The 72,089-nt window shown below is 36.8% G+C and overlaps 1 pseudogene; it reads right to left on the bottom strand.

Annotated features, from left to right (window-relative positions):
- Positions 1–38,058: 38,058 nt before the first annotated feature.
- Positions 38,059–65,552, bottom strand: LOC149156001 (DNA damage-binding protein 1a-like; annotated as a pseudogene).
- Positions 65,553–72,089: the final 6,537 nt, after the last annotated feature.

The raw sequence follows: 72,089 nt of genomic DNA, 5'->3' as shown, positions 1-72,089 counted from the left end.
TATGATCTGAACAAGCTGATCCACAAATGCTCTAACTGCCCTTTGTGATAGCTCTTAGTCCTCCTTTAAATCATCCTCCTAATAGTACCGTATTGATAGCTTTTATCCGGCCAAAAGCCTTAGATCAAACTGCAAACCGTGACCCAGAACCCAGAGACAATTCTCGTTTCTGCTTCAGCGCAGGCTCTCTGAAGAGACTCTGCATTTCAACGCAGGTCCCGAGAGGGCTACCTGCACTGCAATTCAGTTTCTCTGTTCTGCAGGTGCGCTGATCAGCCTTTGCCCTGTGCAGCTGTGGTTCTTTGCATCCTTGTGTTCAGTTTTATCTCTGTTTTTTGTAGCCTGTTATCAGTGTGTGTACCTATCTCAAAACCACTTTTCTCTGCCTTAATTCCGCCTCAGTTGTATAAAATAAACTGTATTTGTTCTTTGTGTATTTGTTACATCATTTGCAGTTTCCCATTACAAAAGTAAACTAGTCATACTGTCGCCCTTAGATCTAGACCTGTCGTAAGTGTCGTTTTGATCCTAGGAGTAAGTGTATTTGTTGTTGACAGTTGATTGCGCTTTTACTTTTGTCTTTTGGTTTGAATTTATGAATTTCTAGTGTCGAAACAAGTGTTTACTTCAAAATCATAAGTGTCGTAATTGTCTTTTTGATTTCAAAAAGAAACTTGTTTGTGTTTTCACTTGAAATCGAATTCAAATTTGTACAACAGCTTTCTTTTTAGGCATCAATATTAAGAAAGTGAAAACAAATACATGCATTTGTGCATTTGCATATTGATCGTTTGTATGGTTTGATTTAGGAAAAAGTGCATTTACAGTGTGTTCTATGCTCTTTGAGAAAAGATTGTGTCTTTCTTTTCCCCTTGTAGCTAGGATTTTCATTGTTGAAAAGAGATAAAAGCTTGCTTATCATCTTTAGACTGCATTTAGGAATTGTATCTACATCTCGTGGTGATCCAAAAAGGAAAACTTCTAAGAAATATCAACCTAAAATAAATTGAATGAACTTAACAACGCTTTGTAACTTAACACACAACATAGAGGTCTAGGCTAGAGACGTGTTCCGGCGTCGTAAAACCTGGTGACTGTCGATCTCGCTGATGTTTGGGTGATTCCTCCTAAGAGACGATAAGCGCTAGTACGGATTGTGCTCCCACATACCGTCGAGTATATATTGGGAGACCCCTATAGGCATAAAACCTTTATCCATAGGAAGCCGTGTCGACCGCCCTACTGATCGCAATGCACTGAACACAGCATTCAGGAAGATTGACCGCCCGTACCTTAAAAAGTATTCTGCGGTTTTGCGAAAAGTTTGGCACACCCTCTACCTAGAACTTCAGAGCAGTTCCTTTTGGCCTTTTTCAGACTCTATAACGAAAAAAGTCCATCTGAGCATTTGTCACTTCGGGCTCGTTAAAACATCGAAGGAGACTAGAGTCATCTTTTGCTTTTTCTCGACTCTTTAAAATTGAAAAAGCAAGTTGTGTCCAAAGCGTCTAAAATTCATTTAATTCAGAAACATATTTCCCCTTTTGTATTTTAGTTGATCGAGTAATCCGCAATCGTGGAAGAAAATCAATTGAAACCCCGTCAACCGTCTTACGAGTCAACCGTCTTTGTCTCTAGAATCGAAAACAGTACGGACAAAGCGAACTCGTTTTACCGGTTCGAAATCTCCTATCAAAGTTAAAACAAGTGTTCCAAAAACATCCGAGATTCCGATTACTCCAAACATTTCTAGAAACCCTGCCTATACAGAAGAAGTTCGACAACCACAGAGGGACAGTGATATTGATCCTAGTCTAAGAGTGAACACTTGTGTTACTGAACCAGTTCCATCTGCAACCTATTCAGAGAGTCTTGCTCCTCAAACATCTATCGCTGTCAATTCAACCCCTTCTTCGGCACCAGAAATATTTTACAGACCTAACGGTCTTCCCCTTCCACCTGGTTTGATTGCAATAGAGGAAATTGTAGAAGATCTGCAAGCAAGTACTCCAACACATTTTGGAGTCGGGGTCACACTATTTCCTTCGACATCAGAAGTTAGTCTACCACCAATGGAAGTTCCTGTAGAATCGCTAGGTAATCTTTTGTATAAACTCAAAATGTCTGAACAACCGTCAACATCTAGGACTGTGTTGGCTGACACAGCGACAACAGAACTCCCTGTCGTCACTCCAACAATGTTTGTCGGCGTACCATCTGTCCCGACTAGCTCAGAACCGCTAGAAGGAGTCCATCCAGGGACTATTTCGACAGTGTGGTCCATTCCTGTTTGTTCCTCCGGAATAATATCCGGCAACTCTTATGTTGAGACTCGCCAAATTGATCCATTTGGAGGTCAATTTGGGTAATCCAGTCCCCAAGGGTAGACTATCCCCTTGAGTTCTGGATTGCCACCATATGGGGGGCAGTATGCCCTTTCATTACCACCTCTGGGAGGATATCCATACGGGAGTTCACAATAGTATTCAAGTTATACTGGAGTTACATCAAGTGGTTGGGTACCTATGCTACCCCAACAACCAAGAGTTGTATATTCAATGCAACAATGTGTACCTATGTCGAACATCCCGACTACACCTGCTATTGTGACAGTGTCACAAGTTCAAGTGCTGCCTGTTGTATGTCAACCTCAGATTTCTCCGGTTGTAATGCAACAACCCCTTGACCCTGTGACTCAACCACAATCGCCAACTAGTGGGATGACACAGGTCCAGATGGGTACAATTACCCCACACCTTGGTCCAACGGTTAGTATAGCGCAACAGAACATGGCTTCACAACCGTGGCTGGTGCAATACCAACAACCACAATTCCAACAAGTATACCAAGGTTCTGAGCAGTAGATCTTTGCGAACAGTGGGCAGCCGTACATTCAAAACGGTCAAAATCAACCATTTTACAATGGTCCCACCAACCGTATCAGTCATACCAGAATCAACTACATTATGCTGGTATGCAAAGACCAACTACCCAGGCAATTCCATCATACCCTGGGTATGCTTCACCTAACCTAAATCAACAGTTACCATTCGTGGCAACTCTAGAGTTACCTGATTTACACCGGTTAACAAACGATCCAATTGCTTACGCCCCTTGGTGGCCAGCGATTCCACACAAACTTCCATCAGATATTCCTAAATTTAATGGAAATCCAGGTGAAGATCCATCAAATCACGTGATGACATTTCATCTATGGTGTTCATCAAACACCCTAAACGATGATTCGATAAGGCTTCGCCTTTTTCAGAGGACGTTAACGGGTCCAGCGGCAAAATGTTATATTGAATTTCCTAGAGCTTCGTTCGACAACTTCAGTACCTTAGCCACGACATTCTTAACCCATTTTCAATTACCGATAAGGTATGAAACGGGAACGGAAATCCTAACCAACTTCAAACAGACAACGACCACTCACATATCTGATCATATACATGAGTGGCGATGTCGTCATAGAATGGTAAAAACGTACGTTCCCGATCAGCTATTAGCTGAGTGGTTTATCAAGTCGTTACTTCCTGCCATAACGGAAGATGTGGCAAAAGGGGGAGTCGTAACGGAAGAGCAAGTTATCGCTCGTGCGCAATATCTGGACTTGGTCTATACTCAGTCTGGCACGCTCTACGAAAAAATACCTGACGCCCCTAGACCGGAATTTTCAATTCCACCTCCTCCTAAATCAAACAATGACTCTCACGCCGGTGATGGCGTGATTGGCACTACAAACGCGAAATCGAAAAAGGCTACGTCCAAGAAAGCCCGTAAGATTTCGGATCAAAATGAAAAAGACGAAATTCTTGCTTCGGAAGTAAATGTCGTATCGACAGATAAGGGCAAAGAAACCAAACAACCAGGAAGTAAGAAGAAACAAAACAAAGGGAAGAAGAAGAAACAGGGTGAGTCATCTCCTGAAAAAACTTCTTCAGACCCTCCTGGAAATAGGAAACCCCCCGCAGGATGTCACATATGTGATGAGGATCATTGGACCTGAAAATGTCCATACAAAGCTAAGCTTAAAAGATTCTTTAAAAGTTCGCAAACCTCAGCTGTGTTAACTGATTCGTTTCCAAATCCAGGACAAAATCTGGTTGATAGTGGAATGCTTCCCCATCGCAAGTGTTAATGCTGTCGATCTCGAAATAGCAGAATGATGCTTTGATTTCGACAAGGAACAAAGATTACGGGAATCCGCAGCTGTCGAACGACAAGGATAAAGATAAACCGAGTAGTTCGACAACAACTTCGACAGAAGTTGTACCACCCATCATTCCTGAATTAACAATAAAACCACCAAAGGGAGTAGTACACAAGTCGACGTTTAATCCCCGCGCTAGAGCGGCGCAGCATTATAATATAGTGGAAGATTTGGCCCAGTCGCCATCCACTATGTCGACTCTTGAGGTACTACAAAATTGCCCATCCCAAAGGCAGGCTTTGTTATCAGTCATTGGTGGGGTTGATCCTAAAGATTCCAATCTTGTATCCTTCGACCACAAAGGATACGATCCTCAGTTACCAGCCCAACTAGCTTTCCTTATTCAAGTGAAAGCCCTCAACAAAACTGTTCATCGAACAATTATTGATGAGGGGGCATCTACATGTATTATGTCGATGAGTTGCTGGAAAACTTTAGGATCTCCAACCTTGTCGCGATCTTCGACGACATTAAAAGCATTCGACGGAAGGTCGTATACCCCATATGGTATCCTAAATAACTTGAAAGTTGAACTAGGGGGAAAAACAGTAGAAATAGATGTTGAAGTCATCGATGGAAATCTTGATTACAACATCCTACTAGGAAGACCGTGGATATATGCCATGGCAGCTGTTGTGTCGACCTATTTTAGAAAGATTTCATTTCCCTTCCAAGGAGGGATTACAATCGTCGATCAACAAAACTTCCTCCCTAATGGTTCTCAAGTTACAGGAAGCATTCCCATGATCCATGGAAGCCCTCATTCGCTTCAGAATATCGGAGTAGGCCTACTAAAAGATCCTATACTAATGGGAACTTTCGCTTTTCCACCTCCAATCAATCTGGAGGAAGTAGCGTCGATAGGAACCTGCAATATGATATCTTGCACAAAGATTTCACAAAACGATATCAACATGGATCATGCAATGGTTTTTCCCCCAAGCCCAATAGAAGTATTATAGCAATCAATGTTTCTAGCATGGGAGGCAAACCCGAATCAACGCTCATCAAGCGTTTGGGTAGATAGGTCTAGAGAATATGGTACCCCTTCAGATCCTTGGTTGCGAGTGCATGGAACCGACGAAGGAATTGTACAATCAATGTTGATTGAAGGGGCACTGTGGAATGATTGCCACCATCGTTCCCTTCTTCCAGATTATGAAGAAGATACTCAAGATGACCTTTATCATCCTTCAGTTTTTGAATTCCTTTCAAATACTGTAAATACAGTGGATTCCGAGCAAAACTTATCCAACATTGAAGAGACTATAGCCATAAATATCTCAACTAAAACAGATGTTGTAGAGAATATTTATGTTGGCAAATGTTGTTCTCCTTCAGAACTGGAAATATATAACGCTCTTTTTCGCGAATTCAGAGATGTCTTTGCCTGGTCATATAGTGAAATGCCAGGCATCGACTCGAGTATCGTTGAACACAAAATCTAGATGTATCCAGATGTCAAACCGGTACGACAACGGCTCAGGCAGGTGCACCCCAAGAAAGTCGCTGCCATTAAGGCAGAAGTTGAAAAACTTCTCCATGCTGGTTTCATCTACCCGGTTCCTCTAACTGATTGGGTATCGAATGTTGTCCCTGTTATGAAGAAACAAGGGACAATTAGAGTGTGTGTCGATTATAGGGATGTAAATCAAGCTTGTCCAAAAGACAACTACCCTACACCCTTCATCGACCAGATAATTTATGAATGCGCCGGATGCGAAATCTTTTCATTCATGGATGGATTTGCTGTGTATAATCAAATAAATATCTGCCCACAGGACCAGTCAAAGACTGCATTCATTTGTCCGTGGGGCACATTCGCATATCGAAAATTACCCTTTGGTTTAAAGAACGCAGGGGCGAAATTTCAGAGGGCAATGAGTTATGCCTTCCATGACATCAAGAATATCGTTCAACCATACCTCGACGACCTTCTGGCTCATTCGCGGAAGCGGACCGATCATCCGCAGCATTTAAGAGCGATATTTCTACGTTTCCAACACTATAAGATACGACTCAATCCACACAAATTTGTATTTTGCATCAGTTCTGGTTGTTTACTTGGCTTTGTAGCCTCCAAGGATGGGATTCGTCTTGACCCGTGCAAGGTACAGGCAATCATAAATTTGCCTCCACCTTCAAATTTGCTCCAGATTCAGAAACTCCAAGGGAAAGCAAACTTTCTGAGGAGGTTCATTCCAAATTACGCCGAACTTGCTAAAGTTTATACACGTCTTTTGAAAAAGGAGGTACCCTTCGTCTGGGATCAGGTTGCTCAAGCTTCCTTTGATGCTTTAAAAGATTCCTTAATGAAAGCATCATTAATGTACGCCCCCGATTATCAAAGAGATTTTAACCTGTATCTGGCTGCAGCAGATACGACCATCGCAATGGTTTTAGTTTAAGAAGTCGATGGAATTGAACACCCTATATATTATTTAAGTAAAAACTTAAATGATACAGAAAGTAAATATTCTTATGTTGAAAAACTAGCGCTTGCAGCTGTTCAAGCGATACAAAGATTTCGACACTATTTCCTCTTTCGGAAAACTACCATTTTGTCTGATTGCAACCCCATGACTTATATATTGTCACGACAGTTGCTGGGGGGCAAATATTCAAAATGGATACAATCCTTCAAGAGTTTGATCTGGAATTTGTAAAATCCAAATCAAAGAAAGCTCTAGTTTTTGCAGAATTATTATGCGATCTCCCATCGTCGTCCAACGATGAAACATCCGAAGAATCAATCGTGGATGAGAATCTGTTTCTTATATCTACAAGAAATGAGTGGTATGGAGATATAATAATTTATCTCCAAACCCAAAAGTTTAGGCCTAACACCTCTCACTCCGAACAGAAATGTATACGATACCAAGCAAAAGACTACATGATCGTCGGTGATACACTTTACCGTCGTGGTATCGATACAGTTCTGAGAAGGTGCCTTACCCATGAGGAGGCCGAAAAAATCCCTCAATGAAGGAGCTTGTGGGGGGTATCAATCTGGATATGCTACAACAAAAAAAATCTTACGAGCAGGATACTTCTGGCCAACCATGTTCAAAGATTGCATAACCGTGGTCAGAAGTTTCCATGCTTGTCAAACTTTTGATAGCAAAACCAGAAGACCACCCACACCTCTGCAGCCAATAGTTGTTGTTGGGCCATTCGCCAAATGGGGCATCAATTTCATGACATGTAACCCCACCTCGACCGGGGGGCATGGGTATATTATAGTCGTCGTTGACTATTTTACCAAATGGGCCGAGGCGATGCCTACATTAGATAACACTGGTGAAACAGCTGCCCTTTTCTTTTTCAATCATGTAGTCGCCAGATTCGACGTACCACAGGCTATAGTCACAGATCATGGATCGCATTTTTGCAATCACATGATGCTTGAATTAGCTGCCAAGCTAGGATTGTCTCACGACAGCTCTACTCCGTATTATCCGCAAGCCAACGGACAAGTTGAAGCAATCAACAAGGTCCTGAAGCGTATGTTGCAAAGGATTATTAGAGTTCATAAAAGAAGATGGCACCTAATCCTGTACTCAGCCTTGTTGGCTTACCGAACATCATTAAGGAATGCAACCGGGTTCACACCCTTCCAACTGGTGTATGGCCTGGAAGCAGTCCTACCAGTCCAGTGTGAAATCTCGTCTCTTAGACTCGCAATCGATCTCCTCCCCGGAACTTCAGAAGAAGAGGCCCGTTTCTTGGAATTAATCCAATTGGATGAAACCCGTCGTGATGCCGCTTTGGCTAACGAAGCCCATAAGAAACGAGTCAAGGCGCAGTTCGACAAAAATGTCAAACCCCGTATCTTCTCAGAAGATGACTTGGTCTTGCTTTACGACCAAGAATCCGATAAATTGGGAGCAGGTAAATTTAATTCTTTATGGATGGGCCCCTATATTGTTAAACGAGTGTTAACAAAAGGAGCCTACGAGTTAATGGATTATGACGGAATTCCACTGGCGCAACCTCGTAATGGGTTGTACCTCAAGCATTACTATGCTTAAATAGTAACCAATATGCTTTTGTTGTATTTTGTTTTCGCTAAAGTGTTCGTTCTGGTTGAGTAATCCATCTTTTTACATTTATTGCAGATGTCAAACCTTTTGGAGACATGGGTTGGATATGCCGACGGAGCGAGTCGTAGTTCGCGGAACCTGTCCTCCACAGCCTGGGCCATTTTTGATCCAAGCGACGAGTTAGTAAGTTTCAGAGGGGTATGTATTGGTCAATCAACGAATAACATCGTTGAGTACATCGCATTGATAGAACTTCTCTCTGATGCCATCACCCATGGTATACACCGACTAATCGTCAGGCTAGACTCACAACTCGTAATACTACAACTCAATGGTATATATTCCGTCTGAAATCCAGCTATTTACCGCATGTTCCTAAGGGTTAAGATTTTGGAAAGACAATTTGATTTTATTCAATACCATCATATTTCCAGAAACTTAAACACATTAACTGACTCATTAGCAAACTATGTGTTAGATAGAAATTTCCAACTTTTGTAAAAAGAAACACATCATCAATGTTTTACATGTGGATCATATAACTCAACCAGAATAAAACCCGAAAATTAAAATATATATATAGTTGTTTATGGTTTACATATAATGTTCTGTAACCAAGACAAAATCGGTCACATGACCCAAAAACTCAAAATGCTAGGGGGCACCCTAGTCTAATGATGCTCGTGATAGCAAGTCACAGCCTGTGCGATCATGCGTAAGAGACGAGTCCATCGTCTAGGCACACCAGTAGTATGTCGCTGTAACTGCAAAGGTAGCTCGTCGATCCTCACATCGGGAATACCGAGGGTAAGGCTCTCAACCTGCTCCTGCACAGCTGTAAGAGTCTCGGCCACATCAAGGTCACGAAGGATAACCCTCCCGGCAGCCTCTCCTGCTGGGGCAGTGGCTGGCACTCTCAAACGGGCTACTGGACGAACAGGACCAACATCTGCATGGACACAGGAGTTTGATTAAAATTCTTGATAGAATAAAGCACAAGAACAATATAAATAAAAACAGTAAACAGTGATATAGTCAAAGATTTTACCAATAGCGCCCCACTGCTCACCATCCGGTAGTACTAAATTCGGATCACCCTGGAAGTCCATGCCAGCATATGGATACTCAGCATAAGCCATCTCCTGCCGATCAAACCACCTGAAGAAGGTATCAGAAAACGAAATCTGAGACTGACCAGCATGCCTAGACATATGGTCAACCCATCTCTACATATGTGGTTCGGTAGGAGAAGGTATGTCGAGTGCTATGTATTGCGGCTACATCAGTGGTATTTTCTCCAAGGCAAAGGCGGTCAAAATAGAACCAAACCCAAAGTTCTTTAACCTCCCATCCTTTATCTTGGTCAACTGACTCTTCATCACAAGAAGTACTGCATCACACCAGTTGAATATTTTCGGTTGGAGACACTCCAAGGCATGCTGCATATAGGACCTATTGGCTACATGAAGAGATGCACCCCTGGCCATCCTACCAAAAGTGAACAGGATAGTCCTGAGGGACCTGTCAGCGATGTCTCGGATGATGATCTTGCCATCTTTACTCGGCTGAGATCCTTCCCTGCAATACTGGCGGACATAATCTCTCACAGAGTCACTCCCTCGGGCCGAACCTGACAAAGAAATGGGGTCACCCCGCCACGACAAGCCAGTCAAGAAGTAAATTTCTAATGCAGTCAAGGGGATGGATTTGCCCCTAATCTGGAAAACTTGGTTGATGGGATCCCAAGCATCGAGCAAATACTGCAGTAGGTTGATCTGCTGTCTCATCCTAGAGATGCGGAAGAACTTCAGCAAACCACAGTTCCGCAGTGCGTTCACTGTAACAGGATCATGTAGGGCAATCATGTCCTCTTCTTCATGTTCTCGTTCTCGCCATGTAAGGGTCATTTTGCTCCAATATCTCTGCAAAAACAAACAAGAGAGGAGATTAAATCCTAATTTTGATGAGAAATGGGGAAAAATTTCACTGAAAACTATGCAACAACTTTTCTTTCTGCGCCCAACGCGCCTACACATGTGTTATGGGTGCGTTGAATGTCAAGTCACCTTCATGATGACTCACTTTCAGCGCAGGTTTCGATAGGCCTAGGGTGCGTTGATGGCAGAACGCTCCCATCAAACCCCAGGGGCTCAGAAAAGCAGGGAATGAAGCACAAAATGCAGAAAGGAAACCATGAAATGAAAGAGCTCAGGTTTAGCTCCTACCTGATCCAGACGGCACCAAGAATCGTCCACAGAATCTCCCAAAATCAGCTGATGAAAATCAAGGGGGAAGAGGCACCTCCAAAGCTCCAACAAGCCAAGTTCAAATGAAATGGTAAAATGAGAGGTAAAAACACTTTTAAATTGCTTTTTACGTAGTTCAAAGTAAAATATTAGCGTTTTAATCTCATTTTCAAGCAAATGTTGTCCATTTCTAACTAGTTTGATGTAGCAATTGAAGATACAGTACTATCTTTGAAAAGAAAAGCTATTTATGGTAAAAAATCAAAACAAGACCATGTTATCGAGCAGTTTTAGCACATAGTTCATGCTCGTTAAAAAATAAACATAAGATCGAGCAAGTGTTTCAACCCGCGTTTAAGCTCGTTAAAAAATGAACTATCCTCCGGTAAATAACCACCGTGAATGTAACATTATCAGTCATTAAAGCCTTGGTCGTGTTTGCACCGTCACCTCAACTTTTCCATTGGCCGATCATTCAGCTCCATATTATTGTTTACCCATTTTGAGGAACAGCTGCAAAGAGTGATTTCACTAGCCATCCTTGTGACACTGTCATGCTTGGAAAATTCCACCCCTTACCTGGAATCAGCTGCTACCTATTTTATCACTCGTTCCTCAAAAGACGAGTCTTCTTTAAGCTCTTTTCATCTGACTCGTAAAATGTGAAAAGATTGCCGAGTTTTGGCCTTCCAGCTCGTTAAAGCGACCGGAAGAGCTATCCCTCCTCTAGATTTTAATCTTTTTGGACCTGAGGGATTATTGCACAAAAAGATCGAGCGCTTGTTTTGTTCGGCTCGTTAAAACTATCGAAAATTCATACCTTCTGTATTGTTTTATACTTTTTCAGACTTAAGGGATTAGATGACGAAAAAGGACTTCCAGAGTTAACTTTACGTACCTTTTTAGACTCTCTAAAAATGAAAAGGACCGAGTTATCTTTGTCGTTAGACTCGTTAAAAACATTAAATAGCGACAAACTTGTCTTTAGACGAGAACAAGTTTCACTATCGCTAGGCTCGTTAAAACATAGCGATGGGTTTTCCCGAAGGGCAAATTACAGAACATGCATATGTTATCCTGCTCAAGCTTGAAAAAAATAAAGAGGTACTGTTCAGCAATGACTAGGGAAAAATTGGGAAGAAACTCAAAGAACCTTTATTGGTAGCAAGTCGCTCTTGAACATGACACTTCCACTCCGTGCCTGAGTCGGGTTGGGTTGTTTCATTCATCGGTCACATCACCATGGTCTCGCCATACCGTCCACCTTTGGGGTAAATGCTACCAATCCATCACACAAGTGTCGCCGATATGTTCAAGAGAAGTCATCCAGAGAAGTCAACCGTGTCCCATCCACTACCATACATTATACTTCATTCTTTCATGATCGCCACCCTGAACCATATATCATCAGATCGTTTTCACCTCCATCAAAATCATTTGCTCCGTTCCGTGTCACTGATGTGGGATACATTAAGGCCCTCCTTTGACGAATCGCTTCTTGTCGACATCAGCTCATTATCCAAGAAGTTGATCTAGGAACACCCCCTTCAGTACTTTGAAGCTTGCATGCCTCAATGTCAAGTTTCTCACTTCCGGCGACAGGTATACATCAATGACCTTCGACCGAAAGATTTTGCGTGGTGTTCGATGCCAAGTCCTTTATTCACATCACGTGAATTGTACTGCAGTACCTTGAGGGTCATTATCATTATCGGTGATTCCTCTCGCGCTTGTTAACAGTTTACATCATTGACTGGTAATCAAGCAATGTCTTTCCATGTTCGACTTCAAAACATTTTTCACATGGATCGACTTGTACTTAGAGTGAAGATCGGATGAGATTGAAGACCCCGAATCTAGTTTCATCCATCCGGGCTGCGATATATATTCAGGAAAAATAAAGACATTGACATGTACAGCATTGTAGAACAGATAATCAACCTACCAAAAGGATGATGATTTCAGCAGGATCATCAGTGTACCATCAGACGATTGTCTGTCCTATGTGCATAAAAATGAATTTATAAAGCTGAGCATGGGAATGCCCGCCTCAGCTAGATCATGAAAACAGTATGAAAAATAATGTATTGTATTGTATCTTATTACAGGTCTCCTCCCAGCATTGAATGAACTTTGGATCCTCCTAATAAAGCATTTCACCCGATAAATGGCCTCATACTTTAGGGGGCAACTGTTATAGACATTTTTGTGCCTCGCAGCTATGAGCATGAAATTTCCATAATCCAAGGGATCCAAAGTCCTTAAAGATGGTGTTATAGCTCCTAAAGGAACAAGGTCAACCAATGACAGCTTCTCCCAGAAGTTCTCCACCAAAAACCACTCAGAAACAGTCAATTCAGGATCAATTCAAGTGCTCCACTAGCTGCCTGCGTTGCAAAGCACCCAAATACACTGGCTAGGTGCGTTGCAACGCACTTGAATGCACTACCCAGGTGCGTTGAGCGGGAAATGACAAGTGGCAGAGTCATTCAACGAGGTGGAAAGACCATGGAAGCTTCCAAAATCTTCTCCAATGACACTTGCCTCACTGAATTCGACCAAGTGATGAGTAAGAGGCTCTCAGCCTCCAAGTGGAAGCAAGAACTGACAGAGAGAAGCCACAAGTCAAAACATAACCTGACTCATCCTCTCTGCTTAGATCTATATATGGATCCCTCATCCTAGAGATCCAGGGGCTGGAATTTTGTACTTTGTAGAGAATTGTTGTTCGTTTGAGATTGGTATTAGTACATTGGGTGATTTATGCTTTGTTGGAGGGGAGGAAGGGATTCCTTTGCTGGGAGGTAGATGTTGGATCGGGACTCACTTGGTTGTATCTCATCTTGGACTTTCTTATTCTATCAATAAACTATTTGAGTTTCTCCTACATGCTGTGTATCAATGATGTTTTGCTATATTTGCATGTTTAGCTTAATCTGATCCTGAGCTTTTTATGAATGTATATCTATATCTTCGTGTAGTTTCTCTCTCTTGTGATCTTGCAGGAATTCGGTGAAGCTGGGCCGGTAAAGGAGCAGGGAGCTGGGAGCCATTGAAGAGAGGAGTGATTAGATCAACAAACTAGCGAAAGACACATGTTAGTTACATCCTTCCTCCTCATTTACATTTCATAAAGAAGAATACTCAAGTAGTTTGTCTTGTTTGTTGCTAAGGTACTATCACACCTTAGAGTGGGATAGGGGAATTCTGAATTAGATACTTTTCCCAACAACACACGTCCACCTTGAGGAGACTATATAAAGGAGGAAACTCAAACTCCTTGAAGCACATTCATCTCTCACTCATTCAACTGAAGGAAGAAGAGGAAGAAGGTAAAAAGGAAGGAAGAGGATAAATAAGGCTCGGTTTTGGGCTATTTCTCTCTCACATGTGCGAAGGAAGGCTCAGGTTTCTGCAACAGATCTAGGGTTTTCCTCTACAATTTTGATCTTGAAGGAGAGAAGGAAATAAGGTCAAGCAAAGGTCACAAGAAGCCATCTTCAAGATCCATAGGTAAGAGAAAGCCGAGCGAAGGTATAAGAAAGTTATGTGAGGCTAAAATAAGCTTACATGTGTGGCAAAAATAATTTCTAGAGGGCCACAAATTTCAGGCCTACAGTGGAGGCCGAAATTCTGTAGCTCGAGGTTGAAATTGTGCTACTAGAAGATATTTGACTGGGTTTGACATGGAAAATTAAAGCACATCATCCGTAAAGGTTGGAATTGGTCTTGGAGGGTATTGGCCTTGGTATAAAGGTCTTCAAATTTGTCAATTGAAGAATCTATAAGGAAGAGAAGAGATTTGTAGGTTCTCCTCTCAAGTGGAGATGTTTTGGCCCTGGATTGCAACCTACATTTTGTGTTATTTTTCTTCTTGTTTTTGTAGTTGTTTGATGATACAAAAAGATAATAATAATAATAAGAGAATTTAATAAGTAAGATAAGTAAAAATACATCACAGGAAGTTATCAAAGAAAGACAAATCACTCTAATCATTGCGCTATAGATTTCTCAACATCTCCCTCCCTCCCTCTCTTTATCTCTCTCTTATGCCCCCTCTCCCCCTTCATATATATCTATATCTCCCTTCATCTATCCTTATTTATCTCTTTATCTCACCCCTCAAACATACTCTCTATCTCTTTCTATCTTGTTTTGTCTCTCTTCCCTCCTGCTCTCCTCTTTGTCCCACTCTTTCTCCATCTATTCCTTGTCACTCCCTCTCTCTCTCCACCTTTCTCTCTCTATGTAATTATTCTTCCCTCCCTCTCTCTCCCCCTCTAACTCCATCTCTCTCTCCCTCCCTCTTTTCTTCTGTCTCTCAAGTCCTTGAGTCTCTCTTCCTTCCTCTCCCTCTCTTTCTCTTCCAACTCCCTCTGTCTCTCCCCCCCATCTCTCTCTTGTTGGGTGTGTGTTATATTGTTTCCATAACTAGTATCACATGTTGGGTGTAGCAGGGGGGTCACAAGGGCGGGTGGAAGCGGGTCCAATAATAGTTGGGCGAACCTAAGGATGGGTGGCGAACCCAAAGATGGTGGTGGACCTACCCATGGCTTTGTGCATGGGTTTTTCACATGGTTTAGGCCATGATGGTTTTCTGCCCATGGTATTTTGTAGATATGGTGAAGGGAACTATGGTTATGTTCTAATCCAAGGTTAATGGATTGGGGTTTATGAATGCTTCGACATGTATATATGTTTATTATAACATTAAAAGTAACATAATGAAAAATCAATTTGGTAGTCCCGGTTTTGCGATCAAGGGGAAAATATATGTGCATATTTATTTTTTGTTCTCGCTATTTTTTATTTTTCTATTTGAAGAATTCGTTTGTAGGTAATTTCTATACATGGTTAAAACTTACATCTCTCTCTCTCTCTCCAACTATGTCATTATCTCCCTCCCTCTCTCCTTATCTCTCTCCCACCTCCATCTCTGTGTGTCTCTCTCTCTTCCCATTATCTCCCTCTCCCTCTTCTCTGCTTCTCCCACTCAAGTCCTTTCTCTCCCACCTCCCTCTGTCTCTTCCCCCATCTATCTCTCTCTCTCCCCTCAAATTTGTCGTTATCTCCCTCCCTCTCTCCTTCTCTCCCTCCCCCTCTCTCCCCCCTCCATATTTGTGTCTATCTCACTCCCTCTATACGTCTCTCTCTCCCGTTACCTCTCTACCCCATCCCTCTCTCTCTCTCTCTCTCCTCTCTCTTTTCCCCTCTCTCCCCCTCCATCCATATGATCAAGAATTGTCACTCAATGTAATGAATAACATATGTAAGATATAATATAATAATACTTATAATGGATATGATTACTATTATAATGTATTTGAATAATAATCATTAATATTATTTATTATTTTACCAATAATAATATATAAAAAGATAAACTATTAAAGAAACAATAGTATGTTAAATTTACGTTATAGATAGACTGATTTCTTTTGATCAAATTGGTAGATTTGTGCCTTACATTCTACATTACATTTTACATTTTACATTTAAAAAATGCTGACATATTACTTACTTACACTACGCCTACACCTATGCCATTTATTGGGTTGTAGAGCATCTCTTGACGAAATAATAATAATTTAAAATAAAATATAATTTAGTTTATTTTATGATTTTTTTAATCTTCACAATATGGGATGTATGATGAGGTAAGTTTTTGATGCATATTCATGTTTACATGGCTATGCTAGAATAAGAGTATTCTAGTTATGATGATATAAATAAATAAATTTTGTTTTTAAATAATAATTAAGTGAGAATTGAAATGTAATATTTTTATATTTAAAAGATATAAAATTGAAATACCTAATCATTTTAATTGTTATTTTTATTCAAATTAATTTTCATTTGTTAATTTTTTAGAAATGGATTCTTTTTTGGGTAAATGGGTCCTTTCATTAATTAGAAAAAATTGCATATAGCTTGAATTTCTAAAAGAGACCTAAAATACAATTGATACTTGAAAAGAACATGCTTCCTACCAATAACAAACATTCAGAAAATGACTATGCTAATCATAATGACATAAAAAACTCCTTTAGCATTCAAGATTTCAAGGGGGGAATGCCTCAGACATTTACATGACAATCCGTGAGTTGATTAATTATTCAAAATCTGCTAGGATTTGTGCCTTATTACTCTTTCAATCTCTTTTTTTGGTTTCTTTTTCTTACCTAAACACCACATCCATTTTTTGAACCCCAAGACTAGCCTAAGGAACTTGAGCCCATTTTCTTGCTTCAAAGATAGGCCTTATACAGAACCCCCAGCTCTTGATATAGGATGTGTATCACATCTTTTCCATGCCATTACACCACAAGAGAAATGATTCGTGGGTCATCTATATCTACATCTTCTGGTAGGGCTTCTACGTAAACTTCTTCCATAGGAGAGGTAATCATTCATCTGGTAATGGATTTTGTTGGTGATCTTTAAGATAATTTTGGACAACCTTTGTAGGATTATGGTGTTTTTATTCTGTTGATTACATGCTTGGTTAAAATTTTAAATTTCTCTCGAGACTCCTATAGAGAGGTGATAGACTCAAACCCATTTTTAGATCTATGGATCTAGTCAATATTTGAGGTATTCTTGGGAATCAAATTTCTTCTTTTGTGAGGGATTTTTCTTAAATCAAATTACTCTTATTGAGAAGGATTTAATTTAAACAATTCCCTAGTATTCATTGGAGAGCCCCTAATAATATGCTCACTTTCATGACAACATCAACATCTAAAGGAGACTTTTTCATAATCTAGAGACGACTTCGAAACTTTATTTTGATAGTGAATATTGATGGAGGCTAGAAGAGGTTGTGAGATATTCATGTAAACACAAATACATGCATTATGAAGTGTACCTCTCTCTCTTGGTAACCTTTAATACTTTGAAAAAGTATCTTATGGAATTGTTGATTCCTTCAATGACTTCCTCTTAATAATATTCCTTAGGAAGAGAAAAAAGATGAATCCACACCAAGGTTGCAAGGAAATACTCCTTCTATGGATTATATTGCTCCTAGAATCACATAAAGAGCTATGCATTGTTGAAAAAATATGGCCCTCATTCAAAAACCCTCGATCTATGCACCAACAGAGAGTTTGCTACGAAACCAAAAACCACAGTTCCTCTAGTTACTCTATGAAAAGGATGTCGAAGATAAGGAGGTTGATGGGGAATACCAGTAGATCCACACGCATGATGAACTCCTCAAATAATCTAGCTAAAGGAAGGGGTAAAGCCCCCTCTTGCAGAGCCAAGCATAGACAGTTGTGTAGAAGAAACCATAGAATTTGTAGAGCAGAAAAAAATTATTGTTGATAATTTTCATAATAATATGAGGATCAAATTACATTAAAAAGGAAAAGAATTAATTTTAACATTTTATTTCAACAATAAAATAATTGTTTTTATTATTATTATTAAATTAAATTTAAAATTTTGATATGTTAAATTTTTTATGATTTGATTTTTTTCATGGGTAAATGTTTTAGTTAATTTTATTCAAATTTTAGTAAAATTAATTAGAATCACAAATTTAATTTATAAAATATGCATAATTTGAATGCTACAATCCATTTATACATTTAAAAAAACATTTTAAATATCAAAATATTACAATTTCATTAAAAAAATTATTAGCAAAAAAAACACCAAAAGATTGAAAAGATGAAACTGATGCTCTTAATATTTTTAATCATTTCATCCTCCTTATCATTATTGAATTGTATGTTATAGTAGGTATTTTCCTTGAATTTTGTATAGAACCACATTAGATTTTATTATCAGGATTTTTTATTGTTTTGGTCGATCACGATTGGCTTATTCATATCACATGGTGATTTTAGAGGATGCTACTAGAGTAAGTGATGGTATCGCTAATTGGAAATAGAAATCATGTACAAGTATCTATGAAGGTTTATGATGTAATTGTTCAAGCTCAAATTTTAAAATGAATAATTAATTAAATTTAATTATTTTGATAAGGTTTATGACATAATTGTTAGAGTTGAAATAGAGTTGAAATGGGGCTTAGAATATGTCTTAAAATTTCTCTTATTTGACTAAGAGTTTATGTTTTTGGAAGATAAGGAAATGTGTTAACAACTTAAGACATAGAGATATTTAGCAGGAGTGAAATTATACCCTTACAAATTACTAGTGGGTAATTACACGTAACATAGTTTTACTTAAATAATATTGAAAAACCAACAATAATTATCCCATAGAAACCAACAATAATTATCCCATTGTAAGTTTGACAACTAAATTAAAATAAATTTTAATGTTAAAAATTTAAAACAATAAATTAAATAATATTAACCGTTAAAAATAAAAAAATATTAATTAATACTATAAATTTCTCATTATATTTTATAACCAAATGAACTCTAGCTAAATTACTTATGAAGCAATCCACCCATCTAATCCAACCTACTTGCTCCTAAGGCCTCTTGGCTATTGTTCCCTAGGTTTCCATCAAAACCAATGGATCACTAGGAGATGAAAAACCCTCGACCTATGAGTTGGCCCTTTATAGAATACATTAAGGCCCTCTGGTTTTCCTGGTGGAATACCTCTCCTTAGTGAATTCACATAGTGAGAATTTTTTAGCACATTTATTTAAATTTTGACTTCAAGTTTTCCATCGATTTAAGTATTTGTTTAATATGTTTGTATTTATAGTTTTGACTTTTACATATTTCAATGTAATTTTTTTTATTTTTATGTTTGTGGAACTGAATTGATTTTCGCAAACCTATTTTTCAAGTATATTTATTTTTATTTTGGAATTTTTTATTGATTTAAGTATTTGCTTGTGTTTGTATTTGGAGTTATTTTATAGTTTAACATTTCTGTTTGCATTTATAATTTGGTTTTGATTTTTATATATTTCAATATAATGTTTTTAGTTTTTATGTTTGTTGAAGTGAATTGATTTTCAAATATCTATATTTTTAGGTATATTTATTTTAATTTTAGTTTTGGAATTTCCTATTGATTTAATTAAACATTTGATTATTGTGTTTGTATTTATAGTCATTTTATGGTTTGATATTGTGGTTTGGTTATGGATAGGAAATTGTTTATTATAATAAAAATATTAAAATTAATTATTTTAATTTTTTTGAAATATTGATAAGAAAATTTGATATTTAGTTATTAGATTCAAGTGAATTTAATTTATATTTATAATTAAAGTTAATAGTAAAAGTTTAAAGACAAAATTAACGAGAATTAGAATGGATTCCTTTCAATTACTATTTAATAAAAAATTTAATATTATCTATAAATAAATTATAAAATCAAAATACTTTTAATTTATAATATCAACCTAAAAAATAAGCCCTAATTTCAAATTAAAAAATAAAGTGACTAAGAAAATTTTCTACCTATCAAGATTGTAAAAAGGATGAAAAAAACGAATTATACACCATCTGAATTTCGAATCTCAAACACATACATATATATGATTAATTTGCTAAGGGAGTTTTATAAACTATCAAGGTTGTAGGTAAAACAAGGGCAATTGCGTAGCTGCAGTCCCTGCCTATAAGAGACTACTTTATAAGAGCAGTATGCCTGTATGAGACTACTTTATAAGAGCAAGTACATATGAAAACAATTGCTTGTAAATTGCCATTGTAAATGGACAGACTTTTATGTTTCATTGTCGTGTGTTATTGTGTGCATGAACCTGTTTATGTGTATGTTATGTTTGGTTCAAAGACTTGTATCCAGATTTGTTAGCTTCAACATTTGGCATGGCACAGAAAACACTGTTCTCACAAAAAATAAGACTCCAACGTCATGCTATAACTGATACCATAACTACCATTAAAACGAGTAATGATGTTTGATACCAATCAAACTAGGCTTTACAGTTAACTTCACAACCGAATTTGGCATTTGGCATTGCATAGCAAAAACTATTCTCACAAAAAATAAGACTCCAAGGTGGTGTTATAACTAATAGCATAACTACCATGAAAAGAGATAATGATGTTTGATACCAATCAAACTACAAAATGAACAATCTGATGTGGGATTTTCAGCCAAAAAAACATGTCTTGCAAAAATTCTGGTGCAAGACAGGGAATTCAGGGAGTAGGAAAAGACTTTCAGTACAAGGAGCATGATTTCACTCCAATCTTCTACTGCTGCTTCAGCATGTCATTGATGTGGATGAGTAGGTTTACTTACCAATACACTTGGTGTCAATTGATTTATTTTACAATTTTAAGCAGGTCTTCATAATATCCATATACTTGTAGGACAATACAACTAAGAGGAATTACAAGAATTTGGCCTTTAAAAGATTCAACTGCAAGTGATTACGATAAATATATCATTTTCAGCTTTGTTAATGGGACTAGTATATTCTAGACGAATTCACATAATGAGGTGGAACAAATAGAATGAAGGATTTGATTATGAAGCCAAGACAACATTTTGCCAAAATGTTTATTATGACCAACTTTTTTTTCCAAGGAAAAAAACGGTAACTTTTTATTAAAAAAATGAAAAGTTACACTAGCAGATGCATTGAAGCATTTCAGAAAGATGCCCATTGGGCTCCAGTGCTCTCGCACCCCATGCAACGTTACAAAGTAACTGTATTAGAGAAAGAGAAAGAGAAAGAGAGTAGAGAGGATAAGGAGGAGAAAAACTGCAATCCGGTGGTGAGTAAAGGACTCACCCTTCAGGTTTTTCTCCCCTTTTTCTTTTCGACCTTGCGCCACTCTCCTTGAGTGGGCTCAATCGAAGCTATGACCAGCTGTGTTTCTGCTTTCTGTGAGGCTGTTTCCTTATCTGAGTCTGAAGTATCTGAGTGGTGATGCCTTTTGATCCCTCCCATAATCATACCCTCGCTTGCCTTCTCTGCCTGGTTTAAGTGAATCTGTGAATCCTTGTTGTCTGATGTGGTTCCCTTCTGATTCTCCATTTCTTGAGAGACCTCGGTCTTCTCTGCGGGGGTCTCTTCCTCCTCTGCTTCTGATTCTTCGTCCTCTGAATCTGGTGGTGAAAATTGCCATCCTTTCCTCTGCTTCCCTTTCTGCTTCTTTTTACTGTTTACTTTCTTGGCTTCTGGACATGTGCTTTGCAAGTGTCCTGTCTGCCTACAGAGCCTACATCTGAAAGCGGTGTTTTCATAATCTAGTACTTGCAACCAATTTTGTTGTTTGTAGATCAGCCTTATATTGTCCGACAGCCCTTTTCTTAAGTCTACTTCCACACAAATACGTGCGAACGTGTAGACCCTTTCATCAATCCTTTCCAGATCTGTTTTGATATATTTCCCTATGCTGTTCCCAATGCCTTCCAAAACTCGTTCATTCCAAAAGTGAAGAGGAAGATTGTATAGTCTGACCTAGACCGGCACTTTGGAAACAGTCATTTTTTTTGGATCAAAATCTGGAAACCATGGGGTCATAAACAGCCCTGATGTTCAACAAAACCAAGGCTGAGCACTGATAACTGTATCTTTGACTTCCTTGGATGCAAATCTTACTATAAAAAAACCCTTTGAACATAGATGTATATCACATTCCATGGTCCAGCTGGTGAATATCCAATGGAATAGATCCATAGGTTTAGGCCAAAAACTGTTGAAACGGCAGATTAGAGCTTCTGTTTCATAGGACTTAACGAAATCATCAAGCCCTGTAGAATCTAAGTTTAGGGCCGGGGCTTGCCCTGACTGATCTACTATGTATGGCTTGGGTATATGTCTGCCTTGATCTGGAGAGGACCCTGAATCTCTGTTGCCCTGTAAAATGTTTTTGTATGATAAGCCTCCCTTGGGTTGGTGCTGGGATGCTTTTTCTTTTCCCTTGTCTCCCCCTGAGGAGCTTGGCTGTTCCTGAGGCAAAGCCCCTCCTCTCAATCTAAATTTTAAAGTAATGATTGATCCTGGACCAATCTCATAGCTTTTCATCGTTCTACAGTCCTGGAGGGACCGCCTACCACTGACCAGATGTTGGATCTGAACTGGGTATCCCATCTCTGCCCATATTTGTTGTTTCAGCTGCAAGGTGGTGCTTCCTGCATGAACCCACATTAAACGAGTTTTCCCCTGAGGGGATTTAATCAGAATCTGAAAACAAGCAGTTGTTACCTGCGCTGGCTGTAAACTATCTTCCAGATCTGACCCCGTTTTTTATCGTTTTTCCTTGTGCATGTCTAGATCTGCAAAAACTCTGCTCGATCTACGATTGGTACCTTCAATATGCTGCCTGGAATCTGGCTGTACTCGGATATAGGCTAGATCGTGTAGATCCAGGCCGAATCTGCAATATTTGGGCCCATGCATTGAAGGAGGGAGCAAATCTACATCATGCAGTCCCCCCTGCCGTTTCTCCATGCGTTCTGGGTTTGGCGAGACCTGGCCTTTAAATGCCTTGCGGCACGAAAGCTGCTTTGTTCAAATTCGCAGTTTAGGACCTCGATCTTCTGCAAGAAGAAACCCTCCTCGTATATCCACGCAGAATGGTGGGTTTCCGTTGATGCCCTCGCCTCGTGGTCTCGTTGAGAGCTTGTATATCGTTCCCAATCCAGAATCGCATGATTTCTTGTGATAGAAAACCCCACAGATGCGTAGCCGCGCTGACCTGGGTGTATTTGAGGCGTTTGACTGCAAGAGAAAGGCCATTTCTCTGTAGCCGCTTGCTCTAATGAAACCCTATCAGCAGCGTTCACCGTCACCCCAAACCATGGATCGCCTTCGGCCCTTGTGGGAGGCTTGGGAAACGATGTGGCAGCCAACAGAGCTCTGCTCGAGGAAACCCTAACAATTGCCATTTTCCAGTCAACTCGTTAGTCGGGTTGTCTCCTTGTGTAATTTTCTAGCCCTTATTATGACCAACTTACTCAGGTATGTTTACAAATAAATTTTAGTGTATTGTGAAGCTTTATAATATAAAAGTAAAATTAAACTTCGATGAATCCTAATAAGCAATTTCTTTGGATCAAGATATTTACGAGGATAATGTGTGTAGTGTAACTCCTAGACTTCGGCCGAACACTTCTGCTTTGATTTATGGTCATATTGTTGGGGACTTGGCAAACACCTACCATCAACCAGCTTTAATAAGAGAAAATGATAGACTACCAACAAAAGATATGCTACTCTCGACCATCTTTACATAAAAAATGGCAACAACGACAACTAAAAGGCACCCTTCGTAAACATGCATGTTGATGTATCTCACTGTGGACGAGTGGTCGATAGATGGGCCCACGTAGTGTTGTAGCTGTGCACCTATGCTGGTATGGTACCATGTGTCTAAAACATGATGTCGTGTGACCTAAAATATGTTTAAAGAAATGAAAACTTTTTAATTTATTAAAACATCTTAATTATTACTCAAGCATTCAAATATGAACAAATATAGAAGCGCCATCTAAAAAACATGTCCAACTTGTAACTGAATTTCAACTTTCAACTTCACTGCAAAAATATTATAATCCCTTTCTCCTTTTTGGGTGATTAGATAGGGGGAAAGCACAGTATCTTATTCCACGATCACATTCAAACATTAGATAATTTTGGCATGGTTAGGAAACATAGCTAATTACAGGAATAGGATATCGAGCTGAAATTTCATGCAATTGTGTTCTTTTCTTCTGCACAGGGAAATTATGAAAATTCCATTTTAATTGTTGTCAAGATTGCGAAGGAAGAGACGAAATCAAAATGACTAATGTAAGTCTCAGCATCAAAATGAGTAATGTAAGTTCATAATTCCTTAGTTCTCAAGTTTCTAAAGTAGGTCGGCTTCTTTTAAATTAGGTCTTTTTTGTGATTTAGGTTCTTTATTAGATCTGCTTCTTGTGAATTTAGGCTTCTAAATGTTTATCTTAACTTTTTTTATAAATTCCATGCTGAATCTGGAACATGGTCGGTTTATTATAGACAAGGATGCTGAATTTGGAACATGATCTGTTTATTATAGACTGGTCAATGAAGATATTGAAAAGTACATCAAGCAAACAATTAAAGTGCGTTAAAAACATGTTTGATTACCATTCTCATGGATTTTAAGGAAAATAAAAAACACGGCATGCTGGTTCTGACATAGATATTAGACAGAGATTAATATAACCCAGGTTGCTAACACCTCAACATTCTTCCCTTAAATCCTTTGAAAGAGACAACTGTAATGCATGCATAGATGGTCCCATACAAAATAAATAGAAATCAGAGATGTAATCTTATGTTGGTCCCATATAGAGATATAATCTTCATCTTTGGTCAGGGTTCGATTCCTGCCACTGTTTTTTTCGCCCCTCTCATCTCAAATTCCATGTATACATCCTACTATTTTGTGGAATTGAGCGACATAACCATTGGAGGCTAGAGTCTCTCAATTCTGCCTGTTATTCTTGGAAGAGGAGGCACGATTGTGGACTCTAGAACCATCATAAGTCAGCTCGTCCCACAGGCATACAATTCCTTGAAAACTTCATTTCGGTGTAAGAGACTTTCATATTCAAGATACAATCTTCTTAACTCTGCCATCAAATGAAAGTCTAAGGCAGGGAAAAGCTGTCCTCCCAAGCTGCAACAATATTTGAAGGGATTCCGCCTGCTAAGCCTCAACAAGCTGTAGCAGGCGGTTCCACAACAACCAGGACTAACTAAAATAGGTTCTCGTCAAGCCTAGCCACCTAGTATCAACCATCAGCCTACTCGCGCAGTAGGTTCTCAACCAACACAAGTTGCGGTTTCAGATCCTCGAGAGCCTATGAAACCAGCTGCTCACCAGTTCATTTCAAAAGCAGGTCCAGTTCATTTCAACAGCAGCAGGTGCAGTTCATTTCAACAACAGGTCCAAGAAAAGAAACCATTTCCAACAGTCACCTTAATTAAAGGTACACACTCTACCTGCTTGTTTTATGAACTCATAAGCTTCATCCTCCAAGTATCATCATCCAAGTATCATATGCATTTACTTAGTTCGTGCATCTTCATATTATTTTACTTATACAGGTAATAGATGTAATAATAGAGGTAATAGAATCAACTATACTTACACAGAGTTTTCCCTCTTGGCCAATGTAAGAGCTTCGAAGATTTGTTCTCTCTGCAAATCTCCCCTCATCCATTTCAAGCAACAGTAACTATCTAATGCGTAGAGCAAGGCCTCCAATGGTGCCTGGCTTTCCAGGTAAATATTTCATGGAGAATACCATAGGGCCAGGCCTTCCTCCTCCCGTAAATCATGCTCATGTTCAGGTTGGCCTCCAATCTAATCGTCCACAGTGTGGGGAATGGAGAATGGAGGGTGGGGGAATGAAGAGGAGGCAGGAATGAAATGGGGATGGAGGTTGGAATGAAATGGGGAATGAAATAGGGTGGGGGAATGAAGAGGAGGCTGGAGCATAGAAGAATGGTGGAATGAAGAGGAAACAGGAGCATAGAAGAGGTGACAGGTAGAAGAGTGGTGGAATGAAGACGAGACAAGAGCATAGAAGAGGTGACAGGTGCCCAGAAGATATGGCAGATGGCAGCTCGCTTTCCACTGGAAGTGGAGGCTTAAAAACTTTGCATAAAATAGTTTACCTACGCAAAAAAATTGTTTTGAAAAACTTACGATAAAATAACTTGTCCCGGCTGAAATAACATCGGGGCACGTGAGGCTTGTAATAAGACCTTGAATTCACAAGTTTGGTTATATGTTTCTTACACCGATATTTCCAGGGATAAACTTTGGTTAAAGCATAAAAACTTACGGTCAACAAAGGATTTAATAGCTCATCAATGTTTGATCAAACACTATAGTCCTTACTATGCCGGAGGTAGGGACTAACAATGACAAAGAAGAATTTGGTTAATGTTTAGTGGAGAACATATTGAAAAGCAATTAATATATTCCTTTGAACTCTAACTCAGAAAATACTGAAGGGATTATTCTTCTATATTTTTGGAAGGTGACACCAATAAAAGTAATCGTACAAAAATTTAGTTTGCTCAAGTTTTAAACAATGATATTCGCATATTTTTTTAATAAAAAGGATGATAGCATTAAATTTAAAAACAAACCAACAACACCGAGAAGGATATAATGGATTTAAAGCATACAAATAAAGCTATAACGGTAATTATAGGACGCATTTTTATTCACATCTTATAATTGTAATATATTTCTATATGCAAAGATGCCTCTATGCATCTACTATTCTCACTTTTTCCATAAGAAACTCATCACATGAGAAGAACCAAACTTGTTATGCTCTATACTTCATGTTCCAAACGAGAATTTTAGTAATCAACCGAGTCAATCAATAGGTGATTAAAAAACCTATGATGAGAGGAAATGTGTTTCAGTTATATTAAATTGATGAGTTAATTCTATATATGATTATGTTATATTTCTATTATGAATTTAAATATGCGAAAAGACCATATTTAAATGTTTTTATAAACCGGGATGCATTTATATGATTTAATATTGCATTAAGATTATTATTGCATAATTTTACATTGAAGTTGTTAGGCATGTATTTCATAATAAATCAATTTTATATTACAGCTTTTTTAATAAAATAATTGTATAATTTTTTTTAATTAATTAATTAATTTAATTAATGATGTAATATTATGATTGAGATTGACTGTTTAGATTTCAAAGTAATAATATTAACAAAATATGTAATTACTTAAAATTAAAATAATTCATATATTTAATTGTATAATTTTTTTTAATTAATTAATTAATTTAATTAATGATGTAATATTATGATTGAGATTGACTGTTTAGATTTCAAAGTAATAATATTAACAAAATATGTAATTACTTAAAATTAAAATAATTCATATATTTTCATTGTGAGCTTTAAATAATTATGGAATAACTACACAATTTAAATTTGCTTTTTTGTATTTATAAACTTTAAATAATTATTAAATAACTACAAAATATAAATGTGTTTAATGATAGTAAGTTTTTTGTATTTAAATTTTAATGTAGTCTAAAAATGTTATGAATATATATATATATATATATATATATATATATATATATATATATATATATATATAATCACTATCTAAGTTCAGTCATGTTATAAAGTTAAATATTTAGATATACAAATTTGGTGTTTAAAGAATGAAAATTGAAATAAATATAGATGTGTTTTTTTAATTATTTATGTGAGAAACCAACATTGATATTACAATTCAAAACTAGATAAAATAGAAAAGAATATACATTAATAAAATGGAAAATAGAAATTTTAATTTAGTGACAAACAATATTGATGTCATTTTGTGTCAAATATAAACCAATATCACATTGTAACAAACACAAATTGAGTAGTCATTTTGGTCAACCCTAGTCAACCATAATCTAGTAGAGCAGTCATGTTCGCCCATCTTCAAACTTGGTTAGCTATGATAAAAAAAAGCATTAGCAACAATAAACATGGTAAAGCATAGTAATATTTAGTTAAATAATTGCCCAAATAACATTTAGCAATTAATAAAGTTCAATGTTGAAATAAAGTAATAAAATTTGACATCACAATGTGACAAATAAAATGCTATGCTACAATGTAACAATAAAGACATTGACATTATAAGTGACAAACAAATGTTGTTGTCACTATGTGTTGAATGTAAATTGATGTTGCAATTTGATGAACAAAAATTAATATTGTATTTTGAGAAACTAAAAAAATTATATTACATTGCATCAAAGAAATATCTTTATTACAATATGGCGATAAAAACATTGACATCATAATGGGACAAACAAATGTTGATGTCACTATTTTGATAAACCAAAATAGTGACATTACCATGCATTGAACATCCATGTTGCAATATGACAATCAAAACCAATGATAGTGCTTGTGAACTATAGTTATCTTGGTCTACCATATTTAAGTAGGTCAATCATATTCTCCAAAATTGTTTAACATATTCATCCATGGTTAACCATAGTGAATGAAAAACAACAAAGTCAACAACAATGTACTTGGTCAACCCTCTTCAACAATGGTCAACCTCATCAACCCTCTTCAACCATTAGTGAAACCCATTTTGTAAAATTAATGTAACATTAATGTAACACCAACCATGGTCAAAAGTAATGTAATAACATAACAATTGATAACATTAATGTTACATTGTTAGACTAATGTATCATAAATACATTGTTATATTTATGGTTGACCATGGTCAAACTCAGTCAACCATTTTCATCCACAATCAACAATTTCTACCATTATTCAACCATGGTGAATCAAGATCAACCATAATCTTCCCCTTAATCTTTGGTTAACCATGGTAATAATTTTATTAATGATCAACTAAGGTCAACCATCATAATTATTAGTAATCATGGTCAACTAGGGCCAACCATGCTCAACATTGTCAACCCACTTTAACCATTCATGTAATATCAATGCTAGCACTAAGATTAATGTAATATCAACCATTGTAAACAATGGTAAACAATTATCAACTAATGTAACATTAACATTAACATTAATGTAGCATCAACATTAATACATTATTACATTGATGGTTGACCATGGTCAACTTTTCGTAACCCTTTTCAGCTTGAATAAACCTTGTCAACCATAATGAACAAATAGTCAACCTTCTTCAACCATAGTCAACAAATCGACCACACACATCAATTATCTTTTTTTGCTAATGCAAGAGTCGGACCTTCTAATTCATTAATCACAAAATAAAGTACATAGAATACATCAAAATTCCCATGCTCTGAGAATGAAGGGAAACTTCAAAACAACTATACTCTACCCCTATCTTCGAACTTTACATTTCTTCGAAGAAGAATATATGAATTTGGAGTAGGATCCAAAAATAACATATGTTTAAATGCAAGAAAAGGTCGTAAACCCGCCCGAATTCTTAAATTTGGGTTCTTTTGCCCGAACGAAGAACCTCTTGTCCCCCGGGGAACTCCTTCTCCGCCAAACCTGGCCTTCCTCTTTTAATCTCGACCGTTGGACTTGTCCAAATGATCTGACGGCTGTAGACCCATCCCGCGATAAAAATCTGCTCACCATTAACCGCAAGTGTCTGCAAACCTGCCCGATCAATCTGAACCATTGAAACGCCTTATGAGATCCGACGGTGGAGATGGATATCACACCCGCCAACTTTAATGGAAGTTAGCGTGCCATAAGGGTGGTTTTCCTCCCGTCCCCACTGCCACGTGGAGCTCCTTGACTGGGATCGCTCCTAAAGACAAAATACTGCTTCCCACTTGTGCGGGCAACGATCAACAGAAAACCGTCGGAAAAGAGAATCTCTGGTTTCATGGTCATCAAGTTCCATCTGCTCTCGATTGTTTGCATCGTCGATCCTCCTTGACCCGATGTGCGAAGCTTTCAGTGCATTCCTTCCTACAACCCCTGAAGCTCTTTTATCCTTGTCAATACAACTGTAAATTTTTGTGCACCCATTAATCTAGGAGTCTTCAGTTAACTTTTCTGAACCGTTATCAAAAGACCCCATTGTGAGCATGCCTCTGATCGAACCCCTGCTGGTTAACTATACCCGTCTCCATTGCTCTCTTAAGGAACACTGTATTGTCTTCATTGCTTGTTTTTGACAATCAGTTTTTAGTCTATTTTTAGGGAACTCTCGCCAATTCATCACTGCCCTATTATCTGTGCAGACCACTCCTTGATTGGCTAGTAAATCTGCTAGTTTGTTGGCCTTTCTTCGCACATGTGCAAATTTGACTGTTCGCAGGCTCTGTAGATGATTATGAATCCGTTGGAAGACTTGAATTAGCCTCCAATTTGAAGAGGCTTTTTCTAGTCTTGGTCCCCAGCTTATTCTTTTGGCAGAGTTGATGACGAGCTCAGAGTCAACTTCAATGATTGTGTTTTGACAATTTTCCTGAACCAGGAACTCAAGACATTGTTCCATGGCCATTAACTCCGCCATGTTGTTGGTGGTTTTTCCTAAGTGGCCATGAAAGATAAATAGAATATCTCCCTGTCATCTCTTAACACCCCTCCATGGCCTGCCTTGCCCGGATTACCTTTGGAAGCCCCATCGATGTTGAATTTGAGAAAGCCCTTAGGGGGAGGATGCCAAAAGTCTAGCTCAGGGTCCACCATAGAACCTTTCCTTACTAAGCCCTAAGGAACAAGTCCCTACAAATCTAGCTGGCAGAGAATCCTCTAGTCTGTGGCCGAAGGGGGATTCAAGGGAAGATTTCGAATGGTAGTACTAACCGTTTATTTAATCTATTTTAGGATCAGATAATAGATATTCTGGGAAGAATTTTTAACATTCTTGAAGATCCTGTTGTTCCTTTCTTTCCAAACATTCTAAATTATGAAACTTGGTGTAAGAGCCCATGCAGAACCAAGAACTTCATTATCTGAAAAGTTCTTTCTCCATTTGGTGAGAGTATTGAAAAGACATCCCATATCTCTGTCAGATTGTTGGAAGATAGCTGCAAAAGAATCCCATAATCTGGAGGTGAAAATGCAATTGTTGAGAAGGTGTTCCATGGTCTCCTCTTGGGCTTCACAGAGTTGGCATCTAGAAGGCCCTAGGAATCCCCTTTTCCTAATATTATCCCAGGTCAGGATTTTCCTTTGCAGAACCAGCCACAGAAAGAGTTTAATTTTCATCCAACCCTGATGCTTCCAAAGGTTTTTCCAAATCCTGTTAGGAGCATGGGGATCAAGTTCAAGGAGTATGAGTTTAGCCTCTTTGAGATTGAAGTTCCCCTCATTGTTGCTGCCCCATCTCAGCTGGTCATGCCCCCTAGAAACTAGAATTTTCCTTTGCTCCAACATTTTCATTAGTCTTTCGGCCTTGGTTTTTAGATGACTGTCATTTCGGAGGTCTAGTTTTCTCCATTTTCTCCATTTCCCTGAACTATTAGTTTGATCCCAAAAATCCCTTACTTGGTTGAGCTCCTTAGTATCAGTATCTACTTTTAGGTCCTCCTGTAAGAGAATAGGTCCTTGTTGCCATCTATACTCCCAGAATAAGGCTAAGTCTCCCTCTCTAATTTCCCAGAAGCTATGGTCTTGAATTAATATTCTATTATCCCAAGCTTTGTTCCAAATATGAGATCCTCTTATACTCCCATCCATCCTTATGCGTTCATTATCAGGCCAAGCACTTTCATATTTTTCTTTCCAAGTGATAGCCCATTGTGCTTCTGATTCCTTTATCCATCGCCACCATAGTTTTCCACCTAGAACCTTACAAAGAATCTCAAGATCATCCAATCCAAGACCCTTGTGGTTTTTTGGTTTGCATATTTTATCCCATGCAACTAAGGCCCATTTCTTCTTTTATTCCCCCTTGCCCCAAAGAAATTCTCTTTGTATGTTTCTCATTTGATGCAAAATTCCTTTAGGGGCAGGGATGGCTGAAAGCATAAAGATTGGGATTGATTGAAGCAAAGCCTTTGTGAGGACCAACCTGCTAGCCAAGTTTAATGATCTCATTGTCCATTTCCTAGTCTTTTCTTGCAGCTTACTAATAATTGGCTCCCAAATACTCTTGTGTAACAGTTTTGCAGTTAAAGGAACCCCCGGGTATTTCAAGGGGAGAGAGTCTCTTTGGAAGCCCAGAATTCTAGAAATGTTCCTCTAAATAGCAATATTACTATTCAAGAAAAAATCTTAGATTTGGAAAGATTAACTTCCAAGCCAGAGGCCATGGCAAAGTCCTCGAGGATTTGTTTGTAGGCAAGAGCTTCTTTGATTGTGGGTATTCCCTGCAACATGGTATCATCAACAAATTGTTGATGGGTTAAGGCCTATCCATTGTCAAAGAGTTGTATACCCCTAATATTACGACTGCTTTTGCATACTTGATGGCTCTGCCTAGTCCTTCCGTCATGAGAATGAAGAGAAAGGGAGAGAGAGGGTCACCCTGCCTAAGGCCCCTAGAAGGGGTAAAAGTCTCCGAAGGAGAGCCATTGACTAGAATTAAAAAACTAGAAGAAGTAATCAAAGGCAAGATCCATCTTACCGAATTGTGATCAAACCTGAAAGCAATAAGAACCTTCCTGATATAGTTCCAATTCAGTTTATCATAAGCTTTGGCTATATCTAGTTGCATGATCATTCTAGCTTTTCTCTTACTAGTAAGAGAGTGCACCACTTCATGACCTTGGATGATGTTATTAAGAATTTTCCTTCCTTCCACATATCCAGATTGTTCCCCTGAAACTAGTAAAGGTAAGAGGGGTTTGAGCCTGTTTGCAACCACCTTTGATATTATCTTGTAAACAACATTGCATAGAGCTATAGGTCTGAATCTATCAGGGGTTTGAGCCTGATCCTGTTTAGGGATCAGGGCTATGAAGGAGGAATTCAGAGCTTTCAAAATGGTTCTGTGTCTCCTGGAATCTTCCACTACCTGCAGAATGTCCTGTTTGACAATATTCCAGCAAGCTTTGAAGAAATCGACATTGAAACCATCCAGGCCTGGCGCCTTGCCATTCTGCATTTCTTTGAGAACCCCACTTACCTCCTCTTTCGTCACAAGCCTGTAAAGGTTAACATTATCCTCTCTGGAAACTATCCTAGGTATGTTCTTAGTGAATTCCTGGATGTAGTGTTTTCTGTCATAACTAGTTTCCTGAGCTATGTTTCTAAAGTGCTGGACTAGCACTGCCTCTATTCCTTCATGAGAATTGAGATTATTTCCTCTTTTATCCTTAATAAAAGAAATTCTATTATTTGCTCTATTTTCCATGGTGGATTTGTGAAAAAATATGGTGTTGTGTTCACCTTATTTTAGCCATTGGACTCTAGATTTTTGTCTCCAAAATGTTTCCTCTTGACTGCATATATTCTCCCATTGTTGTTGATATCTCGTAGCTTGATCATGTCATGCTTTGTCATGGCCTTCTTTAATAAGGGCTTGGTTAAGTTCATGTTGTCTGCCTTCAATCATTCTTTTCCTTCAAAGATATTACCAAATTCAGTCTTGTTCCAGTCCTTAAACTGTAGCTTGATATGTTTTAATCTTTTTTGTAGGATAAACATTTTGGTACCCTGAATGTTTATATCCTCTGCCCACCACCTGGTTACATTGCTGATGAAATTTGGGTGGGAAAGCCAGATATTTTCAAATCTAAAAGGTTTGTTCCTGGGGTTACCAATGCCCTGCACCTCCAGTTGTATCAGCCAGTGATCTGAACCACCAAAGGGTAGCACTCCTGCTACCATTTCCTTGTCATTGAGCATAAGATCATTTGAGATTATGAATCTGTCTAATTTGGAAGCTACTTGAGACTCTCCTCCTCTTTTATTGTTCCAGGTGAAGATTCCATTATGCATTTCAATATCCACCAGCTTCATTTTATCAATAAAGGTTTGAAAAGCCACAGAGTCTTTGCCTAGAATTCTATTTCCCCCTTTTTTTTCCGTAAGTGATTTAATCATGTTGAAATCACCCCCTAAGATCCAGGGTATTCCTACATGTCTATTTCTGAGAGTCTTCAGAGCGTTTAGAAGCCTTAGTTTATCATCCATTCTCTATGGGCCATAAACATTTGTAACCAGATGGATTTCCTTATCTCCTACTGGTTGAATTACTATAGATAAATAATCCCTAGATGCCTCCACATCTATTAAGTCAATCCTTTGTGGATTCCACAGAGTGAGAATACCTCCTACTGTATTATCTGCTTTGACTTCCAAAAACTCAAATCTATTGAGCCATTTACTATGGATATCTCTTATATTCTGAATGGAACACTTGGTCTCCTGTATGAAAATCACATCCAGAGATGCTTGTTTCATTCTATTACTCAGTAACCTTTGTTTCCTTTTACAACCTAGACCTCTAATATTCCAAGAAGTGAACTTCATAATTAAAGATTAGTAAAGGAATAACTAGATAGGTCTTTCATCTTACCTGAATCTATCATTAGCTTTCCACATTCCATCAATAGCTCATTCTACTTTTTTCTGCCTCTCTTCTTTCCTGGGATTCTGGGTGCTAGTCCTGCTATATTTTTCATCGTCTTCACCCATTTGTTGCCTTGTCTATCTTTGTGATTTAGTCTGTCCAACCCTTTAGTTTGGGTCCTCCATAAAAACAGCTGTTGAACCCTATTGAACTCCTCTATAGGTAATGAATCTAGCCCTTCTTTGGTTCCTTGATTCAAGAAACCTTCTAAATATAGGTTCTCTTTCTCAAGAATTTCCTAGAGTTCATGGTCCTCCATAACCATCTCACTTTGGGTCATGTCAAGATCCATCGCCTGTTCAGCATTACTTATCATAAGTTTTTTCATTTTTTCATTTTCTTGTGTTTGCTCACTTTCTTCTTCTTTCTCCTCCTCCACTGGGCTTCCTCCTTTTGATTTATCAGTATCTGTAGGACCTTCGTCGGCTTCGAGGGCTTCGAACATGTTCTGGTTAACATGCTTCCCTGTGGCTTTGCTTGTTCTTAGTCCCCTTTTTCCCCCTTTTCCTTTGTGTTCTACCTTGAAGAAGCTTTCTGGATCCTTCATTATATCAGCTTTGCTTTTGTTCTCTAGCTTACTGAGAGGGCAGTCTCTGACCAGATGTCCATGCTCGTGACATTTGCGACATCTGAATGGAATGTGTTCATAATCTACTGTTTGTATCCATTCCTCATCAAACACTTCTAAAATAACCTCATCCGGCAATGCTCCAGAGAGATCCATCTCCACACATATTCTAGCGAAGGAAGTGTACTTTCCCCTTCTAGTAGCCTAAAAAACTTTGACAAAATGCAGTAACTTATTTCCTATGGCTAATAGAGATTCTTTTTGCCAGTAATCAAGAGGTAGAGAGTAGAGTCTTACCTAGACTGGGACTGAAGTAAAAGTTTCACGTTCCGGAACAAAGTTCATAATCCAAGGTTGCATATAGAGGCCTGCAGCAGCATAAAAGTAAGGCCCTCCTTCAAACACTCTATCTTTGTCTTCAATGTTTGCAAAAACTACAGTGAAAAATCCCTTGGACCCAAGATGTAGGTCAATGCTGCCTTTTGGTTTCCAGTGGTATTTAATCCACATTTGTAATGCTTTTTCAGTGGGCCACAACCCCATGAATTTACAAATGATTGCATATGTTTGCATGTGATCCCTGTGCACCTGCAGCGCTGGATCATTTAAAATGACTCTGGGAATTACCGCCGCTTTGGGTTTGCATGGTCCCATGTGTGCTTTGTCTTTAGTGCTTTGTTCCTTGATTTCTTCCACATTTTCCAATGCATCATTGTGCTCCCTTGACTTAGTTCCCTCCTGCTCTTCTTCATTGCTTCTATCTTTTCCTTCTGAAGGCTCTCTATCATTTTCCATTGGTTTTTTTCCCCTGCTAACCACAGCCTGCTTGTAGGAGGGAGTGGAGCTCCCTCCTATGCGTCCTTTCATGGAGGACTACCTCTGTGATCGATCGAAACCCTGGTTATTTTCTTGCTTCATTCCCGCGTCCGACTTTCCGAGTGCTCACACCGTCTTCCACACATCAATTATCAACTAACACAACCATATAATTTAATGTGGTTGATATACACTCATAGATAGAAATATCACATTTCTATCAAAATGATTTTACATTACAGAAAATTTTAGAAGTGTCAACTATTTGTGGTTCCTCTCAATGTAACTCAGTTCACTTATTATTCCTGTCGTGGCAGGATATAACACATTCGCAAATGTGTTGACTGTTAATTTTTCTACTTTGACCAAAAAATTACAATAGCAGGTATAATGTTAACTTTATATTTAAAAATAATTTATTTTATTGAATTATTTTAAATTCATTTTTTTAAACGATGATTGGTTGTGTCAGGGCTCCTCTTATTAAATCATGATTACATTGTACTTTGTCGGCGTACAGTTGACTGGAGCTACAGTGAGCTAATCACCTCCCCAACAGCGCAACGCGTCAAGCTGGCGTACTACTCTGAATTCTTTGAGTGTTGGGCTAATTTATAGCCCCTTCTTCAGTCGATGTGAGATTCAGTGTGAACAGTTTCTTATGTCATCCGAGCATGTGAGCTCTGTGAAATTCATTAACATGTCAACTATTCACATTCCTTTATTATTTCCAAACGGAGAGTACCAGCTGTAAATATGTTCCATTCAGATTGATTTACTGGTCAAATCTCCTTCTCGGTTAACTTTTATCGATATAAAAAATACTTTTATCAGTATATGCCTTTTTTTAAGCTTCTCATGTTTGGCATGAGTTCCCCTTTTGAAAATGACAACCATAAACTATACATGTATTTTCCCTTCTGAAAGTACATATAACGGGGGATTGCCAGGTGTAAATATGTTCGGCTCAGGTTGATTCAGTGGTCAGAACGTCTTCTCTATTAACTTTTAGCAGCATATATATATATATATATATATATATATATATATATATATATATATATATATATATATATATATATATATATATATTTATTTATTTATATATTTTGAGAGGCTCCCCTCTTAGAAATGACAGACAAGAATCATACATGTGATTGTAGATATATGTCTCTTAGAGTGATTAGCGCGGGCTCGCTTCCAAAATGGTAAATTTCATATTCTTGAAACACTATTATTTGTGAGACATTGTGCTTTAAAAATTAAGCATAGGTTTTTTTTGAATATTTCTTTAATTATGAGTTATTTTTCTTTATAATAAAAATGAATGTGTAAATTTGTTTATATGAAAAATTAAAGTCGATCCACCTCGCTAATACAAATGTAGAATTTTCAGACAAGTCCTCGCCTCGTAGTAGCACTTTATGTTTTTAGTTAAAAAAACTCTTATTGTTTCTAATAAATGATTAGGTTCTCATTTAACCAAATTAAATAATAATAAGTGGCTGTGACACTAGTTTTTCCCATTTCCATTAATGGCAAGGTCTGAGTAATGCATATCCGAAAACTTTTATTAGAAATTGTCGTTATGTGTTTCTATAAAATTGACGAGAGATTTAGATTTTGCCTAATCAAATCATACAATAAATGCTCTTGTTTAATACCTTCTCTTTTCCCAAAAAATTGGTCTTTGATATCCTTTCATATCTTCATGGCGACTTGTCCCATGTCCAATGTAGTTTTGACCAAGCAACCATAGTACACAATGCATTTTTAGGGCTTTGGGTTGTGATATGGTGAATTTTCGTATTTTTTTCTCAAATTCAAGTCCAATAAAAGAGATTTGTATACTAGCTCGTATAGTTTGTTGAACTTAACCAATTAGATTATAAATAAATATATCTATATATAACAAAAAATAATAAAATTTAACTACTATTGTTAAACTATAATAGCCAACTAAAAAAATTGAATGCTAGACATATATAATAGGCCTTTTCAATTATTGCGCGCAATGTAGCCCTTGTTCAAATGTGGTAGTTGGTTCATACATTTCAAAGTTCAATAATTAAACTAAGCGACAAGAAAAGCTAGATATGCGACCTTGTTTAATGTTTCAGTAAATTATAATGTAATATATACTTGTAAATTTTCACCTGTAAGCACTATACAATATACCCAGACAAAACTAGATGCCTCAATGTTCATAAATTATCTTTGTATCAATGTAACTTGTTCAACTCTTGCACCCTATCGCATAGCTCCTCTACTGTAAGACCCATTGCAGCTGCAATTTCCTCCATCCTATTTCTTCTGATATCAAGGAATGAATCAATCAAATCACCATCCAAGAACCTTCTTGCATCAGTATTCCTCATTTTGTTGGTAAATGACCGCCATTCCTCATGGTTCAAGCCCCCCACTCCTTTGATCACCTTCACAAGATTCATTTGCAACTTTTCAAGAAATCGGTATTGCTCCTCAGATAGAGATGCAGCCACACCAATAGCCCCATTTACTGTTGCAAATATAACTGTAGGGATCTTGTTGGATTTTTAATCTAGTACACACATGAAAAGAGATCCACACCTAAATCAGTTAACAATATCCCTGAGGTGGTATTCCTCAACAACTTCTAGTTTTCCCCCTCTATTTCACTTGTAACATCGCTCTTTCTCATCACTATTAAAAGATTGAAATTGTGCTCTGCTCCTAGGTATATATCATTATCCAGAATTCCAATAGAGTTCATCCAATTTGGATTGAAATCACGAGCCCTCTCTTTGATAGCTCGTTCATCAGGCCTGTATAACAACAAAGAAATAGATTTTATCAAATCCCCGACAACGATAAAATATCCACGAGTCTAAACATAGAGTGCAACTATATGACCAAGATATTCACATTCACACTGCAACCCTTCTGAAGAATCGTCAATGGGCATCCATTTATACAACTAAATATTCTAGTTGACATCAGCAAGCAACTTTCCATTAAATGCATTCAAATTATATACAACTCCCTTTGTTTCCCTCTTAGTCACAAGTTTCAATTTCCCATCTTCAACCAAAAAGACCAAAATTTGGCCTTTGCTAGATTCAGACTCCTCAAGCAACACATAAGTTGTCCCCACACAATAGTAGACATTGTTGTCATCTGTAAATGAACAACTTAGTATTGAGCATCCATTTTGATGCAGGAGCATTCAGCTCAACATTATCATTGTATTTTAGTAGACATAGGGGGTCTTGTGTTTCATGGAAGTTGGTTTCCTAAGTATTGAATTAATGTAATTATTAAGAGTTTTGAGTGATTTTAATGAGAGAAGCTAGAATAGGATTTAATTGAATATAGTGAGGCATATTTGTAAATATTCTCGAATATAGGAGAATATGAGAGATTTAGGATAGTTGAGAGATTGAGGGATTTGAGAATTAATTGTAAAACTTAGATTAGGAGTTAGTTCATGATTTTGTGGATTTGAGAGAATCCTTAGGGATAAGGAAGAGATTTTAGGATTTTGTTGAGAAGCTTATATATCTAAACCATGAATTGGTTTTAGAATCCTTTTGTATAAATGCAAGCCAAAAAGGCATAAACAGAGGTTGGCTGGATATGTTAGATAGATAACAGGTTAGATAATTGGAGTGTGATTGTAAGCCTACGGGAAGCTTGTAATTCAGAGGGACAAAGAGTACTGTTATGTAATTATTGGTTGTATGTACATATACAAAGGTTTAATTCCAAAGTGTGTAAATGTGTGATTTGAATATCAAATGTTAAAGTTATGTATGAATCAGAGTATTCTGTATAACATATGTGTGCAGGCAGAGTCCAGGCGAATACACAGAGGAGAAGAATAATAAAGAGGAATGTAATGGATCGTTGAATCCATTCGAAGAACCCAAGTAATGGTTTGGAGCAATCTTGATCAAAGAAAAACATAGAGTTAAGCTCAAGAGGAGTTACGCAGCGAAACAGTGGAAGGACGGGAACCATTGAAATAACCAAAACTAGATTTAACCATTGAAGAATGTCGTATAACCCAAATAAAGAGATGAACAAAGAAATGAAGTGTTAGTGTACAAGATTCGTCAGATCTGGAAGATCAATGCCCAGAATTAAGTCACAACAAAGGGAGGAAGTTGTGTCACATCGCAACATATTATAGTAGTGGGCAAAACCCGACCGCAAGCGAGTTGCAATTGCGAAATGCGTTCTTATTGTTAATCATTGGATTGGGTGCTCAAATCAACGGTGGAAGACTATTGTTAAATCTCACATCGCAATGTTTCGATTATGAGGAATGAACCTTGGGCCACAAGGATGTGCGATATGCGATATCTGATGCGATTGAAGGTTTGATCGCATCGCAAATATCCCATGGTAATGTATTGGGCCCTTAGCAACTGCTATGAGCGGTATTGCGATGTGCGATGTGAGCGGACCCGATAAAGTATGGACCCAGTTTATGATATTTGGAATCTGAGTTGTGTTATCGCATATCGTGTAGAGAGGAGGAAGGCATGTTAATGGTTCTACGAGATTGCCATTGCGATAAAGCTAAGTCTCGATAAACGTGCTAAGGCAGAGGAATCAAGACAAGGTATGGTTTATATATGTTTTATGTGGATTCTATTATAAAAGGTTTATAATAGTATTAAAGCGTCGATATTTGATTTGTGGGTTAAGCCTGTGTATGACCCAAAGTTAATAAAGGTTTATGGGGTTTAGTTATATGTGCAGGTGTCGAGTCGTTAATATGCCATTGTTATTGTCACTTGTGAACGTTTATTCCACCCATTTCTACCATTCTTCATCATGTCATTTATTATAATTTATTAAATAAATCCATTTTATGATGATTTATGCTCTAATATTATTTATTCTCCTTTATTTCTAATAAATTGATGATTATGCATTATTTTACCAATGATAGTGCTAATAAGTTGGTTATAACATTATTCACCATTTTTAGCCTCCAAGGTAACTTCCTGATTGAAGATTTGATTTTTAAATCTGCCAACTCAGAAATTCGTTGGTTTAACAAGTGACAGTTTTGCGGTTGAGATTATGAGCAAATGAAGACGAATTTGGAAAATCCGGAACATGGGTTTTGTCCAGAACAGGCCCAATTATCTTTGTAAATAACGGTTTGCCCAAATTCGGCTTGTACAGGGAGAAACACAGGGTTCTTTGAGCATGATTTTCTCAGATTTGCAGTTGCGGCCGCCCTCCAAATCTCAGCTGTAAACCCAAATTCGTCTTGCTTTTGTTGAAGAGATGAGAGGGAATATATTTTCTTGTTGATCATCTGGTTAGAATCAACCCAAATTTGTAAAACAAATCATGTTGTAATTATCTATGCTCTCTGATCTTTCTCTATTTAAATGAGAACAAAGATCAGAGAGGGGGGGATTCGAATGATGGAAGAATGATAGAGAAATAATGGACAATGATGGTGGATTATTCATGATAGGATAGGGATTGTTGCATGCTGTAGTTTTTGCTGTTGTAATGATTCCACAATTGGCTGATTAATAAATGAATTGGGAGTTGCTGTTCATTTTTCTCATTCTGAAGTAATCCCGCAGCATCCGCTGGCGGCTAAGGGCCCAGCCTCTGGTGGAGTACGCTGCTGCTATTGTGTATCATATTTTTACGATTGTTGTTGTATGATATCTTTTCATGTGTGGATTGTTTATATAGTTTAGTAATCTGATGTATTTGTTATATGCTGTTCAACGCTCTGTTACGACTAATTCATTAATGGTTTCATTCAAGAAGTTTATGTAAGTGACTCTATGTTGCGTAATGAATCTTTTCGGAGTTGATTACATGTTCACTATTTAAACCGATTGTTTTTGTTACAGAGCTTTCATATTAAATATTGCTATTGGATTCATTTTGAACTCTTATTTGTGGGAACCCGAAAGTAATATTATTTCATTTGGAAACGGAAGTCATGTTCTTTGGAAACATCAGATTGCTATAATAAGTGTGTTGTGTAAATATGATAAATGTTGTTCCATAATTCATTTGTAAATATCTTCTCGTAAAGTAAAGATCATTGGAATTGCTTTTGAAGATTGTTATTTTATTGCAGAATGTGAGTAAGTTGGTTTTGACTCGCGAGATGTAGTTCTTTTGATTGATGTTTCATTTACTGCTATTCTATTTCCTTTTGTTATTTCATTTTTACTTGCTGCCATTCCATTTCTTTGCATTTATTGCTTTGGTGTGAGAGAAGGTCCAAGGCTGTCGTGAGCCTCAGCAGACGCTACCATGCTCCCAGATCCATGGTCCATACTCTATTCCATCAATTTCTAGAGGAAAGAGTTATTGCTACTATATCCTCGATTGATGACTGTTTGAATGAATGATTTAGTTTAGAACATTTCAGTTTCTTGTTGTTCCAATTAGATTTTGTTTCAAGCATTCATTTACTTGTGGGTTTTAAGCACTATACTGCAAAACATTACTCTTGAATAAATAGCCGCCTCAGACTGAGTACACTCTTGAAATAAAAAGTCGTCCCTGGGTTGATAATTAATGTGAGGTAATTAGGAGTTCACAAGACACCTTTTTATCGCTCCACATTTTGGCGCCGTTGCGGGGAGAGTGTAGCCATTTCTAAAGAGCAGTGTGAATTTGATGACTGCCTGCTAGGGAAGAGTTGGATCTTAAAAACGGAAGGTAAGAACCTGCGTACGGAGCATGTAAAAGCCCTGCTCCCCCGTCCGCTTTCCAACAGGACTGTTAAAGAACCTGGAGTAGAAATAGATGTTTGAATTTTTGTGTGAATTATTAGGAAAAATAGAAATTAAAAAAAAAAAAAATGAATCACATGATTTCACTTAAGTGGTGATGTAAGCACCACCCATTTCACTAACTAATTGACAGGAACATTTGAATAAGGAGCCTTGAAGAAACACATGAAGAACATCTTATATTATGGTAAGAAATGGCTCACGTTTCTACTTTTGAATTTCCTATCAAAGATCAAGGAGGAGTGACACAAATGCACATAATTCCCCCATCTTTACCAAATTTTCATGGTTTAGCAAATGAAGATCCAGATACATTTTTATTTGAGTTCGAAATACTTTGTAGAGGATATGATTATTGTACTAATGATCAAAGATTGAAAGTGTTTCCTCTTACTCTAAAAGGAGCAGCTCTCCGATGGTTCATGAGCCTAGGTGGGAATTGCATCCAAACATGGGAGGACATGAAGAACATATTCTTGAAGAAGTACCAAGACTATTGCAAATCCAATGAAGATATTTTCAGTATGATACAAGGGGAAGATGAAAGCTTGGAGGATTATGTAGATCGATTTCAATACAACCTTCAAAAATCAAAATATAAGCATTTGGAAAAAGAGATCTTAAAAATACTCCTTCTTAAAGGAATCAAAGATGAATTTTTAGAACTTTTAAATCTGATAGGAAAAGGTGATGTTTTTCAATTATCATATGATGATGTTTGTGAGTTGTGCATAAGGTATTCAAGAGGAATCTCCAAGGCTGGTAAGAATCCTAGAGATGTTTTTTCTTTGTTTTCCAAATCTGCTACAAGAACAGGAGACATAAGAGCTGAAATCAATGTGTTATTTGAAAATTTTAAAGTTGATTTTATTAGCTCTCTAAATGAAAAGTTGGATGTTTTGCAGGTTCATAAAAATGAAGAATTTGATCAAATGTTTTGTTCTCATGACCGAAGGGAGCATCTCATAGATATTCACTCTTCCTTATCTAGGATGGAAGTAGCATATCAAAGAGGTAAGAAAGTTGCAACAAGGCCTACAGGTATGGTTCAAAACACTTTTTCTCCATTGTCATACTTGCATAATCCATTATGGAATGCTAATGTGTTAGGGCAGCCATGTCAATATAACCACCTATCTTGTTTACAAGTTGGGCATGGTTCATCTTATGATGGCATGACTACTTTCCCTCATCTTGTAGCACAAGCACATTCTCCATATTCTCCACCAGCTCTTTCACAACACCTTGCTTGCCCATCAAAACCACTCACACAACCCAATCAGCCACATCATCAAAATGCTCCATTCCATACACATTTTCCTGCTCAACTAATTCCACACCCTCACCATAATAAACCAGTACAACATGCTTACAATGTTGAGCTGGCAAATTTACCCACCCTTCCCACCCATTCTATCTCACATGCGCCATTAAAGAAAACCTACAATGAGATTCAGAATGTTTCAAATGCAAAAATTGTAGAAGCTATGGAAGAAAATGAGGTTTCTTTTACTATGCATCAACAAGCTATTTTAAAAGCCCAAGAACTTCATGATATGATGACTATGCAAGATCAAAAAAGTAAAGGATACATTGAAGATTGGTTTCACTCCATCATTTGTTTGCAACATCACTCCATGCTTCAACAATTTTTGATATCATTTTTTCAAGGGAAGATGGCTTCTCATACCCTAATTTTCATTAACATCCATTTTTCAAATTTGGGTATGCGTATACATGAAGCCTTATGTCGAAAATGGCTTCACTGGAAGTACTCATACACGTAGTCATATTCATCCTTCAATCAAAGTAGTTTAGTGAATAAAATAAAACAAAATAAGGACATAAATAAGTGCATTTTGTTCTTTTGTAAAACTAGGGTTTTTGTTGCAACATGCTATGCAAATCTACATCGGTGATATTTTTTTTTTTTTATAATTTGTGTTTGTAGATGAATCATAATGGAAATAATAAGTTCTACAAACACTCATTTTCATTTTTATAACCAATTTGAAAAAATGCTTGAATTTCATTTTTTTTTGGCTTGCGGGCTTGATGAACTTTCTGGAAAAACAGTCGGGACAGTCATGTTTTGAGTGACCAAAAGTGAATATTTTTAAAACCTGTTTCTACCCTATGTAGCCCTTGATGTCTACTTTCTAACCCAATTTGAATCACTCAATTTGGATTTGAAATGAAAAAGTTAGAACCAAAACATCGACAGGGTGTCTAGCAGACAGCTCAGGAACAGAGTTGGGACAGTCAGTTTTTGGAGGCCTAAATGACCGTATTTTTAAAACCTGTTTCTATCCTAAGTATCCCTTGATGTCTACTTTCCAATCCAATTTGAATCACTCAATTTGGATTTAAAACGAAAAAGTTAGAGCCAAAACATTGACCGGATGTCTAGCGGGCAGCTCAGGAACAGAGTTGGGACAGTCAGGTTTTGGAGGCCTAAATGGATGAATTTTTAAAACCTGTTTCTATGGTAGATTCCCCTATGAATCTAGTTTACAATGCAATTGGAATCACTCATTTTCAATATCGTATGGGGAAGTTATGATCAAAATACTGACTGTCTATCGTAAATCAGCACTCTTAAAACTATGTCTTTCCAGCTGTTCCTTAAAGTATTTGACCTATCAATTCTTCTTGTCTTCAAAACCTGTTTCTATTGGAGATAAATAAATGAATCTATTTTCATTTCCAATTTGAATCATTCGAATCCGACATCAAACGAAAACGTTATGCTTGAAATATCAACTGATGGTCTAAGCCGGGTAATCGAAAATGACTCTATTATGCAGGTTGTTCTAACTAAAATTGACATATCATATCATTGAATATTTAAAACCTGTTTCCAATGGAGATAAACCTTTGAATTAGCTCTCATTTGGCTTTGGAATCACTTAATTTCGACGAAAAAAAAAAAAGTTGTGATTAAAACACTGCAGGTTAGTATGATTGGCCACTGCTCTCCCGCAGGTGACAAATAAATTTTACTTTGTTATTTTCTCCTTGGATTTGTTCTATAGAAGTAACTACTTGTTAGTTTTTTTGCATAATTCTTGGATTAGGGGAGCCGTGCACCTCTCTTTCTCCATGATTTAATGTTTTATTGCAGGTAGACACTCGTTTTTTGCAGGTCCTAGGAGAAAAAGAACGTCAATTTATGGATAAGTAATTCTTGAAACAAATTTTAACAAAGGAATTTCATCCAACTTATTACCCAACGGATTCATAATAGAAGAAATGAAGAATTGATTTCCATTTGAAGATTCATGTCATCTCTTTGCTGCCAAAACATTTTTCAAAAAGATCATTTTTTTTACATAATATCATAGCTGTTGTAACTTAAATGTTGTTTTTTTTCTAATTTCTTTTATATTTTGTGTTTCAGGTGTTGCTTCATTCAAAATGCAACTCATCCTCAGCATCAATGCAGTGAACAACTAATTCATTCTTTGCGTGTTTTTGCTATTTTTGCTGTTCCTTTTCGAAATGGAACAACATTCGTGTGTTTTTGTTGTTCCTTTTCGAAATGGAACAACATTTGTGTGATTTTGTTGTTCCTTTTCGAAATGGAACAACACTTGTGTGACTTTGTTGTTCCTTTTCAAAAAGGAACAGCACTTGCGTGTTTTTGTTGTTCCTTTTCGAAATGGAACAACATTCGTGTGTTTTTGCTGTTCCTTTTCGAAATAGGACAGCATTTGTGTGATTTTGCTGTTCCTTTTCGAAATGGAACAGCACTTGTGTGACTTTGCTTTTCCTTTTCAAAAAGGAACAACACTTGTGTGTTTTTGCCGTTCCTTTTCGAAATGGAACAGCATTTGTGTGATTTTGCTGTTCCTTTTCGAAATGGAACAGCACTTGCGTGTTTTTGCTGTTCCTTTTTGAAATGGAACAACATTTGTGTGTTTTTGTCGTTCCTTTTCGAAATGGAACAGCATTTGTGTGATTTTGCTGTTCCTTTTCGAAATGGAACAGCACTTGCGTGTTTTTGCTGTTCCTTTTCGAAATGGAACAACATTTGTGTGTTTTTGCTGTTCCTTTTCGAAATGGAACAGCATTTGTGTGATTTTGCTGTTCCTTTTCAAAAGGAACAGCACTTGCGTGTTTTTGTTGTTCCTTTGCGAAAAAGGAACAGCACTTGCGTGTTTTTGTTGTTCCTTTTCGAAATGGAACAACATTTGTGTGTTCCTTTTCGAAATGGAACAGCATTTGTGTGATTTTGCGTGTTTTTGCTGTTCCTTTGCGAAAAATGAACATCACTTGTGTGTTTTTGCTGTTCCTTTTCGAAATGGAACAGCATTCGTGTGTTTTTGTTGTTCCTTTTCGAAATGGAACAACATTTGTGTGATTTTGTTGTTCCTTTTCGAAATGGAACAACACTTGCGCGTTTTTTGCTATTCCTTTGCGAAAAGGAACAACACGTGCATGTTTTTGCTGTTCCTTTGCGTAAAGGAACAGCACTTGTGTGTTTTTGCTCATCCTTTGCGAAAAGGAACAACATTTGAGTGTCTCTGCTGTTCCTTTCTCAAAAGAAACAGCATTTGTGATTTTTCGAACGACATTTGCATTTTCACGTTTTTTGTATGTATTTTTATTTTTTTTGGTGTGCATTTTCTTTGATGTTCCTTACACGAAACACCGCTTTGTGAGTGTTTTTGCTGTCCATTCAAAAGAGCAACACTTTGGGAATATTTTTGAGGGCAACCCTTTCCTTTCTCTTGTGGGATTATTCATAGTCAGCTCAACCACATTCTCCTGATTCTCTTTCATGGCATGAAGTACACTATTTTTATGAGGACAAGAATTATGGATTCTTTTGAAGTAAGTATTATCATTTACGTTATGATCTTTAACAGGACAGCTCCTTGATGACAGATTTTTTTTCAAAAGAGACACAATTATTTATATACTACTTTACTGCATTGTTTTCTGTTGAACATGATATTGATTGATCATTTTAATACCATGCTGGTTCCATCATCCCTGGTTATAATCTTCTTTGTCTGTAATAAATGAGATTATGGGTATATTTTTTTTTCTATTGACATCTTCAACTTCTTCCGCCATCCCTGCTCTTAAGGAGTACTGAGTCTCCCTCTTTTTATCATAAAAATGTGTAATAATAACAAAATTTTGTTCGCAGATGGAGGATAGGGGGTCTCATTACGAGCCAGCCTACCATGTTCATAAGGCTGTAACAAAGTGACATTCCCATTATGGCCACCACACCAGGGTTATGATCCATTGGATAGCCAAATTATCCTTGGAACAAAAGGTCTCATCACGAGCCGGCCTGATCACTTTTGCTACCTCCTAGTGAATGGCAGTGTGGTTATCTGGTTACCACGCCAGCACACTGATCTCTTCTGTAGAACAACACTAAAACTCTCCATTTATAAATTGAGGATCCTGGCTCATATGGGTTAAAAAGCAACCCTGCCGAGGCTATGGACGCCTGCTGGCAGCAACGGCTCTGCTTATGGTATTGAAGTTATATCTTTTCGTCAATTATTATTATAATACCCTTTTCTTATTTTCTTTTTATCAGAGAAGTTATTTCCTTAACTTTTTCCTTGTTTGAACCTTTATGCATGGGAAATTGTTTTATGATCAATCACATCATTTTCAGCTAAAATACCGTCAGCAAAGCATCTTTTTAGCACATTGTTGTCCTTTTTCGTTTTGCATAAACTATCATCACTCCAAAGCGTCCTATCTCTTATTCATAACTATCTTTACACACTTTGCTCTCACAATAACCATAACTTTCACCGTCCTATCATTGATAAGTGTACTCTGCCTCCCTTACTGATATATTGTTCATTCCATTGCCTTGCCGTCAGCACCACCCCTTTCATATGCTTTATGGTTATGGAACTCATTTTCCAATTGGAGGGGGGAATGTATGCATTATGGATTGCACGCGATATGATTACTGCACTTTTCCATACCTTGTTGATTTGAGTTTTTCTAATTGCAATTTTGCATGCATCTTATCTGTTGATATTCAAAGCTAACACTATGGATTCAAGCACATTGTATGCAAAATAGTGCTTTGTTTACAGGAGAACAACAAGTATGGGCAAAATTCTATTCACAGCATGACCGCACTATTGCAACTAACAGACGCGGCTCGAGCAACTTGCGAACATGAACAACTCTTCAGACATTATGTGCTTACCTGGATTCCACCTTTTGCATCACTTTCAACACCAACTCTGCCTACATCAGCTTCAACAACTGCCAGTATTTATATGTCATTCCACATTTTTTGGAGGTAAAACTTGAGGTAAAATTGCATCGTTTTCTAATTTATTATAAATTTAGGAGAATCTACTGAAAATCCATTTTGAGCATTATTTGTCATCCTTCATTCCACATCTTTACCACTTTCCCTTTTTCAGCAGCATATCATTTCCGAGTATGGGGGAGTGTTCCTTCATTTCTTTCTTATGACCATGTCATTCATATTCTTTATCATCCATTGCTCTTCTTATTCATTCTCAACGCCTCCCTTATTTCATGTTGTTTTACACCAAGCGTAGAATTCAACAGCTGGTAGCAACCACCTATATTTGTTTTCTAGCATCGCATGAGGACATGCTAATTTTTCAGAGAGAGGGAGGAATTGCTATGCATGATGGATTTTTTCTATTTTCTTTCTTATTTAAGGCATACAATTTCATTTTTACACAGTGCAGAAATTGATTTCCACATTTTTTTTAATTTTTTTTTTTTAAACTATGAACTCAATCCTTGTAATTTTTGGAAAACACATACGTATCATTAATACAAATCCACACAATTTCAAGAAATATTGGTTCATAAAATTTCGGAAATCATGCACTCTCACCTACAGCCATTTTGTTTATATCTCATAATCCATGCATCAAAACGATCTGATTTTTGGATCATAGAAGCCTTCATATATTACAAATCTACTTGCAACATTTCAAGAAAATCTGGTTTGTAGTTTTTGGGAAAATGGTTAATGAAGTTTGTTGTTATCTATGTCATATTTTGCTGCAACTTCATACATATAGTTGAATGTCAATGTAAAAATTGTTATGCCTTCATCGAGATTGCTAAAATTGAATATTCATTAATTAAGGAAGCATTCATTTATTCTCAAATTTTTATTGCTTGGTTAACACATGGTTTTTGTCTTTGGGTTGCATGAGGACATGCAATATATTCAGTTTTCGTTGCATGAGGACATGCAACATATTGAGTGTGGGGGTGTGTCGAGTCGTTAATATGCCATTGTTATTGTCACTTGTGAACGTTTATTCCACCCATTTCTACCATTCTTCATCATGTCATTTATTATAATTTATTAAATAAATCCATTTTATGATGATTTATGCTCTAATATTATTTATTCTCCTTTATTTCTAATAAATTGATGATTATGCATTATTTTACCAATGATAGTGCTAATAAGTTGGTTATAACATTATTCACCATTTTTAGCCTCCAAGGTAACTTCCAGATTGAAGATTTGATTTTTAAATCTGCCAACTCAGAAATTCGCTGGTTTAACGAGTGACAGTTTTGCGGTTGAGATTCTGAGCAAATGAAGACAAATTTGGAAAATCGGGAACACGGGTTTTGTCCAAAACGGGCCCAATTATCTTCATAAAGAACGGTTTGCCCAAATTCGGCTTGTACAGGGAGAAACGCAGGGTTCTTTGAGCACGATTTTCTCAGATTTTCAGTTGCGGCCGCCCTCCAAATCTCAGCTGTAAACCCAAATTCGTCTTGCTTTTGTTGAAGAGATGAGAGGGAATATATTTTCTTGTTGATCATCTGGTTAGAATCAACCCAAATTTGTAAAACAAATCATGTTGTAATTATCTATGCTCTCTGATCTTTCTCTATTTAAATGAGAACAAAGATCAGAAAGGGGGGGATTCGAATGATGGAAGAATGATAGAGAAATGATGGACAATGATGGTGGATTATTCATGATAGGATAGGGATTGTTGCATGCTGTAGCTTTTTCTGTTGTAATGATTCCACAATTGGCTGATTAATAAATGAATTGGGAGTTGCTGTTCATTTTTCTCATTCTGAAGTAATCCCGCAGCATCCGCTGGCGGCTAAGGGCCCAGCCTCTGGTGGAGTACGCTGCTGCTATTGTGTATCATATCTTTACGATTGTTGCTGTATGATATCTTTTCATGTGTGGATTGTTTATATAGTTTAGTAATCTGATGTATTTGTTATATGTTGTTCAACGCTCTGTTACGACTAATTCATTAATGGTTTCATTCAAGAAGTTTATGTAAGTGACTCTATGTTGCGTAATGAATCTTTTCGGAGTTGATTACATGTTCATTATTTAAACCGATTGTTTCTGTTACAGAGCTTTCATATTAAATATTGCTATTGGATTCATTTTGAACTCTTATTTGTGGGAACCCGAAAGTAATATTATTTCATTTGGAAACGGAAGTCATGTTCTTTGGAAACATCAGATTGCTATAATAAGTGTGTTGTGTAAATATGATAAATGTTGTTCCATAATTCATTTGTAAATATCTTCTCGTAAAGTAAAGATCATTGGAATTGCTTTTGAAGATTGTTATTTTATTGCAGAATGTGAGTAAGTTGGTTTTGACTCGCGAGATGTAGTTCTTTTGATTGATGTTTCATTTACTGCTGTTCTATTTCCTTTTGTTATTTCATTTTTACTTGCTGCCATTCCATTTCTTTGCATTTATTGCTTTGGTGTGAGAGAAGGTCCAAGGCTGTCGTGAGCCTCAGCAGACGCTACCATGCTCCCAGATCCATGGTCCATACTCTATTCCATCAATTTCTAGAGGAAAGAGTTATTGCTACTATATCCTCGATTGATGACTGTTTGAATGAATGATTTAGTTTACAACATTTCAGTTTCTTGTTGTTCCACTTAGATTTTGTTTCAAGCATTCATTTACTTGTGGGTTTTAAGCACTATACTGCAAAACATTACTCTTGAATAAATAGCCGCCTCAGAATGAGTACACTCTTGAAATAAAAAGTCGTCCCTGGGTTGATAATTAATGTGAGGTAATTAGTAGTTCACAAGACACCTTTTTATCGCTCCACAGCAGGCATTAAGGTTTAACGATGGGTTCATTAAAGTTATATGTGAAGGTCATGAGGGTTAAAAAAAGTCCCGATTGAAAGGATTGATTAAGGGCATGAAATGTATTTAGTTTATGGAATTGTTTCTGGAGGTTGATAAATCATTCCGCCGAGAATTAATAAAAGGGACCTTAACCATTATCTAATGAAGATTTGACCCAGTAGGTCATATTAATTCCTGGGGCAAAATGGTTTATGCATTTCAATATGCATACTGTGGGTAATAGAAGGGTTTTCCTCAGTCACATTTTCATAAATATCAAGTGGGAATGATGAAATAATATCAAATGTTTGATCATCTTATAGTTGCACAAAATGCATATTTGAATCAGTAGAATATTTCACACTGCAAATGTGCGAGACTGCTCCTGATGCCAAATTTGACGAGGATGTTCTCCATGTGAAATTGTGTACTTTAAATAGGTTAATTTAACCAAGAAAGAAATGTAACTGACAGGAAACTGAATACAACCTCACAAGAAATAACTCAGGATTTACGTGGTAAAACCCTGAAAGAGTGTCAAGGAAACATCCACGGGGCAAGGGATTGGAATCTCTCTATTCAATCAATAAATGATTCTCCATCCAATAGTTAGGGCATTCATTAGTTTTATATGAGCCTCCTCAGTTACATAAATGATGTTTCAATATAAAACTAACTTGTTAATAACTAATACATTTTACCCAAATTTACATAATTAGTTATCAAACTTCCAACAAACTCCACCTTGACAACAATTTCCTAATCCCTTGCCCATGCCCGTTCATCATCTTTTCGGTAAGCCAAGAGAAGCTAAACACCATTGTAGCTTCTCTACTGTAACTGCCTTTGTGAATATGTCTGCACAATTCTCTCACATATGGACCTTTTTAAGAGCTACTTTTCTGCCATCGATCACATGTCTCAAAAAATGATACCTTACATCAATGTGCTTGGTTCTACTGTGATAAGTAGGATTTGTAGCCACTTGAATAACACTTTTACTGTCACAAAGTACATTCACTTTCTCCTACATCCTTCCAATCTCATCAAGTAGAGCCTTTAACCAGATTGCTTCTTTATTGGCATCTGAAGCAGCTTTATATTCTACTTCGGTAGTGGACAACACAACTGTTTCTTTAAGCTTTAACATCCAACTAATTGCTCCACCTACAAGAGTAAAGACATAACCTGTAGTAGATCTTCTTTTGTCCAAATCACCTGCATAATCAACATCTACATATCCACAGACTGATCCTTCACTACCATTAAAAATGATGTGATGGTCACTTGTGCCTCTTAAATATCGAAGCACCCATTTCATTGCTCGCCAATGTTCTTCACCTGGATTTTCCATGAACCTCTTGACAACTCCAACTGCATGTGAAATGTTAGGTCTTGTAGATACCATCGCATACATTAAGTTGCCTACAGCGTTTGTATATGGTACATGAGACATATATTGTTTTTCTTCATTAGTTCTAGGACTCAAAACCGAAGAAAGCTTAAAATGGGAAGCTAATGGAACATTAACAGGTTTCACATTATTCATACAAAACTTTTCAAGTACTTTCTCCACATACTTCTGCTATGATAACCAAAGCTTACCATTTTTCCTATCTCTGTGTATCTCTATGCCCAAGATATGTTTTGCTACTCCAAGATCCTTCATATCAAATGTCCTAGAAAGCTAAGCCTTTAACCTGTTGATATTTTCCTTGCTTTTACTTGCAATAAGCATATCATCAACATACAAAGCTAAGATAATGAATATTCCCTTGAAACTCTTGAAGTATACACAATGACCATACTCACTTCTTATAAAGTTTTGGTTCACCATGAAGGAATCAAACTTCTTGTACCATTGTCTAGGAGACTGCCTCAGATCATACAATGATTTCCTAAGCTTGCAAACTAATCTTCTGTTGCGACCTTGTACAAAACCTTCTGGTTGTTCCATATATAACTCTTCATTTAAATCACCATGTAGAAAAGTTGTTTTAACATCTAACTGTTCTAACTCAAGGTTAAGTAATGTAGTTAGTGCCAACACAGTGCGAATAAAAAACAAGTTTTACAATTGGTGAAAAAATCTCATGAAAGTCGATACCTTCAACCTGAGAATACCCTTTTGCTACCAGTCTCGCCTTATACCTTTCGATACTTCCATCAACTTTTCGTTTCAATTTGAAGACCCATTTACACCCAACAATGCTTCTCCCTTCAGGAAGTTCTACAAGATCCCAAGTATTGTTCTTGGCTAAGGAATCCATTTCTTCTTCCATAGCCATTTTCTATTTTTTACTATCTGTATCATCTATTGCTTCCTGATAACACGAAGGTTCCCCATGTTCAGTAATCAAAGCAAAAGATGAAGCAGAATCTTCATACCTTTTGGGAGTTTTTCTTTCCCATGTAGACCTTCTTAGAGTGACTGGTTGCTGAACTAGTTCAGAAACTTGAACTGGTTTAGAAACTTCAATAGTTTCCTTTGTATCTCCAACACCTTTTTCTCCAGAAGCTCCTTCTTTCTTTTGACTGTCACCAAAAAATCTAGCCTCCAACTGAACTTGTTGATTTGGCGATACCTGTTCTTATTCAATTCTTTCAACATTTGATTTTGAAAAAGAAGATTCATCAAATGTTACATCTCTACTAATGACTATCCTCCACGATGTAGGATCCCACAACTTGTATCCTTTCACTACATAGTCATACCCAACAAAGACATAACATTTTGATTTTGGATCTAATTTTGAATGCTGATTTTTAGGAATAAGAGAATAAGCGTCGCATCCAAATATCCTTAAATATGAATAATCACAAGACTGACCTATCCAAACGTCTTCAAGAATTTTACAATTAATTGCTACTGAAGGTGATTTGTTAACTAAATAACAAGCAGTGGATACTTCTTCTGCCCACAACTCCTTTTGCAAGTTAGCATTGTTGATCATACTTCTAGCTCTTTCCATAAGAGTCTGATTCATACGTTCAGCAACACCATTTTGCTGAGGAGTATAAACAACAATTATGTGTCTAACAATTCCTTCATCCTTATAATATTGTTCAAATTCTATTGAAGTGAATTCACCACCATTGTCAGTTCTTAAACACTTAATTGATTTTCATGTTCTTTTCTCTAGCATTGCTTTAAATTGTTTAAAGACATTGAATACATCAACTTTCTTTTTTAGCATAAAGACCCAAACTTTACGGGAGAAATCATCAATAAACGATAAAAAAATATAGATCACCTCCATATGATACAACAATAGATGGTCCCCACAAATCATAATGTATATAGTCTAAAATATCTTTACTATTATGATTTCTAGTTTTAAATCTCTGTTTACACTGTTTTCCATACACACAATGTTTACAGAAATCCAACTTCAAAGATTTCAGATCGGGAAGGGATTTACATTTCATCAGTATCTGAAGACCTATCTCGCTCATGTGACCCAATCATTGATGCCATAGGTGAGTACCTGCTTCTTATTTTTCTGACACAATCGCTGCTTCACTGATCTGAGTACTTCCTTTGATTCTGTAAAGATTTCCAACCTTTCACGCTTTCATAACAATTAGGGTGCCTTTAAAGACTTTCAACACGCCATTCAAACCTGTAAACTTATAACCATCCGGATCCAACACTCCCATAGAAATCAATTTTTTATTCAAATCAGGTACGTGTCTAACACTAGTTAATATTCTAACTATGTTATCATACATTTTAATCCTAATATTTCCCATCCCAACAATCTAACATGATACATTATTACCCATGAACACAGAACTACCATTTACATTTTCATATGAAGTAAACCAATTTTTGTGTGGACACATGTGATGAGAAGCACTAAAGTCTAACAACCAGCTTTCAACACCCTGAGAAAGATTACATGAAGTTTCATCTATCATACATAATTCTTCAACAGATAAAACTTCGTCTATCATACCTGAATCAACCTGATTTTCTTCCTTCTTCAAGTTATCAGACTCTTGTCATTTCCAACAGTCTTTCTTTAGTTGTCCAATTTTATTGCAGTGCCAACATTTTGCCTTACACTTCTTTCCCTTTGATTTAGCCCTGGAAGACTCCCTTGTTTTTTCTCCTCTTTCCTTTGACCGTCCTCTAGCTATCATGGCTTCTGATGCAACTGTTTCACTACTAGATTTCCTTCGTACTTCTTCAAACAAGAGAGCCCCCACAACTGATTCAAATTTCAAGAATCAACAGTTCTCAAGCTGATTGAAGTTATGAAGTGATCCCATGATTCTGGCAGAGAACACAACAAGGTTATAACTTTGTCTTCTTCCTGAATTTTAACTTCCATATCTATTAATTGGCATATAAGTGTATTAAAAACATTCAAATGTTCTGAAACTTTTGAACCCTCCTTCATTTGAAGATTGTACAGTTGTCTTTTCAGATAAATTCTATTGGTTAACGACTTTGTCATATATAGTTTTTCCAGTTTTTCCCATAAACCTGAAGTTGTACTCTCTTCAACAATGTTGAAGAGAACTTCATCCGCCAGGCATAACCTGATGATACTGAGAGCTCAAGCATCCAAGTCCTCCCAATCCAAATTAGTCATGCTTGCAGGGTTCTTATTTACCCTGTCCAATGCCTTGTGCAACCCTTGTTGCACCAGCAAATCCCTAACTTTCAATTTCCAAAGAGCAAATTTCTCTTGCTGGTGAATTTCTCCACCTCAAATTTTACATTCGACATCTTGGCCATTTTTTTCGTCCTAGGGTTTCAGTCTTTAAACTAGGGTTTATTTTTTTTGTTTCCCTTTCTTCCAAAAAAAAACTTGGAGAAAAAAAATCCCCATTTTTTCAAACAAAGAAACCCTTCAACGGATTTTTTTTTTTTAATTATTTCCTTCAAATTAATGAAAATCCTTTGTTTTTCTTTCCTTCAAATCTTAATGGAAAACCCTTTGTTTTTCTTTCCTCCAAATTTGAACAAATTTCTGGAAACAATTTCCTAGAAAAAAATTTCCCTCAAATTATTTAAAAAAATTTACCCGGATCCATATTTGTTGATCGAATTCCTATGGAAACAAGCAAGCCAAGCTCTGGAGCCCCTCCTCGACTGCTCTGACAGCACATAGAGGCAACACACTTCCTTGTAGGCTCTGGCATAGTCCACGCAGAGACAGCGCGCACACTTCCTGGCAGCACGCACTTCAACAGTTCTTCCTCTCTGCTCTAGCACGTAGAGGTTTCAACAACTCTTGCACACAGAGGTATTCTCAAGCATGCAACCCTCCAAGCCAGCAACAGCTCCACGGCTTCCTCCTCACATAGAGGGCAGAGGGTTTGGTATTCACGCAAATAGCTCTGGTCTTCACCTCCAGTCCAATGCAGATTGCTCTGGTCCACACAGAGAGCAGATGAATCTGGTCTTCACTTGCAGATTCCTTGCATACCATTCCAGACTCCTCCTCGTTCCACGCTTTCTAGTCTTTTAACACGCAACACTCACAGCTGCGATGCAACACTCACACTTCCAATTTCTCCAAGACCTTCAACTCAACTAACCTTGCTCTGATACCATTTGTAATTTAAATAGGTTAATTTAACCAAGAAAGAAATGTAACTAATAGGAAACTGAATACAACCTGACAAGAAATAACTCATGATTTATGTGGTAAAACCCTAATAGAGTGTCAAGGAAACATCCACGGGGCAAGGGATTGGAATCTCTCTATTTAATCAATAAAATGATTCTCCATCCAATAGTTAGGGCATTCATCAATGTTATATGAGCCTCCTCAGTTACATAACCGATGTTTCGGTATAAAACTAACTTGTTAATAACTAATACATTTTACCCAAATTTACATAATTAATTGTCAAACTTCCAACAAATTGTACAAATGTGAAGTTTCTAAATGTCATCTATTGACCCAATAGTAAGCATCTCTTCATTTGCAATGGCAAGGCCACTAGTAAATGCCTCTGAACTTAATGAACACATGTGATTAACTTCATTCTAATTCACATTTGTGTAGAGAAATTTCCTCTTGTTACTGTAAATCACTGTGGCCCTGTCTCATGCTGCAAAAACATGCGTTGAATTCTTAGAACAAAAAGTGTGAAGACTAATAGCTTTCGTACCCAACTGAATCTTCTTCTTATCAGATAATTCCCCAATGCTCATATCAAATATAAAGTTAAATAAGTTCCCAACCCCAAGACCACATAGCAAGTAACAAATCCCTTCCAATATACAAAGAAGAGTAGACTGAGGTTGTACATTTTCTTCAAGCTTCAGTCTTGTAATCAATTTCAGATGGGGAAGAGAGTAAACCCTAATGCTATAGTCTTTCCAGAGACCAACAACTGCCTATTCAATACGCAGAGAATCATCACCAATAGGATTTATATTGAGGCATGATACATCAAACTCAATGGCCAAATGTTTCACCTCTATAAGGGAGCCCTCTCCAATTTCCAGGTAAACAAGATTACCCATTCTAGTGGCCAAAATAACCTGAGTAGAATTAGTTGTGGCTACAATTGTAGAAAATCCAGGGGCCACTCTCCATTCAGTCAATAGCTTTCGAGACAGTGCTCCCACTAACCTCACAGAACTGTCCGTCACCCGAACAAGTTGGTTATGAATAGCATATTGGCAAATAAGGAGTGAGCATTAGAGATAAATCCCTCAATATATGTTTCTTCCAGCTCATAATCTGATCAATTCATTTCAAGTATATGAGTCTTAGTAATGAATCTGACAACCAAAAAAGTATCAAATATATCAAGAGTTGAAGATCGTAATGACCAAATTCCCTTTATGCCCTAAAGCTCTACTGATGCGTGGTTGTTGATTCCAACCCCACTGCAGATTATACGAAGGGAACCATCCTTAAATTCTCCAAAACAGGTAACAATTTGGTCGTGTGCTTGACCCTCATCTACAACACAGAAGTCTGTTATAGGACCAATGTTTACAAATCTTTCCAAAACATCTACGTGTGAGCCTGAAACATCTGGATGCTGATGCAATTTAATAATTTGTGAATCTCCATAGCTCGACCCTATATACACATGTCCACTATCTAAATAAGAAATTGTTGAAGCAATAGATGTCTCTCCTAAAAGTTCTATCTTGAGACTAGTAACCCTTCTCCCTGCACGTATGATGACAAGCAAATGAAGAAACCTTGAGAGATCACCTAGAAGGTATCGAGAACCATCCGGATCAACTCTACCATAAGCATTAGTGATAGTCATAGAGTTGAGTCTGGCAGGGATTTGTGTGTATACAGAGGGACTGCAATAACAAATTGTCTCCTCACCAATGACAAGAACACCACCTAAAGGCATTGGAACTGGTATCAACATACCGGCACTACTATCCAGATTTACCTTTAACCAAGGCCCCAATTTGAAATCCATGTTTCTTAGATCCACCACATATGTCTTGAGGTGACTTCTCCCTATATAATCTTCATATAAAACAGCAATTGTTGTTGGGAATTTTCTGATAAATTCCAAAACAAATAAACTGAACACAGAGACAATGCTCTGTTTTGCCACAGGATCTTAGGACAGGGAAGCTACAATTGATTTCTGAGAACAGAGTATTACACACACACCCACAAAAGCTTTGTATTCATTAAAATAAAACCATTGTTACAAAAATTATTCTTCCTCTGCCTGAGGGATTACACCAAGAACATTTCAACAAAAATTACTCTGTATCCTTTTGAAAAGATTTACACTTCTGTGTGTAAATTTTTCATTTACATTTACTGCTGTAAATAAAAAAAAAACAATCTTAATCTACAGAAAATTACATTCACTGCTGTGTAAAAACAAAATCTTACATTTACTGCTGTAAAGAAAAATTTCTTTTACATGTGCTACTGCCCATTACATTTCGTTTCTTCAACAATAAGATATCTTCATGCTGCTGCATTTTTCATATTCACACTGCTGTGTGTGTGTTGTTCCATGCACGTTGCTTCCTTTTTTCTTAATTTGCAATACAATGCGTTTTCATTTTACATACATTACATATATGATAACAAAAAAGACATAACATATATGTTTTCTTGTGCCCACACTTCCGTAGTTTAAAAAAAACATTAAAATTAAAAATTCTACCAACATTTACCTATCACAATTAATTCATTAAATTACTTCGCTGACAAAAAACTGCAGCCAAACAAGGTTTACTTCACGCAATGTTCATGTGCAGGCTTGAACATCAACTTTGACTTTAATCAATGGTGGATACCCTTCATCTTAATCCAACGGATATCGCTTGCCCAAACTAAACGAGCAATACGTCTCGATAAGCGCACGGTTCAACAGTTGCGCAATTGAAATTAAAATTTCAACACTCCCCTTTAATTTCAACTGCTGGGCGTTCAGTCATACCCAAACACTTCCTCAAAAATTCAAAACTTTTCTGGTCCAATGGCTTGGTCAAAATGTCTGCTACCTGCTCCTGAGTCCTACAATGTTGTAAAACAATTTCTCCATTGCTTACCAATTCCCTGATGTAATGAAACCTTGTGTCAATGTGTTTCATTCTCTTATGAAACACCGAATTCTTGGATAATGCAATAGCTGAGCTATTGTCACAAAAAATCATCGTTCCTTTTGCCTGCTCTTGGCCTAAGCTCCTTAACATTCTTCTCATCCAAACTACTTGACATGCTGCTGCTGTAGCTGCCACATATTCTGCCTCTGCTGTAGACAACACTACAATAGGTTGTTTCTTAGAAGCCCATGAAATGGCTCCCGAACCCATGTGAAAAAGATAACCAGATGTGCTTTTCCGATCATCTACACTTCCAGCCCAATCGCTATCAGTCATTTCAAATTATTCCTTCATGACTACTTTGAAATTTTCAATAAGGCAATCATCATTACCTGTGAAAATAACATCATCAACATATAACACAACAATTAGTAATTTACCATCCTTTTCTTTGATGTAGAGGGTGGGTTCTCCCTCACACTTTTCAAATCCATTTTCCAGTAGATAGGAATCTATCCTACTGTACCATTCTCTTGGTGCTTGCTTCAACCCATAAAGAGCTTTCTTCAATCTGCACACTTTGTGCTCTTGGCCTTTCTTTTCATAGCCTAGAGGTTGTTCAATGTAAACCTCTTCCATTAACACTCCATTTAGGAATGCTGACTTCACGTCCATTTGGTAAACTTTCCACTTGTTTTGTGCTGCTATGGATAGCACTGCTCTCACTGTTTCCATTCTAGCAACCGGTGCAAAAGTTTCCTCATAGTCTCTCCCATACTGCTGCTTGTATCCTTTGATAACCAGCCTTGCCTTGTGTCTTCTATTTTGCCTTCAGAATTACTCTTGTTCTTGTAAACCCATTTGACTCCAATGACTTCCTTTCCTTTTGGTAGTTCAACCAAATCCCATGTCTTGTTTCTTTCTATGGCATTGATCTCCTCATCCATAGCTTCTATCCATTTCCTATCCTTAATAGCATCTTAGAAATGAATAGGGTCATCAACATGACAATATAAAGCAAACAAAGAATTCATACCTTCATCATAAATGTCACTTAAATTTATGAACTTCTTACCTCTTTCATTTGGTGTACAAGTGCTTGAAGAAGCACTTGAATTTCCTCCTTGTGGTGTGCTTGTAGAAGCACTTTCATTTCTCGTCAAGGGTGTCTCATGTTGTCCTTGTGTTGGCGCTGTTGTTTGGGGATGTATTTCAGCCATCTCCTCATCATCTTCATCATGAGACAAATAATTTTTAACATTCACTATTTTCTCTATGCTTCCATCCCAAGCTTCCTCCTCAATGAACTGAACATCTCTGCTCACAAAAAACTTCTTGGTAGATGGGATATACAACCTGTAAGCTTTGGATTCCTCACTGTATCCAATGAAAATACATTTCTCCCCTTTGTCGTCCAACTTCTTCCTTAGCTGATCTGGAATGTGTGCATAGGTCACACATCCAAAAACTTTCATGTGGGTGACTCCTTGCTTTCTCCCACTCCATGCTTCTTCCGACACTTTGTTCATCACTGCTTTTGTAGGGAATCTATTCAAAATATATATTGCACAGTGTACAGCTTCAGCCCAATAATCATTTGGCAAATGCTTTGCCTTTAACATGCTCCTCGCCATATCCATGATGGTCCTATTCTTCCTTTCAGAAACTCCATTTTGCTGCGGGGTGTACCTAGCTATAAATTGCTTATGAATTCCATTTTCTATACAAAATTGTAGGAATTCCTTGGAGATATACTCACCTCCTCTATCATTTCTTAGAACTTTGATATGCAGCCCGCTTTGGTTTTCCACAAGTGCTTTGAAATTACGAAATTTTTCAAACACTTCACTTTTGTTCTTCAGGAAATAAACCCAAGTCTTTCTTGTGAAATCATCAATGAATGTTAGAAAATAATGGCTGCCTGCTAGTGATGGAGTTTGCATTGGTCCACATAAGTCTGACTGGACAATCTCTAAGGGTGCTTTTTCCCTTATGCTTTTCCCTGATGGAAAACTTTCTCTATGTTGTTTCCCTAAGATGCAACCTTCACAAAGGCTATCTGGTTTCTCTATCAATGGTAATCCTCTTACCATTCCTTTTCTACTCAACAAGTTAAGACCTCCAAAGCTGAGATGTCCAAAGCTCAAGTGCCACAACCAATTTTCATCCTTTGGTATGCTTTGGAAAGCCTCTTGTGTAACTACTGCAATTACTTCTTTATTTTTCAAATATGCCCTTATTCTGAGAGGGAACATCCTGTTCCTCGTCATCTTCACTTCAAAAATGCATCTTTTGCTGGGTGCTCTATCCATGATGGTGCATACATCATTCACAAAGAAAACATTGTAACCCTTTTGAACAAGCTGTCCAATACTTAAGAGGTTACACTTCATTCCAGGAACATAATAGACATCTGTTATGGTTTTCTTTTCAGCTTTCTTTGTAAATATTTTTACTTCTCCTTTTCCCATAATAGAAATTTTACTATCAGTCCCAAGTGTGACTTGTGACTTCGCACCCTGATCTAAAGCAGAAAACAGGGCTATGTTTCCTGTCATATGATTGCTACAACCGGAATTTAGAAACCATATATCATCACCGTTTGTGTCAGCCATGTTACAAGCTAAAAGCACATTATCTTGGCTAATATTTTCTCTAGTAAAATTTGCACTAGATCTACTACTCATATCATGCTGCTTCTTCCTACATTCATTTGCATAATGCCCATATTTTTTACAATAATAACATTGGACATTGGATTTTTCATACCTTTGTCCTTGAGCATGATGTTGTCCACTCTGTTGGCTGCTTCCTTGGCCTTGGTTCTGATTTGGATTGCTGCCTCTTCCTCTCTTGCTTCCTCTGCCTTGACCTCTCCCTTTTCCAAAGGACATCTGGGTCTTGAAGGCTTGTTCTAGAGATGAGTTTTCATTTCTACTCAACCTCTCCTCATGTTTTATCAGTGATGCATGTAGTTCATCAATTGAGAAATTGAGAGATCCTTTGTCTCCTCTATGGTGGTTACAATCACATCGAACTTTGAGGGTAGGACCCTCAATAGTTTCTCCACAATCCTCCTTTCTTCAAGAGTTTCTCCATGAGACCTTATGTGTGTGACCAGACCAATCACATGTGTGAAGAATGAGTCAATATTTTCTAACTCCTTCATGCATAGATTCTCAAAATCTCTCCTCAGCAACTGTAGTTTTGCTGTCTTCATTTTCTCCATGCCTTGATAGGCTGTCTTGAGAGTTTGCCATGCTTTTTTGGATGTCTTGGCTGCTGCTATTCTTGGAAACACACTCTCATGCACTGCTTGATATAAAAATAAGAGGGCTTTTGAATCCTTCTTCTTATTGCTCTTAAACATATCTTTCTCTGCCTGTGTCAAGTTATTAAACTCTTCTTCATCTCCTAGTTCTTCAAACCCATATTCAACAAGTTCCCATAAATATTGTGAGGAAAATAGGGCTCTCATGGTTATTGCCCAATAATCATAGTTTTTCCCATTAAACTGTGGGAGCTGAGTATTAAAAATACCCATGCTAGTGCTGGAGCCAGCCATTCCTTGTACTCTCAGCTATGCTTCAAATATTTGAGTGTGTATTTAAAAAAAATTGACAGTCTTCAACAGCTACACAAAAAAAACTTTGAGAAATACCTGGATCCTTTCTTGACTGAGTCCTCACTCTGCTGGAGAAGCTACTGCAGCAAGAAAATCCTTCCCTTCAGCTTCTTTGACACCTTCAAAGAGCCTGGACAAGCTCTGATACCACTGTTGGGAATTTTCTGATAAATTCCAAAACAAATAAACTGAACACAGAGACAATGCTCTGTTTTGCCACATGATCTTAGGATAGGGAAGCTACAATTGATTTCTGAGAACAGAGTATTACACACACACCCACAAAATCTTTGTATTCATTAAAATAAAACTGTTGTTACAAAAATTATTCTTCCTCTTCCTAAGGGATTACACCAAGAACATTTCAACAAAAATTACTCTGTCTCCTTTTGAAAAGATTTACACTTTTGTGTGTAAATTTTTCATTTACATTTACTGTTGTAAATAAAAAAAAACAATCTTCAACTACAAAAAATTACGTTCACTACTGTGTAAAAACAAAATCTTACATTTACTGCTGTAAAGAAAAATTTCTTTTACATGTGCTGCTGCCCATTACATTTCGTTTCTTCAACAATAAGATATCTTCATGCTGCTGCATTTTTCATATTCACACTGCTGTGTGTGTGTTTTTCCATGCGCTCTGCTTCCTTTCTTTTTACTTTGCAATACAATGCATTTTCATTTTACATACATTACATATATGATAACAAAAAAAAACATAACATATATGTTTTCTTGTGCCCACACTTCCGTAGTTAAAAAAAACATTAAAATTAAAAATTCTACCAACATTTACCTATCACAATTAATTAATTAAATTACTTCGCTGACAAAAAACTGCGGTCAAACAAGGTTTACTTCACGCAATGTTCATGTGCAGGCCTGAACATCAACTTTGACTTTAATCAACGGTGGATACCCTTCATCTCAATCCAACAGATATCGCTTGCCCCAACTAAACGAACAATACGTCGCGATAAAAAGTTGTTTTGCAAAATGTACAAGAGACACGCGTCAAATTTTGATTGTATCGAGGGCGTTTGAGAGAATACCACTGCCTCAACAAAAGCGGTGTGATGGAAAGGTTGGCGGTTTTCCTGAATTAAATGCGCACGGTTCAACAGTTGCATAGTTGAAATTACAATTTCAACAATTGTAGGGTCTGGACAACCATATAAGAACTTGATATCTAAAACTTGAAGTTCCTCTAGACTGATGTTGAAAGACTCTTCAAATTCTCCCTTGTTGTCCAATGGCATAACATTCAATGCGGCAACATATAGGTGGAGTGCTATGAGCCTACAGTCTGGATCAATGCTACACATCTGCCCACATTTTGTGGGACACCCAATACGATTTGAGACATCTCCCATTGCCCTGCTAATAATTTCACCAGCCTGCGTGTCCCATTGAAGAATGCAGAATTTATATTTTTCTGTTGAAAGGAAAAGAGAATCCTGCAGCTTTCCATGAGGTTGGAAAAGCTCGAGTGTTTCAATTCGTCCGTAGATGGGCACCTCTTGCAATGGCTGCAAACCCTCTCGAGTGAAAAGATGAATCTCAATTCTGCTGCATTTTGCAATAATGAGATTAATGTCATGAGGACAGGTAAAGCTTCCGATGCAGTAATGAGTAACACTAGTGGCCTTCTGTGCACTTTCGACAGAGTTCCACATGCTTATCTTGCTCCCGAGCTGAGATTTCTCAGTTATTTCACACACTAAACGAAAGTTCCTAACAGGAGATCGAAGAGATATTAATAATATGACCATAGAGAGACATTATTATTAAATAGTGGCTCGAATTTTAAATATTGATCCTTACCGTTTCGATGTAGAAATCATGGGTTGTTCAAACCTCCTTTAGAATTCCAGAAGAAATGAAATTATTTTGGTTGAATTATGTAAAAACGTAACAGGTCATACATATTTTTATCCAATTTTAAGTTCACAGCTGAGTCAAACACTAAATTGGTGTATAAGACTTTTTGTTCATGGATAAGGGAGCCGTGGATGTAGAAATTATGGGTTGATTAAATCTCCGTTAGAATCCCACAAGAAATGAAATTATTTTGATTGGATTATGTAAAAATGTAACATCTCATACAATAACGTAGAAATCATGGGTAGGTTAAACCTCCCTTAGAATCCCACAAGAAATGAAATTATTTTGATTAGATTATGTAAAAATGTAACACCTCATACAATGTAGTGTAGTTATATTAAATTCCTATAGGCATCTATTATTTTATTTTTTTTCACGTGTGGTTCACGGATACCCATGGTCACGGGTAGCCGCTACGTCCACGCGACAACACCAGGGTGGATCCCACCCAAAAGGGATCACACCCCTTGGCCTATTTATTGACCTGACCCCAAGATCTTTCAGGAATTTACCCTATGACCTCCCGATTGGCGAGGCACTGATTTGACCAATTGAGCTAACTCTTGGGGCTATAGGCATCTATTATTATTATTACTATTCTCTAATTTAAGGTCATTCATACAAATTAGCATAGTCGTATTAAATTTCTATAGGCAATGTTTATTATTATTACTATCCAATTTTAAGGTCACAACGATTTCACTGCTAAGTGAATGAAATTATTTTGGTTGGATTATGTAAAAACATAACATCTCATACAATGTAGCGTAGTCATATTTTTCTATAGGCATCTATTATTATTATTATTATTATTATCCAATTTTAAGGTCACTCACACAATGTAGCGTAGTGATATTTTTCTATAGTCATCTATTATTATTATTATTATTATTATTATTATCCAATTTTAAGGTCACATCGATTTGACTACTAAGTCTACACATGCATACATACTCTACCCCCTCTGGTTTTGAACCTGTGACCTCTCAGGAGGAAGCACATTCTCTTAACCATTAGGCCCACTCAAGTTGTATTATAAACATTATAAACTTTAAAACATTGCATTTTTAAAATTATAAAAATTAATTAAATTATAAATTATAAAAGGAATCAATATAGATATAAATTTTAAATAATATGTTTTTGTTTTTCATCAAAAAGAGCTCTGAGGCATATATAGTTTTATTCAAGATTGGACCGCGGGACGTGTATGCACCAAACATGTCCATCTAACCATTGGACCAGATTTTCAGTGCTAAATAACATGTTATAATATTCTTAATTAAGAAAGTTCACCTTACTTTATCATGGAAATTTTTAACTTGTAAATAGTTCTTGTGACAATACCATGGCTTATCAATACCACATGCCCAATATGACATGTGTTGATATGGAATTTGTTTTGATAAATGAAAAGAGAATAACTAACTTGAAGATAAATCTTTACATTTGATCTTTGAATACTATTATGAATATTACAACTTATTCCATGGAGGTTAAATCTTTGTCATCCACCTGAATACTGATAATTAAATTAAAAATATGAAAGGCCTATTTTGAAATAGACATGTCTATCAAAGTGATTATCAACTCAGTGAAAGTTTAAAGTGTTACTCGTATCCATATGCAAGTAAGAAATTCAATATTTGCGTGAATAATATTGATTGTATTAGTTGAGCCATGCACAAATAATGGGGTTGAACTTTCGTTATGTTCTTAAGGGAAATTATAGTTTTTCACTGAGAGATCAACTTTTTTTTGTACCCACAACAATAAAGTGCCAATTTAGTCATATCAATAGGCAACTATGGAGTTCAATATTGGGGTAGGTAAAAAATTTGGGGAAAAATTTTGTAATGTCTGTGAGGGAAGAGTTGAGTGGTTAATTTTGTTCAGTATCTATAGAAATATTGTAAAGTTAGTCATGCAAGAAATAAATGTTCAATATTTCAATTTATAAGTTTGGGTTGGTTAACATACATAGTATTAGTATTATGGGATTACATGATGTAAATGGAGTCTTTCCTTCACTCGTATAGTAGTCTCTTGATCCTTTTCTTTTATTAGCTTCTTATGTGCTAAATTAAGACCAAATATTCATGTAATTTTTTGGCTTCTAGCTTAGTCTGAAGGCCTTCACATTGTTTTTGCTTTCCAATTTAAATAAGTTCAAAAACTCCAAATAGGGTTGCAGTGACTTAGAGGGTTCTTTATCACTGCTAATCAAAGTTACACTATTATCCCTATCTGTGGTTCAATTTTTTACTCGTAGATTCCACTGGTTCATGAGAACAATCTTATCTCTCTCTCTCTCTCTCTCTCTCTCTCTCTCTGACACACACACACACCCCTCCTTCTCACCTTCCTTCCCACTCCATTGCTAGCTAGTATCATTTCTTTAGCAACATGTACATTCTTGGATGAGAATTTTGGGTCCTACTCGAGCTATATGGCCAATCAAAAGTCTGTAAAATGGGTATGTATCCCATACTCTAGAGCATTTCAATACACTCCCATTCCTTTTCGTAATTTTATATAGTTGGGTGGTTCAAATACCAAATGAGAAATCAAAATGTTTAATTCAAATAAGATAAGAAACTTCCCAAATCCCCCTTACCCCATCCCCCTCAGGGATTAGATATGTGTTGGCTACTCTCTTCTTCAACTTTAGCAATATATTATATTAAAAAATGAATATTAAATTAAGTCTATCAAAATACCTACTTTGGTCATTTTAGCATTATCATTATAAATATAGATTACAAAAATTGGGGTTTATAAAAGGGTGTTACAATCCTCTCTCCCTGAAAGGAATAATGTCCTCAATGTTCTAATAATCATAATAGAGGCCATGTACAAAAAAAAAGAATGGATATGTCATTTTCATAGCATTCTCCAATTTTCGTGTTGTCTAATCTTCTCTAACACTTTTGCATTATACCTTAACCTACACAATGACCCAGTTTTAGCGTAGGATCTTTCTCCTATCCAGTATGCATTAAGGCTTTAATGAAAACTCTTCTTCGAGTTCGACTTGAATCACAATGCAATTAATAATATGATCAACATCATGCACATATTTCTTAAGTCAAGACCCATGGAATACATCATGTATGTTTATTGTAAGTAGTAAGGAAATCATGTATGCTATTGGCATCACTCTCTAGGATCTCAAGGTTCCAAAATAATGTTGTGCCAACTTGGCACATGATCCCACTTTCAAATAAAAAAATTGGTTTTGACCCTACATTAGACATGCTCACCCACTTAAAATTATATGTTCTAATCTACGTATATTTTCTAGCAGCGTTGTTCCATCTTCATATTTTGTTTTATTTTTCTCACATCTTGTTCCCTTTCCTTCAACATATATTATCCAAGTTTAATAATATTCATCATATTAACCTAGCTGAATGGGGTTTTATATTTTCTACCATATAACACTTCAAGGGGAGCCATTCTTGGTGATTCCTAGTAGCCATTGTAATAGGAAAATTCCATTGGAGGTAAATAGTCTTATGACTTCTTGGGTTGATGCATAACATACATCCTTAACATATCTTCCAATACTCTATTCACTCTTTCTAGTTTTCCATCTATCTAAGGATGACAAAATGTAATAAATGTCAACTATGGCTCAAAACCTACAAATAGAGATGTCTTAAAATTTGAAGTAAACTTGACATCCTAACCATATATGTTTTCTTGGGCATGCCATGCAATCTAAAAATATACTTCATAAAAATATGGACAATATTGATCACTTTATAAGTGGACTTCACAGGGATAATGTGAGCTACCTTACTCACGTCATTCACCACTACCATGATTGGATCATGTTTATTGGAAGTCTTTGCTAGACCAACAACGAAGTCCATAAATATAACTTCCCACTTTCGTTAGGGAATTGGTTTTAGGTACAACATTCATGTTGATGATTAACGACTCAATTTTAACTTATTGATATTCCAAACATTTAGCAACATTTAACAATACAATCACATCCTAACGATGTGATTAATCCGAAATACATTTATTTACAATATGGATCACAAAAGTCTCAAGATATAACAATATATTCACCATTTGTTTTCTTCATTATAGGCTAATAATATAACATTCTTGTGACTATTATCGTATTTTGGTAACCTGGGTCAATAAAATAAGGTCTTTTATGGAGTTCGTCTATTATGAGCCTCTTCAAGTTTTTTGAATTTGGTATGTATAATATACCCTTGTACATAAATAAACCCTCTTCTATTACCTTCTATCCTTTTCCATTTGGCCCCTTGGGCTCTTGATGTAAGCATCCGTTTACATACTTGAACTGTTCATCATCCTGTAGGGAACCACCAATTATTTCCTTTATATTTGATCCACCCATGTTGATTGTTTCCATATGTATTTTACACATCCTCCAAGTGAGTACATTTGTTACTTGATTTTATTTCCGTTCAATGTTTCATATCTCAAAGTCAAACTCACTAAAAAGGGAAATCTAGCTAGCTTGCATGGCATTCAATTAAGGCTAGTAAAAAATTTACTTTATCCCACTGTGAGTTATGATTAATATGAACTTTCTCTCAAAAGAGTAGTGCCTTCACATTTTATATTATGCACAATGGTTGAAAGGTTTAATTTATGTGGTGCATAATGCTTTTCATACTCATTTATTTTCATGGATTCATAGCTAATCACATGTCCATCTTGCATGAAAAAACCTTTGAGTCCTTCATTTCGAGCAAGTGCGCAAGCTAAGAATTCCTTGTATGGGTACACATTATTTAGGATGAATGCATTGGTCAAAAAATGATCTAGGTGGATTTCGATGAAACATTAGGGCCAATAATTCTTTTATAGTATTTGTGATATATAATCCCATGGTTTTTCTAAACCATCGTATCCACCTACAGTATTCGAAAAGTATAAGAAAAAAAATAAAAATCTAATTATACATATATCTTTTATTATACACAACCATTCATTGTTTTCCACCATATTAATTTATGATATTGACCCATGTGTTTTTGGTAACTCATGGTATTTATCCACGGTCAAAATATATTGAAAGTGCATGTCTCTAAGTGAAAATCCACTCATAAATAATATAAATATCGGCCTTCACCATTGCAAAATCCGTGAAGCTTCTCATGATGTAGTCTTATGAAATTTTTACCATTTAATATGAAGAAATAAGTGTTTTTCATATGATTTTTTCCTCTACATTATTTTCTTATGTAGTTATGAAATATTTTGTTGTGAATATTTTATCACATTCCTCTCACGACTCAAATCAGTGGTATCAATGGAATTTTCTCCTTGTCATTTCCCAACACATGTCCCCAACGAGGTCAAGGTATAGAGAGTTGAATCTTATGCTAATTCTAGTTAAGTACAACCACTCTTACTAGCCCAGTGACCTCCCATGGCGAAATAAAAGATATATGATGGAGTAAAAGTTCATATGAAGTTGTTTCTTAATGAACAAATCACATGAACTAGGAAAGAGATGATGGAAAATTTCACCTAAATCGTTCAACAAATCCCAACAATGGTCAAAGCAGTTTTAAGAAGCATCAATTTTGGAGGTGTGACACACTTCAAGGTACAATTTAAATTTGATATCACCTTATTCAAATGCTAAATAGATGAAAATTCATTTGATAAATCATTAATATGTGAGAGGGTTATTACTTTATCCAAATTCTTTTTGAAAATAATTAAATGACCTTCAAACTCTTGAAAACCCTACAACATGTCAAACATTGGTGGGAAAGTTATTGAGAAAGATACAATAAATATAAGTATAGGATATTTAATGGAAGTCCCACTTAGGTTTCTTTTGTTGATTCCCTCAAGGAGAAATTCGACCATATAGGGAACTATGGTGGCCAATATAAGAGATGGATTTGCAACAAGAGAGACACCATAAGTGAAAGAGAACACTAATATTTTTCATACCTCACATTCAAAGTTGGATATAAAAGACTCTCAGTGACATTTGGTTTTGAAGTGTCGCAGTGGACTACTAAGGTAAATCCAAGTGGAGATGGATTTCCTAGACATCTACTCACTAGGAGTTGATTATCAATATGTTATTAAAGGAGAGCAAAAAATGAAGCAAAGGAATAAGTAATATATTCTCAAGGACTCACATTGGTTATTGATATTACTAGTAATGGGTGTGCTTATCGATACATCGAGGATTGAGCATGTGTAAGAAAGTCATTCTGAATCAAACACTTTGAAAATAATCAACCGACCATGAATCAACTAAGAACAATTAAAGAATGACACATCATAGGATGACAAGGAGGCTTCAAGATTCA

This window comes from Pinus tabuliformis, chromosome 9 (genome assembly GCF_031772625.1).
Source record: "Pinus tabuliformis cultivar Carrire ecotype Pingquan chromosome 9, CPIR1, whole genome shotgun sequence".
In the NCBI taxonomy this organism is placed as follows: Eukaryota; Viridiplantae; Streptophyta; class Pinopsida; order Pinales; family Pinaceae; genus Pinus; species Pinus tabuliformis.
This window is presented reverse-complemented; position numbering and strand designations above follow the sequence as displayed.